This window comes from Magnolia sinica, chromosome 3 (assembly GCF_029962835.1).
Source record: "Magnolia sinica isolate HGM2019 chromosome 3, MsV1, whole genome shotgun sequence".
In the NCBI taxonomy this organism is placed as follows: Eukaryota; Viridiplantae; Streptophyta; class Magnoliopsida; order Magnoliales; family Magnoliaceae; genus Magnolia; species Magnolia sinica.
In genome coordinates, this window is record NC_080575.1 from 126,786,545 (window position 1) to 126,858,633 (window position 72,089).

Here is a 72,089-nt window from a genome sequence, read left to right on the forward strand (position 1 = left end):
GAGTAGAGCTAAGTACAAGCAGCACTCGGGCGTTAAGAGCCGAGTACGAGTAGGGCGATACTCGACTCGACTCGACTCGTGTACAGCTCTACTTTAAGGCATGATTTCACGTGATTTTAAATAGTATTAGCTGATTTAAATTTTAGATATAACTGATTTTTCAGACATCCCATAACATAATCCAGACTTACCAAATAGATGGTATGAATGCCCGACATACGTCACAATAGGTCTCAAAGAGCTTAACTTTATGGAAAGCTTTCATGAAATGGACGGCTCAAAATTGCTTGGACTTGTAAATCCAATGTGCTTAAAATTGTGATGAAACCCAGCTCAAATAGCTGCCTAGCCCAAAAACCTTGGCTGATTTTATTGAACTGTCTAAATAAATTTTCATCAACTGATTACTCAAGCAACCGAATTATGATTTACAATCTACCTAAATCGGGACTCTACATTTTCATTGTTTGACTAAGTTATTGGGGCCTGTTTGGTTTTTCGAGATACCAGCATTAGAGCGTAAAGAAGTCATGATGACTTTCGCCTCCTGTTTGGTTTCAGACATAAATACCTACTAAATAAGTTGGCGGTAGACGGATGTAAAGTAGCCGCCCGACTTTCAAATCCGCTGTAGGTAATCGAGAGGATTACCGTCTCGCAGCAGACCGGTCATTCGTACATACAGTAGTCCGCAAGTGCATCGTTGGTTTCTGTTCGTGCAGTTGTAGCATTTAAAACCTTCTCATGACGTCTCAGTCATTCTTCGCAGGTAGGAACCGATCCGGACTGCTGCGATTTTGCGGACCTACACGGTGAGAAGACGACACCCATTGATGTTCACCCTTCTTAACGCAGATGGTTTTTAAGCTCTTCCCTTCATTGACGCCATGTTCGTCTGTTTTTCCATGGTTCACAGGTATCGGCCTCGGAACAGATCTTACCGAAGATCGTCGAACGCTGCCGCAGCACATCCAAACACCGAGAGATATGTACGAAGGGAAGTTTGATCTCTACAGAGGCCTTGCATATTTATGCATGTTTACCTCCTTGCATGTTGTTGTATTATTCAGGGATTACATGTTGTTAGGAAGTCCTATCTTACATGCACCAGATTTCTTCTCCATCTCTGATTTTGATATCCACTTCATCTTCTTGCAGCGGACTGCTCAGCCAACAGATCCAGACTTCTTCTCCATCTCCTGTGCATATTCCTCGAGAGGTAGGCATTCATATCCCTCATCTTCAGTGACAAGCGTGTGGCCCTACTCATTCCTATTCATATCTCAATCCCTGAGATAGCCTTAGCGTAACAAAAATCCTGTTCGTTGGATGGGTCTCTGCTTTTCCATATATTTCAAAGTTTGAAAAGCTTTGATATTTGTTTTCTACTGGTTTTCTTGGGTTTTTTGTTATACCATTTTCTCTAACAATTGGTTTTGTCGCGATATGCAGATCTGTTTTTTATCTTTAAATTCTTTATATAATAGGTGAAAATGCTACGCTTTGGGTTCTTTTACAATTGTTGATAGTAGTTGCTGCTCTAGCCGTTGGAAGGTCATATGCTTTGATAAATTTCAATTTACAGTTGCTGACATAAACGGACCTACTTTACATATGATCCTAATCACAACAGGCATAAAATTAAATGTTGAAACAATGTCTTGTAAACTTTGCTGCTCTGGGATGTTGGATGATAATGTTCTGATAATCTTGAATTTCAAATGCATTGGGGAAAAAATTATTACATATGATCCTAATGAGAAAAATGTTTCTGCTCGCTTACAGTCCCCACATGAGAGCCAGTGTATGACATTTCATTCCAATATTGAGATGTTTTACGATTTGACTGATGACTATGAACATTTCAATTCATACACCTTGAATTGATAGCAATGACAACCCCACATGAGAGCCAGTGTATGACATTTCATTCCAATATTGAGATGTTTTACGATTTGACTGATGACTATGAACATTTCAATTCATACACCTTGAATTGATAGCAATGACAACACCATCTATATGACAGTGGGGGGGGGGGGGATATCGTGTTGTAAGCCATTTCAATTTTTTTATTTGGATGTTTTTATCTCTAGTATTGCAGAACCTACATTGTCTGGAAGAATCTTGTATATTACATATGTAAGTTTTGATATAGATCATTTCAAAAGTAATATGTCTATTATTGTGAAAACTGGGTTGACATGTAACTGAATCTGATTTAGATATTACAATTTCAGAGTTCCCTATAGAAAATTTCGATTTTGATATCTATAGCTTTGCAATAACTGGTTTGTCATAATTTGGAAACTGAAGTATATATTAAATATTCAGGGTTCCATATAGATAACCTCCATTCTCATATCTGTAGTAATTCAAAACGTGGTTTGTCAGTCAGGTCAAACTGATTTACAGATTGCATATACAGATTTCCATTTCTCTTTGCCTCATGTATATTACATATATTAGAGTAAAGTAAATCAAAAAGTGTTTGCATGTGTATATCAACATGTAGTCAGAAGCTTAATGAAGCATTGTAGTATTCAACTGTGACACTATCTCAGTGGGTCAGGCTGAGACCTACTGAGTCTTGTATTGTTGCTGATTATGATCAATTAGGAGATGACTGCTGGCAGTAAGTAACTATTTATATGTCTTCTTTTGCTCACTAAAATCACGAACCAATATGATACTGGAATTTGATATTGTGTCATAGTTGCTGTCTAACTGTCATTCGGTGTGTTGCACAAGAAATATTCGTAACATGGAGGGACATGGCTGGACAGAAGAGGAAGTGACTGCTTTTGGAACTACACTTGCTGCAGCAACAACAACTCTTGCAGTAGGAGAATATTGCATTAATTATTTATTTAGGACACCCTTAAGATTTGGAGACTATGAAAGAAGCAGGATAATAAATGGGATAATTAGATAGGGCGAGCAAGTGTGTATTGCTCAACTCAGAATGAACAAGGCTACCTTCTTCAATCTCCGCTCCCTTCTCAATGATAGAAATATGCTTCCCGACGGGAAACATGTTTCTATGGAGGAACAACTGGTCATTTTCCTTCATATAGTAGGCCATAATGTGAGAAACCGTGTAATTGAAAATCAATTTTTAAGGTCGGAAGAAACGGTTAGCCGTTACTTTACAAAAGCTTTGGATGCTGTTGTCGGACTATATCCCGATTTTGTTAAACTTCCAAGTGCAGAAACACCTCCCAAGATTCGATCCAATCCAAAATGGAGCACATATTTTCAGGTAAGCTCAATTGTAACAACCCTTCATACTCTAAACTTTTTTTTACTATTTTTTTGCTGATAATACATGTTGAATTTAGGATTGTATTGGTGCAACTGATGACACTCATGTACCCGCCCATGTGCCAGCATTGGAAAGTGCAACCTACCGTAACAAGAAAAGGATCCTCTAGCAAAATGTAATGGCCGCATGTGGGTTAGATATGAATTTCGTATATGTCCTCGCCAGATGGAAAGGATCTACCTCTGACGCACGTGTCTTACAGAGTGCATTGACACATACTACTGATCGTTTTGCTATCCCCCAGGGTACTTCGAATATCAATAGATGATGGAATATTTTCATAAGATGATTTTTTCTTTCATTTATCATGACACATACTCGTAATTAATTGTAGGTAAATATTACGTAGTTGATGCTGGTTACGCCCATTCGCCTGGATTTATGGCTCCATATCGTGGTGTACGGTACCACCTCAATGAATACCACACGGGCCGCAATCCTACGAATAAGAAAGAACTTTTTAACTATCGACATGCTCAATTACGAAATGTTATTGAGCGGATATTTGAAGTACTAAAAGCGCGATTTTCGATCATCAAATCAACTCCACCATACACCCTTAACACGCAAGTGAAGATAGTGATCGCATGTTGTGTGTCACACAACTTTATCCGTATATGTGGGGGAGATGGTTTAATGGAAGAGGAGGACACCTCAACGGAAGTAACAGAGAGTGTGGATCTATCACCATGTGAGGGTAATGTCACACAACGTGAAAAGGATGAATGGGCATCGAGACAATATCGCAGAAAGGATGTGGAATGAATCTCTTCCTATGAGTAGTATAATATGATTACCGCATGAAATTGTTGTTTTGTATTAGGTAATATAAATATGTCATGATAATCTCAGTTACCTATAAGCATGTGTCTAGATTTTAGTAACACTAAAGGAGATTTTCAAATATGTCTATTCTCTATTCCAAGTTTTGTATCATGTTTTAATTATGTGTATCTTCTTTCAACTTAATGAAATTTTTTGGAATAATGCTATGAATTATATCAACCATGATTTGTTAATTACATCTTTTTATTTTCTATTTGTAGATAATTGAAGTTAGTGAAGGTGAAATGTCACCTACCAACCGAAACAACCAATCAACTCCTACAAAAGAACCTGGCCAAGAACTGTGTATTACACCCTGCAGGACACCGAGAAAATATAAACTAAAATCACCTGATGCAAGTGGATCCTCGAGTGGCCCAATGCGATGGACAGATGAAATGGATGACCATCTGATTGATACGTTGATGGATGTGGTTGCAAATGGCCGTAAGAGTGCGAATCGTTTTAAGAAGGAAGCGTATAAAACAGTCGTGGAGAGCATCAGGAGTGCAATAAGAATATCAGTGCAAGAGAAACATGTTAGGAATCGCCTCCGTACTATGAAAAAGTTATATTTCGAGGTTCGGGATACCCTAAACGCTAGTGGATTTGGTTGGGACGATGGCTTGAAGGTAGTAACTGCTCCAGATGATGTTTGAGAGGATTACATACGGGTGAGAGAATCTTCGAAATTAAATTTTGTATAACTCCAGCAATTATTTTTATTCCTAAGTTATACGTATCACCTCATGTTTGTTTACTTATATTGATTTATCTTTGTTGTTATCAATAGTCACATCCGTACGCACAACATGTACGTGAGAAAACAGTGCGAAGGTACGACGACCTAACATACATATATGGTAATGACTGAGCGACTGGATTGCGTGCTTTCACAGGAAACATGCGTAACACTCCGCCTTCGAGAAGGCCCAGGGATCTTGATACTTCACCGACACTGCCGGTTGATCTAAATGACGATACTCTTGTGTTATCCAGTGACGAGGTAGGGGACAGTACGCACAACATCCACAGGTCATATGAAAGCCGTGATGGTAATCACATTCCACGCCGAAGTCCGTCTGTGAATGGGAACAACTCCATCAACACAGGAAACACAACCAGTTCAAGGAAGCGAGCTAGGATGAATTGCCCTTGTGATATCATTGGCAAAGGAATGAGTGAAGTTGCTGATGTCGTCAAATCACTGGCCCTTACCAAACAGCAAGGGAAAGACATGGTACGTATGTCGCAGGTGGTACCAACTCTGGAGCAGATTGAGGGTCTTACAGGTCATGAGATCGTACGTGCTACAAAGATACTATCGAAAGATGAACAACAGTCTGCTTCATTCCTTTCTCTCCCTGAGCATAGAAGGTTGGAGTTTGTGTTGATGCTGCTTGTTGCAGATCAGTCGTCCAACTGAGCATAGTCCCTTGAAGTTGATCGTCATGGTTGTTGTTTTGATTGGTTGGACAGCCAATCATTTTTTGGACTTAACTTTTTCTGGTTACACATGCTAGTTGTGTTTACTAGCTGGATGACTGGGTTAATTTAGATGATATTTTTTTGTATTTTTTTTGGATTGTGATGTGTATTTAATGATATCTCCATCGATGCCCGTTAACTTGCATTACTTGTTTAAATGTGCTGCTAACTTCATATTAATTATGACTATCCTGTTCTAGAATTTTGCAATGTGTGTAGTGTAGATTGATAGATTTAACATTTTCAGTTTGAAAAGCTTCAGGTATACTCTAACCGTCAATATAGCTGCACTAATTTCATGTGCTTATATATATAGTATTCTCTCTGATTATATGTAACGTTATTTGTAAAAATGGATTGACGTTGATGATAAAATATCGTTATCTTCAGATGGGTAAAAAGATGTATGTTGTTTTTATAGGTCGCCGGCCCGGAATCTATTACACGTGGGAGGAGTGCCGTCAACAGGTTGAAGGATATTCTTCAGCGATCTTCCGTGGCTACAAATCGACGTCTGAGGCATTCACTCAATGGACAGCTTTCTGCGATGTGTCGGCTCAATAGAAGACAGGAGTGGGTGAGGTGGCAGTGGATTATAACAACATGGTCTCGACCATGGATCGCTTTATTTTGCCGGTTGCAGCAACGATCTTATAGGGAGCTCTAGATCAGCATCATATGACTGTCAGCCCAGTGCCGGGCACGGGACAGACGGAGATAGCGTTGAAGAAACGCTTGGGGCACTGGAGGCGTTGATGAGGATGATAATCGATTGCTTGATTATTATCCTCGCCATTCATCTCTTCCTATGTAGCATCATATGACTGTTAGCCTTAGGTTGTGTTTGCTTTGTTTTTATGGACGTTTTGGGATATGTTTTTGGACAATGATTTACTTCCTTGTAGTAAAGGGACTATGTTTAAATGGGCGGTTTGTGATTAAATGTTGGACTTGTTATTTGCATGGTCAATTGCTATATTTGGGAGAATAGGTAAGCTCTATGTTGGTGCTTATCTTAGACTGCTACTGGCTAGTTAGTTTCCATCGTTTGATATATCAACACTGATCTAGACGTCGGTTTACAACAGGTTCATCACAGAGAGCTGGAATACATATTGGTGCAAATCGGTTTATATTGTGGACCATTGAAGTTAGTGAAGAAAGATCATCATTTACTATATCCCAAATTAAGACCTGGTGGAAAGGCATGTGGACAACATAATATGCTTGAAAGAATTCCCACTAGTGGGCGATCGTCACCACCAGTGGGCGATCGTTGCCGCACTGTATATATTCAACGCAGCTGACAAAAATCAACACAGCTGAAAAAAATCAAACAGCTGATTGTAGTACCATAGCTAATATGGTGGACACCATAAGAGAGAAAATGCCTTAATGTGACTACTACAGTGTCAACCCAAACATGCGACTACTGTATTGCCTGTAAATATACCCACAAAGTTTCCAAAAACAAGCATGATAAAGCGGAATACCAGTATTACGCCAATCATTGATAATACAAGTAAAAAAGTAATTATGATGTCTTTACATCCAACTTCCATGGTAATTGGAAAACCAAACAGGCCCTTAGTGTACCGATTGTACAATTTATCGGTGCGTGCGTATCAACCATCATGATCTGCCAGAGTAGGGAAGGTTTTTTATTTTTTATTCGTTCCTCATCTCAATACGTCGCGATTGACGGTTAACGGTGACATGGAGGCAGGGGGAGATATTTGAAGGGCGGAGGTAGACATGCGGAGAACCCATGCAGAAAAACGCCCCAAACGTTCTTCCACACGCAACCCTCATGCTCACTCATCTCCCTTCCCTCTATTTATACTCTCCTTCTCCTTTTTCTCTCACCTCCGCTCTCTTCTCTCTCTCTCTGGTCTCCGCTCCAGATCGTTCGTACACAAGCCCCTCTCTTTGGTAATCCCCCCCTTCTCCAGGGTTTGCTCATTTCTCGCTCATTTTTTTTTTAAAATTTAAATTTTGTTTTAATTATTGCTTGTTGAATTTCTAGGGTTTAGTGAATGTTTTAATGATAAGAAAAGTAGATATCTCTCAGCCTTTTTTGGGCCTTTGATCGTATGAATTGATGGATAGTGACAATTTCAATGGATAATTGTAAAAAAATGGCAGAATTGGTCAATTCATCTCATTGTTTGGTGCTTTTGTTTCGATCAGTTGGTGTGTTGAATTCTTTAATCAAGGGGACGATTTGAGCGACAAAATCTGACAGTGATATCTGTAATCGTTCAAGAGGACTATTATGACTGATCCCTGAGTAAGTAAAATTGGGCCCTGCATCAGGTTGAAGATGCCCTGAAGATATATCCCATGGTTCAATCATAGTCAAGCGATGAAATGGATCTTACAATGCAGGAGCTTTTTGGAACATGGTCTATTCATGACTGAATAAGATGGACAGTCTGGATAACTGAACCATGAGACCTGCATGTATGACTCAGGGCTTGAGGGTAAATGCCATCTCCTCCGTTGGGATCATAATGTTACTCATAAGTCAAATGGTATGATGTAGCCTTGTAGGTAGTTACGTTAGTTATCAGCAGTCCATTGCTACCTAATTTTCTACAGTTGGAAAGGATAATTTGACCATTTGAATCCCAAAACTTTTTGCAAACTGGATGAATACCCAACGAATAATAACAAAATCTCTAGCAAGGAAACTTTAATTACAAATCTTTAATAATTTGGAAGACAGTTTTTTGTGTAAGACTAGATAAACTATTTTAAAGTATGTTTTGCTTGTAGAATTTTGTAATACTGATATAATTCCCAATGGATTACTTTGATTCTGCAGGTGGACAATGGCCTTTTGTAGAATTGGAACGAAGCCAATGTTAGAGGGTCGCGACTTACTGTGTTCCAATGGAAATCAGTCGACAAAACTAGCTAGTTCATCTTGCGGGTCTTCTTCCAACTTTAGTAAATTTGTGTGCATTACATCTCCTCATCACAGATTTTTTACGCCTCGGACGTATTCAATCAGTAGGCCAACAGATTCTTCAAGGAGAAGTGGCGCAAGACTTAGATGTTCTGCGGGGAATACTGTGTCACTGCCAGAATCCAAGGAAAATGCTCGTAATATTAGCTCCATTTGCATTGAGGAAGAATCAGGCCATGTCACAAAGTTCAAGATATCAGACTTTGAGCTCTGCAATCATGTTAGCGTCGGGCTTGCTGGCAGGGTATGATCTTTGCAGCCATTCTGAATTTGTTTGCCTGTACTGAAATTGGCTGTTCGGGTAAATATTGAATGTTCTATCTTCTCTCTGATTTGAGCCTTACATAGGGGGATGAGTTGATTTTCGAAGCAACAGTGAAGGACTCTCACAGGTAATTTCCGGCAATTTATTCATTCTGATTCAGGTAAAAAAGGCTAAAAAAATAAACCCTAAACATTCCAGTTATGTGTCCCTACAGTCCTTTATATAACTCGAGAGTTGTACTTCGACAACTCACCAGCTCTCAGGCACAGCGTCGAGGTCGGCGTGCTTTAGAGGTGGGTCATTCTTATTTCCAGGGTACTTCCATTAATTGCCTGATAGTAGATTTAACATTATTGGGATTTCTCTGTTTTTCCATTGTGGGTTATTTATTTATTATTCTCACACTTTCCTCACTATCGCGATGGAATGCCTCCCAGGTTCTAAAGAAACTTGTCCGTCGCCAGCTTATGTATGATTCATATGCAATGCAAGTTCATGGTTATGTGTCTACATCTGATGGTGGTGACAGTAGCTCTTTCACCCTAGTTCATGGGGTAAGTGCCTAACGATAATGCCAGGATTTCAAAATTTAGTGAACTGCCCTGAAACATGGAAGTTACTCCTGAAAATGGGATGACTTTGTTTTGCAGTATCATGGCAGCTATTCCCTTAGACATTGGCTCCAACTTTCAGATTGGCTTCCAACCTTAGAAGCGACTCTAGCTCTGGATGAAGAGTGTGCAAGAAAGGTAGGGGATGCTACAACTGGAGGACCTGCTATTTCTCGACAACTGCGACTTATCCGCATTCTAATGAGAGATCTTTTAATTGGAGTAGGTGTCTTTTTCAACAGTCATAAGTGCCTAACTTTTCTGTTAAACTTTTTCCATTTTCAGTCAAGCATTTTTTATTCAGCTAAGGAAGGCACCTTACATTTTTTCCCCCTCACTCAGGTGAACTATTTGCACAGCCTTGGACTTGCCCATACTGAGTTAAGGCTCGAGAATGTGCACATCAGTCCTGTTGATAGACATATCAAAGTAAGCTGCTAAGCTCATTATAACGATCATTTTTGTTTCCTCTGTTGAAATTTTTGTAGTGCTATGTTTTCCTTTGTGTGGGTCCGTTCGTTGGTTGGCATGTTTTAAAGTGGTGCAGTATTGAAGTGGTGCAGTATTGAGATGCTAAAAAGTTTGCTATCTTGCAGTCCCAAAATACATGTACTCTCATTGAATTCAATGCTTTGAGATACATCTTGAATAGCATCAGTGATGCATGCCAATCTCCATTTGCCCAGTCTTCTCGTCAATGCCCAAGGCAGTGGCATTGATTGATCCACCTTCAACAAGTAAATGACCGAACAAGTTAAACTGAATCGGGAGTTTCTCTATGATGACTTTCCAACGATCGATGAACAGGGAACCGAACAACCGAAGCAAGGGTAGCCAAGGAGTCGGCTAACCTAAGGGTCTAAAGAACTACTTCCAAAGAATGCTCAAATTTCACCCTCATTCAAAAATTGCTACCTGAAATTTTGAATGCATTGTTTCTTAGAATGCTGCACATGTTTTTGACATGTTAGTATTGATTCTTTGTTTTGGGAAATATTTTTGGAGATTGACTATCTTGCATGAGCACTCAGGTTTATGTTCATTTTTAAGCACACAGGTGTTATTCATGTGCTCAGGTTGTTTAATTCTTTAATTTTTCAAGCTTTTATGGTTAGTTGAGTCGGCTCTTCTAAATTTGGCATGACCACTCGTGACTATTCATGTTGTGACTCATTCAGCTAGCATCAGAAAACAATGCAACTATTAGCTTATATCCCACTGATTCTAGTCTATCCTTTCCGGGCTTAGAGAACTTTCTGTCAAGACCTAGTAGGCTTGTTTATGTGCCGCACCTTTGCATTTGAAATTCATTTGCAGTTAAATAGATACCAAGAATGATCGATCCACAGTTTGGCCTCTAGATCTGACCATCTCAGCCGATGAAGATAAGTGAAAAGAACTGAAAACAAATGAGCCTCTCATTGCATTTCAAGAGGGGTTGTCAGCAGTCATCAACTTGGAAATGCATAAAAGAAGTGGACAGTTAATATACTTTATGAAAATTGTTCTTCAATATAATGGCATTATGTCATTTGATATATATGCTTAAATATACTTCTTAACGATTGTTTGCATTATGGGATTTGATCATTTTGTCTTGGCATCTAATCTAGTTGATGTTTGATGTTTGGGTACTGTTTTTGGCAAAAAAAATCTTATTATGCTCATTTCAATGGTCCTTTTTATTAGGTAGGGATACTAGGAAATGCAGCCGATTTCTATGACAACAACCTGAATAATAGCACATTGGAGGGTAACATGGACAGGCGACAACTGATGATTGCATTTGATATGAGGTAAGATAGAGGAAAATATCAACTGTTGATTCATATGAAGTCTTTGCATTATGTTTGTTTGGGGTTATTTCTGAAGCTATCCATTGTTTATGTGATTTCCCTAGATGCGTAGGGTTCATGATGGCAAAAATGGTGTTGCGGGAGCTCATGGACCCTTCAAACTTCATGAAGTTCAAGTCGTTCTTGATGAAGGTATAATGGGCTAGTGGTGCCATACCAATGTTTTGTTGTATCGGTATCATTACATGTATCGCCGACCAGGGATATGATGCGGACACAAGTGCATTCAAGGTGTACCAACGAAGAAAGCGCCAACCACAAGTGCCGTCCTTGTGGATAGGCGAATATTGAGGAGTTGAAGACCTTTCACATGTGATTGGACATATAGAAGACCCCACTTAGGAAGACACATGTGAAGGAAGATTGGAGAAAGAGGACCGAGCGCCCAAACTTTCCCATACTTATGTTATTTGCACGTTTTTGACTTAGTTAGCGGTCTTTAGTAATCTTATATCTTTATTTGCTTATCCTAGGGGTATTTTAGTAATTTTATGTCTTTATGTGCTTATTTAAGTGGGGTAAAGCCCTAAACACGAATTTCAACTATTGATGAATGAAAAGCAAACCATTTGGTTGCCTCCTTCCTCTCTTCTCTCTAATGGTGCTTCTTCTCTCCCTTGATTTTCTTCTTCTAATTTCTTCTTGTGCCCCTCCAACTTCCTCAAGGTAATAACTTTCTTTCTTCTATTTTTTTTGTTTTGGCTAATTCCTCTTCGATCAAAATCTTGAGAACCGATCTAAACCCTAAATCCCCAAATTCTCAAATCCCTAATCCGAGAAACTTCTTGGTTCTTCGGACTAGTGATCTTCATTGATCGATTGGGTGTGACCATGCAAGATCGGGAGGTCTCATCCCTCGCCGGATCCAACCTAAGTAGTAATTGAATTCCATACTCCATGGTTGTAGTGATGGCCGCTCCATTGCATGTTTCCTTTATGATTTTCTCAATTATGATGATTATTGTTAGACTTTTAGATCATTTATTCCTTTTATTTCCGCTGTTTAATTATCTCCATGAGCATGCATCATAATTAGGGCTGTCCTGCGTCAAATTTGGTATCAGAGACTAGGCTTGCATGGTTTTTGTCTAGATCGAGTTATCAAATTAGGGTTTTGATTTTTAGGTTTAACTTAGGAAAGTTCCAGGTTTAGAAAGTTTTCAATTTTAGAAACTTTCCAATTTTAGAAAGCTCCTAATCTGGAAAATTTTCAGATTTGAGTTGTTTTCTGTTTCAACTTAATTGTGTCAGTTCATAGTAGTTTTGCATTCATCGCATTCATCTTGAAAGTCATAACACCTAGTAGTCTAGTTAGGTAGAGTTTGGTTCAAGTCTTCATTGTATGCCCACGAGAAGAGGTAGAGGTTTCGGACTTCAACCTACCATGAATAACGAGCAGTTATCTGAGCAACTTGCTCAATTGATACAAAAGATAACCGCCCTAGAAGCGGGTCAAAGGCGTGAGTTTGCCCGCCTTGAGAACCAAATTACCACCACCATGACTAAGGTGGAGCAACTAGAGGCGTCCCAAAAGGAAAACCCCGCTGTAGGGGAAGATGCGCACTCCCAATGGAAGGAATCATTGAAGAACGTGCTGCCACACGTGGTGGTAGTGAGGATAGAGATCGTGGTAACGTCGTGGTGTGGTGCGAGAGGCACGAACCACATGTGGTCATCAAGACCGTTATGATCCAGATGAGCGTGCGATGAAGAGTGTGAGAGTTGAGGCCCCGAGTTTTGATGGACGCTTGAATCCCAAGGCATTCCTTGACTGGGGTTGACATGGACCACTACTTTGAGTGGTATGGCATGTCAGAAAACCGTCAAATGCGGTTTGCTAAGATGAAGCTTGTGGGTCAAGCCAAGCTCTTCTGGACCAACACCGAGCGTAGGATAGAGAGAGTTGGTAGAGCCCCTATCACACATTGGTATGAGATGAAAGAGAAGTTGAAGGAGAAGTACCTTCCTCTCTCATACCGTCAGAAGCTCCTTGACCAATGGCAATCTTTACGTCAAGGGTCAATGCCTGCCGCTGACTACATCGCTAAATTTGAAGAGTGTGTGATGCGATGTGATATCCGAGAAGACCCTCTAGTAACGCTCTCGCGTTTTAAGACGGGCCTTTGTGCGGATCTTCAGTACGAGCTTATTACTCGGCCCTTAACGGACTTAGATGAAGCATATCAAGTCGTGCAGGAGTTAGAGCAGTATCTGAAGGCTCCTGTCGTTCATCGTTTTGAGTCCCGAGACTCCAATGCTAGATCTAGTTCCCAAGGAACTAGACCTAATATTGGTAATCAACCTAGGGCACAGGCGACCATTCCGCCTAGGCCTAGGGAGGACAAGGGCAAAGGGGTTCTTGGTGCCGGTCCTAGTAACATGAGCCAAGTGAGGTGCTATGAGTGTGGCAACCTTGGCCACATGTCTAATCAGTGTCCTACGAAGAGCCGTGGGAGAGCCTTAGTTATAGGCGAATCCCACGAGGGTGGAGATGACCAGGGTGATTATGAAGTTGAAGAGTATCACCCTGAAGGAGGACTTACTGATGAAGAAGTGGATGGAGAAGCAACGCTTGCGATAGTCAGGCGTGTGTTAGGTCTAGAAGTAGTGCTGACCGGCGTCGAAGCACTATCTTCTACACTATTGCCAAGTGTGGTGAAAAGAATTGTAAGGTGATAGTGGACAGTGGAAGTTGTAAGAATGTGATTTCCACTAGCACCTTAGATCGCTTAAAACTGAAATCCACACCTCATCCAGACCAGTATAAAGTTTCTTGGGTTGACAAGACATCCCTACCTGTCACCCAGCAATGTCTAGTCCCCATCGAGTTTGGGTCATACAAAGAGTCCCTGTGGTGTGATGTTTTACCTATGGATGTGGGGCATGTTATCCTAGGTAGACCGTGGCTATTCGATAATGATGTCACGATCTTTGGCCGTTCGAATGCGTGTACTTTTATGTATAATGGTAAAAAGATCAAACTTAATCCCATGCCACCTGAGAATACACTAGGAAAGAAGAAGGATGAGAAGGCAAGTGAGCCTAGAGAAATGGGGAAATCCAAACCTAAGTCTTTACATATAATCAGCGCAAGAGAGTTTGAAAAAGAGGCTAAGGAGGATTCTATGGTGTATGCCCTTGTGGCTAGAGAAATTACACCTGAGGTTCCATCAGAGTTGCCCTGTGAGGTGATCTCAGTCCTGAAGGAATACAGTGATGTATTTCCTGAAGACTTACCGAATGAGTTGCCACCTATGAGGGACATACAGCATGCCATTGATCTTGTCCCAGGGTCTACTCTACCGAACCTTCCTCACCACAGGATGAACCCTGCAGCGCATGCAGAGTTGAAGAAGCAAGTTAATGAGCTTCTGCAAAAGGGTTTCATCCAAGAGAGTATGAGCCCGTGTGCCGTGCCTGCATTGTTGACGCCAAAGAAAGACGGCACGTGGCGCATGTGTGTGGATAGCCGTGCCATAAACAAAATTACTGTCAAGTATAGGTTCCCTATACCTAGACTTGATGATATGCTTGACATGATGGCCAGGTCCACTATATTCTCTAAGATAGACCTCAAGAGTGGATATCACCAAATTCGTATACGCCCAGGAGATGAGTGGAAGACGGCGTTTAAGACGAAAGATGGGTTGTATGAGTGGTTGGTCATGCCCTTCGGCTTGACTAACGCACCCAGAGTACTTTCATGCGGGTGATGACCCAAGCTTTGAGGCCGTTCATGGAAAAATTCCTAGTGGTGTACTTTGACGATATTCTTATTTATAGTACCACTAAGGAATCACACCTTGAACATTTAAAGAAGGTTTGTAGTGTCCTTAGGAAGGAAAAGTTGTACGCTAATCTTAAGAAATGTGCATTCATGTCTAACCAAGTTGTGTTCTTAGGATTTATTGTGTCATCTGAAGGGAAGCCTGAAAAAGTCGGGGCCATAGTTGAGTGGCGAACCAAGGAACATTCATGAGGTGCGAAATTTTCACGGCCTAGCAACTTTTATCGTCGTTCATTAGGGGTTTTAGGACGATCATGGCTCCCATTACGAGTGCATGAAAAAGGGAGAGTTCGTGGGGTCAGCCGTCAAGGCTTTTAAAGAAATTAAGGGCAAGATGGTGGAAGCTCCTGTCATGTGCTTTTCTACAATCTTTGTAGTAGCGTGTGATGCGTCGGTGTCGGTATAGGTGGAGTGTTGAGTCAAGAAGGACACCCGGTGGCCTATTTCAGTGAGAAACTGAATGAGACAAAACAAAAGTACTCCACTTACGACAAAGAATTTTATACGGTAGTGCAATCCTTGAGACATTGGCGACACTACCTCCTACTGCAAGAATTCGTTTTGTCTTCTGACCATGAGGCTTTGAGATATTTGTATTCTCAGAAGAAACTCAACCCAAGGCATGCGAAGTGGGTAGTGTTTCTTCAGGAATATTCGTTTGTTTTGAAACACAAGGCCGGGGCTGAAAACAAACCAGCGGATGCCCTTAGTAGGAGAGTGGCGTTGCTCAACTCCTTGAGTGTAGAGGTAGTCGGATTTGAGCAACTGAAAGATGAATACCTCATATGTCCTGATTTTGGGGGTACTTACGCGTCGCTCTCTAGTAACCAGCATATTATGGGTGAATATGTTCTTAAAGATGACTTTCTTTTCAAGGGAGAAAGACTCTGTATTCCCCGTATGTCCCTTCGTGAATTCCTCATCTGGGAGCTTCATTTAGGAGGGATAGCTGGCCATTTTGGTCGTGATAAGGCCATTGCCCTCGTGAAAGATCGTTTTTATTGGCCAAGCCTCAAGCGAGATGTATCCAAAGTTTTAGGGCAATGTCGAACATGTCAGCTGGCAAAGCAAAGAAAGCAAAATACCGGGCTGTACACGCCATTGCCAGTGCTACATGCTCCGTAGCAGGACATTAGTATAGACTTCGTGCTCGGACTTCCTAAGACTATAAAAAAGCACGATTCCGTTTTTGTCATTGTGGACCATTTTTCTAAAATGGCGCATTTCCTCCCATGTTCGAAGACGTCAGATGTGTCTCATGTTGCTCGTTTCTTTTTTAATGGTGTGGTGCGTCTCCATGGGTTACCTAAAACTATAGTGTCTAATCGTGATGTTCGATTTACTAGCTATTTTTGGAAGACACTGTGGCACATTATGGAAACTCGTTTGCAATTTTCTACTGCTTACCACCCACAAATAGATGGCCAAACTGAAGTGGTAAACCGTAGCCTTGGAAATCTTCTACGTTGTCTAGTGGGTGAACATGTTAAGACTTGGGACCTAATTTTACCAACTGCTGAACTTGCTTATAATGGGTCAGTTAATAGATCTACAGGGTTAAGTCCTTTTGAAATTGTAAGTAGTTATAAACCTAGAATGCCCATAGATCTCTTACCTATGTCTGTTACCCAAAGGTCTTTTGAGTCAGCCGATGCATTCGTACGCCATATTCATGATTTGCATATACATATTAGACAGCGGTTAAATAAGAGCAATGATGATTATAAAGTTTCAGCTGATTCTCATCGTAGAGTGCAAGAATTTCAAGAAGGAGACTATGTAATGGTGCGAATAAGGCCAGAGTGATTCTCTCAAGGATCGAAAGAAATTACAAGCGCGTAGTGTTGGACCATTCAAGATATTACAAAAGGTTGGGTCCAACGCGTATCGGGTTGACCTTCCATCTGAAATGAGCATTAATCCAACTTTTAATGTGGAAGATCTAGTCCGTGCCCATACTCCCATTGTTGATACATCATCCCTTTCATGGCCTTTTTCTGAGTTTGCTACCCAACACCATCCACCCCCTACTCCACCCATTAAACAAAAAGAATCAATTTAGGAAATAATTGATGACGAGATAGTATCCACGAGAGATGGGGGTTTCCAAAGGTATCTTGTCAAATGGAAGAACAAACCATCGTCTGAATCTACGTGGCTATCGGGCGACGCATTGCAGGATATTGATCCAGATCTACTCGAGCGCTACAAAAGTTTCAACTCGTCGGAGTCGAGTTTTTCTCACCAGGGGAATTGATGCGGACACAGGTGCATTCAAGGTGTACCAACGAAGAAAGCGCCAACCACAAGTGCCGTCCTTGTGGATAGGCGAATATTGAGGAGTTGAAGACCTTTCACATGTGATTGGACATATAGAAGACCCCACTTAGGGAAGACACATGTGAAGGAAGATTGGAGAAAGAGGACCGAACGCCCAAACTTTCCCATACTTATGTTATTTGCACGTTTTTTGACTTAGTTAGCGGTCTTTTAGTAATCTTATATCTTTATTTGCTTCTCCTAGGGGTATTTTAGTAATTTTATGTCTTTATGTGCTTATTTAAGTGGGGTAAAGCCCTAAATACGAATTTCAACTATTGATGAATGAAAAACAAACCCTTTGGTTGCCTCCTTCCTCTCTTCTCTCTAATGGTGCTTCTTCTCTCCCCTTGATCTTCTTCTTCTAATTTCTTCTTGTGCCCCTCCAACTTCCTCAAGGTAATAACTTTCTTTCTTCTATTTTTTTGTTTTGGCTAATTCCTCTTCGATCAAAATCTTGAGAACCGATCTAAACCCTAAATCCCCAAATTCTCAAATCCCTAATCCGAGAAACTTCTTGGTTCTTCGCACTAGTGATCTTCATTGATCGATTGGGTGTGACCATGCAAGATCGGGAGGTCTCATCCCTCGCCGGATCCAACCTAAGTAGTAATTGAATTCCATACTCCATGGTTGTAGTGATGGCCCGCTCCATTGCATGTTTCCTTTATGATTTTCTCAATTATAATGATTATTGTTAGAATTTTAGGTATAATGGGCTAGTGGTGCCATACCAATGTTTTGTTGTATCGGTATCATTACATGTATCGCCGACCAGGGATATGAAACATGTATTGATATCACTGATGTCCGGATATGTATCTCGCTAACCGAGGGAAATATAGAGAAAGGGTGGAATTTTTCAGTGAAACTTTAGGAGATGCTAAAAGACACACATTTACGTATTTAGGCTAAAAATTGCAAAAATGAACCATACATGATAAGTTTTCATTTAATAGGGGCCTAAACCATGTGCTATTGTAAAACGAAAACAACAACTAGTGCAATAAAAACAAAAATTTATCCATGCATACACACATGCATAGATACATCATCCATCATCCATCCATCCATGCACACATACACACATGCTTACATGCAAGCATTCATACACATGTCTCAATCCATTCATGCATGGTACTTCCACACATGCATAACACATCCATACATCCATCCATCAATGCACACATCCACACATACATATATCATATATCCATTGATACACGCATACACAATTATGAAATTACATAACCATTTTTTAAGAAGCAAACAGATTTTTTAATTTTTCATAATTTCTAAAACTTCCGAAAAATATTTTTTTTATTAAAAAAATGCAACACATCACTCATCAACATTAATCCATAAATAGAAAAAATAATAAGTTTTTTTAGAAACAATATCATTATTTAAAAAACAAAATAGATTTTCTTATTTGCATTTTTGAAATTTAAATAATAATAATCCTAAAGTAATTAAATTATTATTATTTTTCCTTTCGATTTACACAATATTTACATGTGTTTCCCCCTTCTCGAGCTGTATCGTCGATACAATCAATACAAGGGAGATTTTGTAACGAGAGTGGCAATTTTTGGGCGATACAACATGGTACCGATGCATTGGCGATATATCACTGATATTTTGTCAATACCTAAAAAAGATTGGAAGTGAACTCAGAGCTTTCATAGAAAGACCGGACTGAAAGTTATCCATACTCGTTTCTGATCTAGATTAGGGAATCCAAATTCACGTATGAGGAAGAGATATCCGAAAGCCGCTTCGACAAGTTAATGAACTCATCGAACTCTTCCTCCTAATTCCTCCTGCATTGCGGGGTCCGTACCATGTTGACCCCTGAACTCGAGAAGCATTGATCAATAGTCACACCTCATTCGGGGATTGAGATGCCTACCTCGGGTAGTCTTCATAAAGCCGTTTATTGACCGGCTAAACATCCTTCTAAAATGAGGGTCTTGATTCACGAAAATTGAAGAGTGGTCAAAATCCACTCAAACATATCCCAAAATAAATTTTATTATTATTTTATTATTATTTTTTTCCTGATTTACATAGTATTTATGTATGTTTCCCCCCTTCTTGAGCTGCATTGCCAATACAATTGATACAAGGGAGATTCCGTAAAGAGAAAGTGGTGATTTTTGGGCGATTCGACATGGTATCAATACATTACCGATATATCGCTCATATTTCGTCAATACCTAAAAAAATTGGCACTTCTAGTGGTATTTGTAATACCGATATTTTTTTTTTTTCGAAAGGCAGCAATTCTGATATTATCATTGATGTGATAACTGGAACTTTGCCATACAATATTGGAAACTGCATTTCCTTATCAACAGATATCAGGTGTTTTCCTGATTGTATTGCATGGGGTGCTTCTGGCGAATGATATGCAACATTTTTGACACTTACATTGGACATCCACATGGATTATTATATGGCCATGTACTTTGTGCTGGTATTCATGTTCTAAGTCTATTTTTGGTGGGCACTTCAACTGGAGCAGTACAGCAGAGTTTGACGCTTGTCATTGCTGGATACGAGGGCTGGCAAAATCAAGGCATTCGGTAACGTTTACGGCTGGTGTAGCGGTCGGCTATATAACCATAGACGATATGGGCTGAAATGGTTGTTACGGCCCTTTAAAGGTTGTATTTTTAGAGGGAAAAAATATTGACCCTTATCAGCCCGTTACGGGTCCGTATCAGCCAATTATGGGTCTGTATCAACCTGTTATGGGACGGTTACTGCCACCACAGGCCCGTTATGGGGCATTTTCTTAGATTGGGCGTTACAGCCCTTTCGTGTAACGAGTCCCACCATTACTGCTACAGCCATTACATAGCTATTTTTGAATACCTTGTTGGCAATTGGCTGGCCCTGGCTCAGGCAAAATCAATATTTTGAATAGGTTCAGCTCAACCAATTCAAAATCTTAGCCTGAACCAAATCCAGCCCTGCCTGTTATGAGGCCTTCTGGATACTTTTATGTTGATGATACTTTTGATTAATTTTGCATTTTCCTCCCCATGTTGCTTTGAACTGCTCTGGTGTTCATGTTTGTTTCCAGCAAAAGCAACATCAATCTGCTTGTTATTGGCTGTTTAGACGATGTCTCACTGTATATGCACACAAACATTTGTCAGTTAGTGTAGCAAGTGCAGAGTCTGCAAGTGCACATGTATCCCACATCCTTCCAACTTGTACCCATGCTTGTATCCGAACTTTATGTCTGAGATACGATGTTTGGAATCCACTCTATTGTTGCATTGAATGCTATTATTCAGAAACATATCTCTAGATTTCAATATCTTCACAAATGCTTGTAACATGCTGAAAATAGCTGTTTATGGATCACATCTTGGCATTTTATGCATGCTTGTTGCACTTCGAAACTTGTGGCTGACCCTAGTTGTGAATGTTTTGCAAAATTGTGGAGCTTTTGGTTATTTGACCTTTATTTTGAAATGCTTTCTTCTTTTCAGTCAATAAAGTTGGTTATACATAGAGTACAATTTATTAATATATGTTTAATTTTCCATTTCATCTGAGATTGCAGGGAAATGATCCATCATGCTTGCGCGAATTCCTCTTGCCAATTTTATGCAGAAATTCTCCATCTGGAAATGCTGGATTGCAAGTTAGTACACGCTTTCAAATCCGAGCTCAATCGGTTGAACGATACCTGTCTCTACTGCTTTTATTTGGTTTTTGTGTGCAAAAGCATAATGATTTCATATCTTTCTTCTAGATTCTTGATAGGAACTGGGGTGCAGGTTGGAACGTTCTATCCCGTCTGCTTGCAACGAAACCTTCTGAGAGGATAAGGTGAACATAGATTCAACACTTCTCAAAGCAACAAATATCACTGAATATTACCCAATAATAATGCCTTGACAAATTTTCTGATTTCTTCATTATCCGCGCCCACCCCCCCATTTTCATTATTCTGTTATCTGTGAGAATGATTGCAAATTTTCCTGAGAACACTTTTGACAATCTCCCAAGTAGTCCCCGTGCTGAGAAATTGCAGTGGATGGTAAAATAGGCTATTTCTAAAGAAAGTATATACTTGATTCAATATGGATAAGGCAATTAGGTTGGTTTTTTAATGGGTAAAAATGTGCAACTATTAGGATATACATGCACATCTGAGGTTTCTTTTGAAGAGAGTATAATCATTATAACAGAATGGTGCTAATCAATGAGAATGTTTCGCACTTTAGTTCTAATTTCCATCATTTCTAATTTTCTATGTAACTTCAAATCAAAGAGCATTCTTTTGTAATCTGTAGTGTCATGCGGGCTTGTTATCCACTAAGATCCAAACACGTACTTTACATGATCATGCCACTGATCCAAAATCACACACAAAAAGGTACATACATTCTGATTTTTGTTTTGTTTTGTTTTTTTGTTTTTGTTTTTGTTTTTGTTTTTGTTTTTTTTTTTTTTTTTTTTGTTTTTGTTTTTTTTATTGGCATCACTTTATAGTTGTCTAGATGCCCTGAGGCATCCATTTTTATGCGGACCGAGATGGCGGGTGGATCCATCCATGGACATCATCAAGTGGGGTTTAGGATCAACTGCTGTCCGAATTGCCGAGGAGTACATCTATGGCCAACATCAGGTATATGGGTTTTCAAAATCAAATGTCACTTTACTTTCTGTGATTTGCTGTTACCTGTTTCTTTTCTCTGCCCATGCCACAGGTGCCATCCCATTTTGTGGTAAATAACGTGCACACGCACACACACGAGTGTGCATGTGCACACACACACACAGAGAGAAAAAATAAACACGTAACAAAAGGGGCAGAGGGGATTTCATGTGTGGATGGATTGGGAAATATGATACTTTAAATTAAAATGATTGGTAAATATGATAATAAGAAGGGGAAAGAAGATAAAGAGAGACGGACTTAAGGTTTAAAACTTCAATGTATCATTTGAAACCAGTACGTATTGCCCAATACAAACCTTCATACACAGATGATATGGTTGCACTGCCTTGATACAGGTTACGTGACCTGGTTTTGGGGTTACTAATACAGTACACTGAAACCAATTTTCAACCGTTGTTCTAAATAGATTATCAACTAACTTATCTATATGACACATACACACAGACTCACACATACACACGTGTGCACACATACATGCGTGCGTGCATGTGCTAAAAAGGATTCAATCCCATAGCTTACTGATAGTTGTCTTCCCTTCATCATTAAGGTCTTGGGTTTGAGCCCATTTTACCCACCAAAAACATGTAAAGGTGATAATATAAGGATGATCTAAATGAAGATAAAAGGTTCAAGGGTAGTCAAAGTGAAGATATGCTAACATTTGTGCTTTTTGTGTTCTTAGCGAAGCAGGCTGGCCTACTTCATTGAATTGATGGAGATGCTGAATACTAATCCAAAGGCAAAGGTATCTATTCCTCAAATTTCATTTGTTAGCATTGTATGCTTAATGGTGTTTTATGATACCCACCTTGGCAGGAATGGGAGACAATGCTTACGAACGGCTAACAATCGGGGCCAATTTCGTGTCATTCTGACATCATCTTGTGCCCCAAAAGTAGCCCACCAAAAGATCAATGAAATTATAGAAGGAAACTTATTAAAACTCAATCTACCCCTGGAAATTAAGGAAAGCAAATAAATACTATGAATTTGAGAGCCATCCAGTTGACCTCATCATCCATACAACATGATCCGACATTTGATCTTATCAGGTTGATCATCGGACCATGGATCTGGTTCAGATCATCAACCAACGCAATTTGAATGGTCGGATTCTTCAGATATTCAAATAAATGGCATATGTGGCTATTTTATTGCATCAATTATGGGGCTCCCACAGCTGCTCTTCCACCAAACCAAAGTTTAAAAACTCAGCTGGGGAGTAGGCTTGTTTTAGATTAGGCATACTACCTTGTCTGATCTGTGTCAATTTTCCAGTTGGCAAATCTTTTCATAACCTTTGACCTTTTTATCATTGAATTCTCCCAATACAGGGGCTTTTGAGTCTCTGTTTTTTTTTTTCCCCAAACATTTTGGTACGGCCCTTTCGGACATCCTGTAAAATGTGGGGTTGTTGTAACCTTTTTGGACATCCATGTTTTGCAGAGTTGGACTATTTGTCCCTTTTACCAAAGGCCGAAAACACAGGTGCATGGTTCACTAAGCCTGCTCTTCCATCTGGTTTTTGCAGGATGGTTCAAATATGTCCTAGCAGGACAAAGTTTTGGGACTTAACCGTGGTTATTTTCTATATTAGATGGCTGCAGTAGAGGCCTTCTTCCTTTTTCCAAACCTAAAAATCTTAGATTGTTGAACTACGAGTTGTCTGTTCCGTCAACACGTCTCCTCACTGTTTTGGTGGTATTTGGTGCCAGTTATATGTCAGCAACTATGATATTGAATTCAAGTCCTTTTGGAGTATGCAGGATTGGCTTGAGATCCTGCCAGGGAGATGGCGCCTGTTGTATTGCACCGGGAGGCACATAGGTCTGACCCTCCGGCAGGCTTCCCCCAGAGTCCTAATTGGCCATGTTTTCCTCACCTTCATGCCATCACCAGATTCAGACAACACTCTTTCTCTTGCATCTGAAATTGGCTTCACGGTCATGCCTGGCACCCAATGGCCCCACAACAAGATTGGCATTACTGGGAAATTGAATGTCAGCTCCTCAGTCAGATTAACAGCAGGGAGCCGCCTATACCTTGAAGAAGAGAAGGATGGGGGAAAACACTCCCTACACCTGTTGAATGCCCAAGGGTCCGTTACCCGGAAGTTGTCTAGTAGGAAATGGAGAAGGGCGAGCCCGATCAAGGAGCTCCCGTCGAGCCTTCCGGTGGCCAATCTCATCTCTGATGAGGTAGAGGTGACAATGAGCATTGACTCTCCAATGCCACAGGATGTTGGTGCTGCAGGGAATGTCCTTCGGGAGGTCAGAACACAGGTCCCACCAGAAATTTTTGATTTGTCAAAACTGATATGTGGGACCTTCCTGGACTCCAGGATGCTGGTTCTTCGCGGAGTGAATGGGTGTGCATTGCTTTTTACACGGTCATGCGGACTGTAGATATGATTGTTTTGTAAGGTGTAAATCATCTGTATTATATCATCTTTGTATCATCTCAAATCTGAGTCTTGAAAATTCTCTACTGGCTACCTCAAGCTGTAAGAATGAATGATCCTGTCCATAAGAGTACATAAACTGAACCCCATTAATGATTCCGCAATGATCACAGTCATAGATCAGGATTCAGTGGTGATTATTTTGCTATTCTAGTGACTCAAGCCTGCCCACAAGCTGGTAGTTGTAATTATAGGCATGGTTTTAAGACTCAGATGAGTCCGAGTCAACTCCGTTTCAGTCCTGCCCGCTCCATTTCGAGTCACTGGGAAACTTGGTATTGGCTTGACTGTTTCACGATATGGGAAGAACTCTTTGAGTTGGCTTGACTTAGTTGTTGACTCGATGCAACTCATGGTAACTAGAGCTGGTTCACTTGGTCTTGTCATGGTACGGGCATTAAAAAATGTTAATGGTTCGGTCTTATCATGGTGTGAGCATAAAAAAATAAAATAAAATTGGAGGCGATATGGGTCTCACATTGTATGAAGCTAACAAAAGCAGCCAAGCAAGAGCTGGATTGTTGATGGGTTTTTGTTACTAATATTACTCCTAATTTTTTAAGTTATAAATTATTAAATATGAGTCAGGTCGAGTCTTCAAGACAATCCAACCCAACTGAGCTTTTAAGTTGATTTTTTCAGCAGGTGAGTAGGGTCAATACACCTCCCTGATTCGAGACTAAACGAATGGATCCCTGTTGCCAAGTCTAAACACCAATTTTGCAGGTTTTGGATGGTGCGCTGCAACTGTACCATCAACGACAACCACGGATGGGTCCAAACCTTCCCACGCCAGCAGTAATTAAAGATTGGCAAAATTCCAGAATCCACATAGCTGCTGGCTAGTTGGCCCAGAAGATCGCCCTGGGCTTGACATGAAGAATGAAATTAATGGCTGTAAAGAAAAAGGTATGGTTGTGCAGCAGGTCATTCAGTTTGAATTTCTACAATAACCAGATAGCTATGGCAAGCTAATCTGCAAATAAGATGCCCAATAAAACATCCCAAACAACATGAGGGCCGCAACAATCAACTCATAACACTGCATTTGCCGGCCACATATAAATATGTAATCATCAGGTCAGGCATTGTCTGGATGCAAGGCCAATGGTGTTTTTCGCTACGATTTGATGCATAGATCAGAGAACGGTGACAGAACAGCATGGTTTTGGAGTTATTATTTTAGCATGAGGTCTATTCATCTCTCTCAAACTGGAGCACAATCTTGAGTTTAAATGGAAGTCCTGTTTAAGCAGAATTGAAAAGAAATTTCTTTCAATACAGAATTTAGTGTAACATCACATCGATACGATGCCTTACACAAGGGTACTTTCGGTTCTCTCACTCTCTAAAATAGAAGGCAATAAAACAACACCCCAGCAAGAACCAGTCGCCAAGATTGATTTTGATGCTGCATTTGGTGCACCTTTCCAAACCCCTTCCCAGCTCAATTCTGCTGCTTTTTTACATCCGCACTGTACCCTAGATGTTGCTTGTCAGTACCTAGTCTTTCTTCTATTTTTACAAGTACATCAAGAAACCCCCCCCCATCAAATGATAACAGGACAAAACACTTGATCAGCCTCATAAATTTTGTCTACATCCGACTAAATGCTACACCAAATTAAAAAAAGAGTGAAATTGGATATTGGTGGACCGCTACTCAAATGAGGCCTTGCCGTTGCAGATCAGTGTACGTCTTCTTGTTGTAGATGTTGCCCTCCTTGTCTTCATACTCTTCCTCAAGTTCAGGCCTCCACTTATTCAGGCCTTGCCGCTCTTGTATTCTCTCCCACAGCTCCTTTGCCTCCTGCAAAGATGAGTCTGACTGTGAGGCATGCGAGTATTACATTGGGTGTGGACAGAAAGTAAAGCAGACAATAAAATTTTGAATTACTGTAGGCGACTATACATCATATTCATGGAGAAGAGATATTTTAAGTTACTAGAGTACAATATATATGGGAAAAGGTACTATGAGGTTGACCTCATGGGAGCTTCCCTTGAGGTCGAGCTCTATGCGCCCCACTGTGATATGTGAGAAACATCCATCCCATCAATCAGATGCACCCTTCCACGGTGAGCTATGGACCTAAAAATCAGGCCAATCCATAACTTAGGTGGGCCACACCACAGACAACAGTTGAGAGTGGATGCCCGCCCATTGAAGCCTTCCTGATTGTAAATAGGGGGCCCAATGAGATGTGGTTTAGACATCCAGCCCATCCATTGTGTTCCACTTGGATGAGGGGTCACACCAGGCCATTCCAAAACTCAGGCGGGTCCCACCAAATGCTTTTAGATGTTATAAGCATGATTTCCCATGGTTTCAGATGCTGTGGCCCACCTGAGCACCAAATGCAGCTGATTTTTGGCACATCCCATAACCTAGAGGGGACACATGTGGATGGCCATCACACATTGTGGTGGAGCCCACAAAGTTTGACCTCTTAGTACCATTATCTATATATACACACAGAAATGCTCACCTGCGAACCAGTTCGCACGTACTACATACGAACTTTTTTGAGAACTCATCATATCTGATGAGTCTCAAAAATCTGAACGGTCCACATGAACAAGAACCTCATGAAACCCCCTGGTACGAATTTTTACTTTGATCAAAAACTTCGGTGGGCCATGAAAAATGCAAACAGTTTCTTCCCTTGATTTGAATTTCTCTTTGCTAGGGCCCACCAGAAGCTTAGATCAGGGTGAAAATTCGCCCCCTAAGGTTTCATGGGATTCCGCATCTTATGGACTGTTCGGATTCGACACCCATGACACGTGTGCAAAGGTGCGCACGTGCGTAGGTGAGCACGCCTCGACCTCTTAAAACGTTTAAGAGAAACAATTTCTCTTCCTAGTATCTTGTACTAGGGCTGCCACTTGGGATTGGGTCAATCCAAACCTGACCGATCCAACCAGAGTTCAGGTTGGGTTCTCAAGATCCTTGGGTGGGGTTCAGTTTGAAAAACACAAACGCAGTTGAATCCAAGTTCGGTTCGGGTTGAGAAAATTTGGATCAGGTTAAATAACACGTATTTGGGTTGGGTCGAATACAGGACTTTGGGTCGGGCACCTCAGGTTCACGCTGCGGATTGTGTCCTCTTGATGTCGGGTTAGACTCAGGTTGCCCTCAACCTGAACCAACCTGCTTGAGTTGCACCCCTATCTTGTATGAAAACTTAACATCTCCAATACAATCTTTTATTATGGGCCAATCATTTTCTTCCCAGTAACTCTGACCAGTCCAATTTCCCCAATGACAGATGCTTCAAACAGATACTGGGCTATAAGGATGGACACACCAACAATAAGTAGTCCCAAAGAAGATTTTTCCCATAAAATTTTCATTGCAGCCAATTTGCTCTTTTATTGTTTAGACACCCAGTATTTTCTATTTATAGACCGACTGCCAAGCAAGGGTTAAAACTCAAAGAAGGCTAGAGTCCAAATTGATCTGAAACTTGTTAAAGTACTTTGTTGAGTTTCTCGAGTTTAAAAGGCATGATGGTAATTTTTTATATTCCTTAATGCAAAGCTATTATAAGAAGTAATTCAGTAAGTTTTCGAGTGCCCAATCAAGTTTTGAATGCTGCTGACATGTCTGCAAAAGGTTACATTATATCAAATAGGCCAGCATAAGAGTAAGGAAAGACACCGGACATTGGTCCTAGTCGACCTAAATGCGAAGTACTGAATTTCGTTTTTAAAAAATGAAAAAAGAAAAGGGGAAGTACTGATTCCTTTTCAATTCCAAGAAAACGGAGAAAATTGTACCTTAATTGATGTAATTTCATTGAAGTTCTTGGTATTTGGAATACCAAGGCAACGCATTCCATGCTGATGGCGCCACTCCTTGAAGTGACGCTCGAAAGCCCTTCGTCCCCAGTAGCTGTGGTTCCCACATATTTCACACTTGAATTCCTGAACGACAAGAATCGATATGATTTGTGTTTGAGAACAATGAAAGAACTTAATAATGTTGTCCATCCATATACATAATCACAAGTGCACATATGAATTGGTACAAATCCAATGAGAATGTCTGGATCATGCATCACATTAACTGATTCCTGCATGCATGGGCAAATGACTGCCCCCCTTTCTTTTGATTGCACATGCTCACATAACTGTATGTACTGATGGGCACATGAATGGGAATTACCCGTGCCTGTATGCACATACAGGTGTAGTGTGTGGATGCATGAAAGGAAGGGTTCTGGAATCAACATGAATATATGCATGTGCACAAGAGCAGCAGGGTAGTGCATATGCATGCATTAATGGCATATGATAATACATTTCAAATGATGCTAGCCAACAGTGTCTGCCATCTGGATGGGGGCCCTAGTGCTTTTATGTTTTAGGTCTCTTAGACTTTTATGCTTGGTTTAAACCTTTTTCAAAGCAGGCTTCAATGTACTCTTACGTGGTTTTACAGGTAGAAAACGGAAGGAACTGGGATTTGGATACAACTATACATCTCTATGGCCATATGAGCAGCAATGGAGCAAGGAGAACATGATAGAGAAATGGGGAAGGCGATTCATGATATGGAAGAAGTGTGGGAATTAAGGATGGTAGATGATGCCTTGACATGGAAAAATTGGTGAGGGTCAATGGAGATTCATTCATCCATTAAAAAAATGGAGATGCATTCAGTGGGAAATGGTGGAAATGACAAGAAACTCACATTAATGACGAAGCAAGCACATATTATAGGCATAGATGCATGACAAAAAGAAGTAAACAAACCTGCCCAAGACCGTGAAGCTTATAAAGCCAATAGGGAATAGGCTTGCCATCCCAACCCATTGGCAACTTGAGAGGATTATAGATCTGCTGTTCTTCTTCATCACTTTCAGTGTCAGCTTGTATCACTTCCTGCTTGACATCAGAAAGGGAAATAAATAATAGAATTGATTTATTTATAGTAGTGCGCAAAGAAAGTGAAAGAGTGAGTTGCTTTTCCCAGGACTGGGGAGCATTATGAGAGAGAGTCCTTATACCAATTAATTGGGGTCGTTCCACCATTCCACTATGAAAGAGTGGGTTAAATCTAGCTGGGAAAAGCACCCAAACTACTTGGGACACAGATGAAAGAGTGAGTTACATCTAACTGGGAAAAGCACCCAAAACTATTTGGGACACAGTTTAGAAGCAGGAAAAAGAAAAAGAGATGCACACTGGCATTAAGAAATTCCTTGTAACAGCAACTAAGACAAAACTATATGTTTACAACAAGCAAAAGTGAGAGCTTGGCTTTTCTAAGCATTTTCCAAGCAGACCCAAACCATGTCAATCCTACCAAACCATCCTCCCAATGCGAGGCCAGATGTTGCTTGACAGACCAAATATCGAGGATGAATCGAGGACGGCAAAAAGAATGTGAGAGATATTCCATGAAAATTATCAACCTCGATTAAGCTAATTTATATCAAATGATATTATTAGTTTTCAGAAATATCACATTATAACAATTATAGATATAGAAGGAAAAATAAAAGTGCAATAATGATCCAATCCATAAATCCTTCCTTTGGAAATAAGATCACAAAAGGTAAGGGGAAGGCCCAAAAGGATGTGGATGGAAGTAGTAAGAAAAGACTTGATGAGCTACGGTCTAACTGAAGGTTTCGTCCTTCATAGAGTGGAATGGCGGAATAGGATTCATGTAGTCAACTCCAATTAATTGGGATAAGGCTTAGATAATGATGATGGATCACATAAAACTATTCCAGATCTGGATTCGTATCAGGATACAAGTCTGCTACATTTTAGCTACCTCCACTAATAAAATCCCAAATCATTTTATTTTTACCTTTTTGAAGGATAAAATAGTCTGCTTTCTATTTTTGATTTTTCAACACCCTTTGCTTTTACATCAACATAGAAGTCCTTTATTAGGTTGTAGGATTTGGTATGGGAACCCTTTGCAACACTATGTGAGGACTGTCACCAGTATATTGCTAAGTCGACATCGTTATCCATCCTCACCATGCTCTCTCTCTCTCTCTCTCTCTCTCTCTCTCTCTCTCTCTCTCTCTCTCTCTCTCTCTCTCTCTCTCTCTCTCTCTCTCTCTCTCTCTCTCTCTCTCTCTCTCTCTCTCTCTCTCTCTCTCTCTCTCTCTCTCTCTCTCTCTCTCTCTCTCTCTCTATAGGGAAAATGCACTATGAGGTCGAGCTCTGCGGGCCCCACTGTTTATGTGTAATGGACATCCATCCCATTAATAAGATGCACCCTTCCATGTTGAGCTATATGCCTAAAATTCAGGTCAATCCATTACTTGGGTGGGCTACAACACAGACAACAGTCAATGCCCACCTAGTGAAACCTTCTTGATTGTATATAGGGCCCAGTGAGATGTGGTTTAGACATCCACCCCATCCATTGTGTGTCCCACTTGGATGAGGATCACACCAAATTTTAGGCCATTCCAAAACTCAGGTGGGCCTCACCAAGAGCTTTTAGATGTTTAAGGCATGATTTCCCATGGTTTCAGATGGCGTGGCACCTGAGTTCCGGATACAGCTGATTTTTGGCATATCCCATAACCTAGAGGGGACCTACCTAATGCATGGTGTGGACGTCCATCACACATCACGATGGTGCCCACAGAGCTCAACCTCATGAGAAGCTTAGCTCTGTGGGCCCCACCATGATCTGTGAGGGACATCTATCCCATTAATCAGATGCGCCCTTCCATGGTGAGCCATGGGCCAAAAATTTAGGCCAATCCATGACTAAGGTGAACCACACCACAGACAACACTTGAGAGTGGATGCTCACCCATTAAAGCCTTCCTGATTGCACATGGGGCCCTGAAATGTGGTTTTGACATCTAGCCCATCCATTGTGTGTGTCCCACTAGGATGAGGGGTCACACGAAATTTTAGGCCATTCCAAAACTCAGGTGGGCCCCACAAGTGCTTGAGATGTTTTAGGCATCATTTTCCATGTTTTCAAATGGTATGGCCCACCTGTGTTTCAAATAGGGCTGATTTTTGCCCACAAGCTCGACCTCATAGTACCATTTCCATATATATATATATATATATATATATATATATATAGAGAGAGAGAGAGAGAGAGAGAGAGAGACATGCTCAACTGCGCACCTTTGCACACGTGTCATGGGCCCAAAATCCGAACTGTCCATGTGATGCGGCACCCCATGAAACCCCCGATGACCAATTTTCAACCTGATCCAAAACTCTGGTGGGTCATAGCAAAGAGAGATGCAAATCAAGGGAGGAAACTGTTTTCTTTTGCCATGGCCCACCAAAGTTTTGGATCGGGGTAAAAGTTGGGCCTTAGAGGTTTCATGGGGTGCTGCATCATGTGAATTGTTCATATTTTGGGCTCACATCACGTGATGAGTTGTGCGCAGCTGAGCATTGGGATATATATATATATATATATATATATATATATATATATATAAAGCCCAACCAGTTGGACTTGTAGTCCACCCATTAAATAACTTCCAACTTGTGACATGTGTGGAACATCCAACCCATCCAATAGGTTGGCCCTATCATGAGGATCGCCTTTAGCAACAATCAGCCACATCCACTTTTCAAATGGCACAGACTTGAAATTGTTTCCCATGTTGTGGTCTACCCATTGAGCGGATGGGGCTGATTTTTTAACTAGCCAATCCTCATGGTTGGGCCAACATATTCAGGGGGTTTGATGTGACATGCTCTTAACTGGTTGGAAGTTATCAGCTGGGTGAGCTATAACTTGTGGTCCAACCAGTTGGACTTGAGAGTTTTATATATATATATATATAGGAAAAGGTGGTTCTATGCAGTCGAGCTCATGGGAACTTCCCATGAGGTCAAGTTGTGTGGGCCACCGTGATGCGTGTTGAACATCTACCCCATCAGTCTGATGCACCATTCCATGGTGGGCCTAGGGCTTAAAAATCAATTCAATCCGTGACTTATGTAGGTCACACCACATACAAAAGTTGAGAGGGGTTATCCCCCATTAAAACATTCATAATCATTTGTTGGGCCCGCCAAGATTTGGTTCACAAATCCAGCCCATCCATTATGTGTGTCCCACTTGGATGAGGGGTCAGACCCAAGTTTTAGACGCATCAAAATTTCAGGTGGGCCCCACCAAGTGCTTTTATATGTTTTAGGCATGTCTTCACATGATTTTAGATGATATGGCCCACATGATTTTAGATGATATCCCATAATTTAAAGGGGACCCATCAAATGCACGGTGTTGATGTTCGACGTACATTAGGACATTAGGGTGGGCCCACACAGCTCAACCTCATGGGAAGTTCCCATGAGCTCAACCGCATAGAACATTTTCCCTATATATATATATATATATATATATATATATATATATAGACAGAGATAGAGAGAGAGAGAGAGAGTCATGCTCACCTTCTTAGGTGAGCACCAGTGCCCACCTTTGCACACGTGTCTTGGGCCCAAAATTCTAATGGTGCACGTGATGCGGCACCCCATGAAACCCTAGGGCCCAACTTTAAGCCCGATCCAAAACTCTGGTAGGCCATAGCAAAGAGAGGTAAATCAAGGGAGGTAGTTGTTTCCTTTTGCCACGGCCCACCAGAATTTTGGATCAAGCTGAAAGTTGGGCCCTAAGGGTTTCATGGGGTGCCGCATCAAGTGTTCAGATTTTGAGATCACATCACGTATCAAAAAGTGCTCACAAATTCTCGTGAGAACCGGTTCCCAAGTGAGCATTTCACACACGCGCACACACAAATATATATATATATATATATATATATGGGAAAAGGTTCTATGTGGTTGAGCTCATGGGAACTTCCCATTAGGTCGAGTTGTGTGGGCCCCACCGTGATGCGTGTTGACCATCAACACCGTGCATTTGATGGGTCCCCTTTAAATTATGGGATATACCAAAATCAGCCGTATACGCAACTCAGGTGAGCCATACCATCTAAAATCATGTGAAGACATGCCCAAAACATATAAAAGCACTTGGTGGAGCCCACCTGAAATTTGGATGCATCTGAAACTTGGTCTAACCCCTCATCCAAGTGGGACACACATAATGGATGGGCTAGATTTGTGAACCATATCTCAGTGGGCCCAACAAATGATTATGAATGTTTTAGTGGAGGGTAACCCCTCTCAACTTTTGTATGTGGTGTGGCCCACATAAGTCACGGATTGACTTGATATTTAAGCCCCAGGCCCACCATGGAATGGTGCATCTGATTGATGGGGTAGATGGTTGACACGCATCACAGTGGGGCCCACACAGCTTGACCTCATGGGAAGTTCCCATGAGCTTGACCCCATAGAACCTTTTCCCTATATATATATATATATATATATATATATATATATATTGTGTGTGTGTGTGTGTTTGTGTGTGTGTGTGTTGCAAGGAACCTACTTTAGACTCGTTTGCAAGTTCAACAAAAGAAAAAAAGAAAAAGAAAGAAAGAAAAAGCAAAACCCTACTGTGCAATGTCATTCACCCAAAACTTGTGCCTCACCTACAAAATGCGACTCTCCTCCTCTTCCAAATAGTTACCCATTTCTTTACCAAAAAGACCATCATCTCTACCCAAGGTATTCCAAAATGGTAACAGTTGCCCTAATGGCCACCACTGTTAAAATTTGTTTTGGCCCATTATGAGGCTGTTATGGGCCTTTTTTTTTTTTTTTCCCCTGTGATGGCTGTTATGGCTCCCTAATGTGTAATGGTTACCACTGTTGATGTTACGTAATGGCCGTAATACGTAACCATTTTGGCATACCTTGCCTCTACCAATCCAGTTATCAACCGTCTACATGCACTAATCATATGGTTGTTGAGTGCAGATATCAGTTAATGCTTCGAACCTATATACATCAACCTGCTTCTCTTCATTTGACAATAGAAACGGAATAGTCACTCCAAAAACTCAAGTAAAAAGAAACTCCGTCCAGAAGGGATGTGCCAGCCAATCTCCAGTCCAGGCAAAAGGAGGGTTGACGGTCATGTAGGCAGCAGTGTCATTGAACTTTTGCCAAGTACTCGTGTGAATTGTTGTTTTGAATATGAAGAATGATACACGATCAACACAGCCAACACCAAATAGCTGGGTGAAGGCTGTGATTATGATGTCAAAAGGAAAAAGAGGCCCGAAAGTTGTGTGAGGCATGGATCCCAGAAAATAATGAACTAGAGAAATACAGTTTTACTTTTTATATAAAATTCTGGTTGTTCCAACACTGCCAGCCTATTCACATCTGTTTTCACTCTTCCATATATTATTAATTGAAACGTTTGTCAAAATGCCGTAAAGAAATGAGGCCACAAGGAGGGAAGTATGATATCACATCGCTGCCATCACAACTGGTAAAGATAGTAATCCAACTTAACAGAGTTTCTTCTGCTGCCCAGGCAATCATGACAGCAAAGAAGTTCGAAAAACAAGCTATTATAGCTCGATTATGGTTATCCACTAAATTGCTGAATCAGAATGGCTATGGTTATCCACTAAATTGCTGAATCAGAATTTCCAATGGTTATACATCAAAAAATTTATATACTCCAGGGCATCCAATATTTTAAATTTAAAAAAGAGACCAAGAATCATCACAGTTTGATGGAAATTTGGATGTTTTCACTCTTTTCAGGTTCTAAAGCTCTACTCATGGCTCAGTGGTAGACACTGTGTGTTTCCACTCTGAGGTTGTGGGTGTAAGAGTGTGTGTATATTCACCTTTCATGTGGTGTTTGTGTGGGTGTAAGAGTGTGTGTATATTCACCTTTCCAAAAAAAAAAAAAGCAGCTCTGCATCTGCCATGTTTGGAAGTTGATAAATTATAGGGGTTTTTCCCAACCATGGTGTGCAGACTGTTGCTGGAGTGCTTACCGCGGGTTGCTATAGGTGAACAATTAAGGATGTAAGTTAACGTATCACTCCAGTGCTCTTGAATGACAAATGGTCTGGAAATCATTTTGAATTGCAATCTATTGAGCATAAATCCCCAATCAGCAAAAAAGTCAGAAATTAAGAAAAATCCCCAGTAAAAAAATTAAGAGAAGAATCAGAAAGTCTTGCACAAAAATCATCCGTACAGACAGCTTGTGGATTATTAGTACTCTCTCTCATATTATTTACTGCATAAGAATATTAACTGAGATAGCTGAGGAGTTTTGAAAGTAAATGCAACATCACCTCTTCACGCTCTGCTTCCATTTCCTCATATGTCAAAGCCTGTTTCTTTTCAACGTTTTCTTTAGTTTGCGCTATCGTCTGCACATGCTCACAAAAGAATCTCATAAACGGGAGAGCCAACACAGAACTGAAATCCTTCAGCAAGCATTAGGAGCATTACTAAAGGTACAAGGAAAACTCAATTACAGTTCTAAATAAATATGAAGGGCAAACCTCATTTAACAATTCACATAGCCTTTGGATCTTAACCTCCATCAGGGCAATTTCTTTTGCAGAACTATCTTCCTGTGAAGCAGCATTATTTTTCTCTAAATCACGTGAGCCCTTGGCAAAATGTTTTCTGTCCAGTTCCTGGAGAGGAGTGTGCTGTACAAAGGAACACAGAGGATGGAGAGGCATAGAGGTCAACACCAATAACAACAGTGAGTAGGTATTTCCGAAAGGAGTCTTATGAAGAAACTTGCGGAAAAGAACATACTATCCTATCACCACAATAAACGGCATATTTCTAAATTCAGAGGGCTGTATTGATTAGGAGAAAAAGAAAAGAAAAGAAACCAATAAAGGAATGCTGCAGTTTTCATCCAGCTTACAAATCTGGTGCATAATTACCTTTGTAAGAAAAAGCCTCTCTGCACGTTGCTGAATTGTACCACCTGTTTTTAGTCCTAGAGCTGCTAGTGCCTGACAAACACCATCAAAATTAGTAGGAGAGTACCTTAAACTGCAAATAACAAACTGACATATAATTTTCAAGGATACTTAATAAGTGAATTAAAAATCCCTTTCCATGGAAGTTCAAAAGATAACAAAGATATAACAGATGGGCATCCCACATGAAGGCAGTTCAAAGATCAAATTAAGAATAGCATTACCATGAACTTCAACAAAGACAATAAGCATGCACCCCACATAAAGTGGCAATCATCAAAAGCGTAATAATGAACAAGTCTGCAGGCTCTCACTTAACGAGTTCAATGTGGATGCATTGAAGGGCCTAGTGCTAATCAACATCCAAAAAAAAAAAAACAATAGCAATAGCAATTATGGCAGTTCTCATATGACGCTAATATTTAAAACTTAAGAAGCCTTTCCCATTTTTTTCTTCTCTCAAGATGATAAGAATCCCAAGCGAAATTACATGATGCCTAGTAAACCTATTTGAACCTTCAGTTGAAAGCATCCACTTCGACACAATATTTGCAGTCTATGAGATATAAAATGCTGGTGAATCCAAAATGCAACAGAGACCAGGCATGAAAATTTTCAGTAAGCTATCGTAAGAGCATGGTGAACATGATTCAAGGATATGTGACCATCTTGTAGCCAAAGTATAAAAAGCATCAAAAGACCCAAAATGAAGAGGTGTAGTACTAAAATACCCATATCTTTACTGGGAGATGTGCAAATACTCGGCACCAAAAAAAAAAAAAAAAAGAGTTGGAAAGATGCAGCATTTGAAATCAGAGGCTACAGACTCTGGCATGGAAAGCAAGGAGACTCCCACCTCTTTTAACTTTTCCGGACCAACTTCCAGTAGCTCTTCAACACTACTGTAGTAGTCAAGATCAATTACAGACTCCTGAGAAGAAAGATGTCCATTTTCTAAACCCTTGTTTTCCCAACCAAGTACCTTACCATCTGCCCAGAGCTCCTCAAATTCAGTCTCAACCTGCAACAGGACCAAAAAATATCTCAGAATCGCCATTACTCTGGTTCCAAAAGTCAGTGAATCTTGAGCAGCAGTATCCTTTAGAAGCTCCATGTAATCCTTGTTAATTTGGCATTATTATTTGATGCTCGGTTTGACCTTAGTTGAAGAACTTAAACATGGGCCCCGAGTCCAGAGTCCAGTCACTGAAATTCGGTCCTCCAATGATATGACTCGGCTCTTCCAAATGACAAGCAACTGACTATCAATGATATTTGGTTCCTTTTGGGTACCGCATTGAAAATCATTGGCAGCATTTTAAAGTTCCGCGATGTTTCATGGTATTTAAAAAATGAAAATATTGGAAATTTCCATTTTGGGAATGATTTTTTGGGGTGCAGTCAGTTGCACCAAATATCATTCGATTTCATGATTAATCAGTCTAATTTTGTGCAAAATATGATGAAATTTCATGATATTTGGTGCAACCAAACACACCCTTAGTTTCTAACACTTATTTATTTATTCCGTTAATGTGGTTTTTAATTATTTTTTGCAAGATATTCCTGAAAATACCTTACAAAAAGACCCAAAGTTTCTGATAAAGTCCACACTAAGAATAGCATTTGTTGCTTTATGTGGTAGTAAAGATGTAAAAAGGTAGGAAACTGTCCAGTGAAAGGTCTGTCCCTTTATCTTTTCACAGCTATCAGTATCCTTTTAACTCCATACATGCAATAAATTCGGGACATCATACAATCTTGATTTCTCCCTAAACCTACAACAGACAGTTTCAGATTGCAAACAACTCCAAGGATGTTCACATGCTTGTAGGATGGTGTAATGAATGTACATTCCCACTCTGGAACCGGTACAGAGTACCCAAGCAGCAACTGTTATAATCGGGCTGTGACATACTTTCTTTTCTGAAAGATAATTGCACTGTCAGTTGAGACAAAAACTGAGTGTCATGTAGTTGATGGAGCTTGACATTCTCAAGACAAGAGGAGCCATGGTGGTCCCCACCTAGATCATCTGGATCCCATGAGTGAATGGAAAGTTGGATCTACATTGGGTCAGGCCCCTTGTTGTATTCACTTTCATACTAAGAGACTGGACCTTCACATTTCACTTTTTTATCAAAGAGAAGCACATCATGTGTGCTCTCAAGTTCGTCATGGTCTCAGAGCAGGTTGTCACATTTGACCTAGCTCAAGTAACGGCTTTTCAGCCAGCAAGCAAAGGCTGAACAATCTTAGGCAGTGAAAAAAAGCATGTCACATGCCCTGTATCTAGGCAGCTGTGTCCATAATCAGTTTTAGAAAATGCAAATACAGAAAATTTCACCATAGTAGTAAGCAAGATAAAGTGTATGGAAACAATCCAAACACTTTCAAAAGACAGAATGATAACCTTTTGAAAAATTCTATCCAGGTCTTGCAAGGGTTCTGTCCGCATGAAAAAAGATATTAGATACTCCAGAAAATGCTCCAAATAGTCCCTGTACTTCCTGGAAACACAGAACATGCCATAAGCTGAAAAACATCAATTTAATAGTGATTACTATAAAAGGATGCAGATGGACATGTAGAAAGTCCCCAAATACATTCAACTGTTCTGACAGAAGTAAAAGCCAGAAGGTTACCTTGTCATCTTCAGATTCCTGGGAATCTTATGTGTTTGTGGAAACACATCCAAGTAAGCAGAGTATTCAATGTTCTCTCCAAATTTAGAGTTGATGTACTCATTAAACAATTCATGCATATCCAGGTATCGACCAAAACCTTCCTGATGAAACAAATCCAGATTCGTGTCAGTACAATATTATCTGACACAAAAACTGCAACTAATTGGTGGAATGATTCAGACATCTAAACAAGATGGCATCAGCTTACTTTTAAAATTACTGATATAAGCAATCAAGTTTTAACACGGATAAATTCCATGAAGCAACTGGCTTTGAGTAAAATGCCAATATCAAATCACGAATACCAGCACCCCTGAACATGTAATCATAAAATCCAGCAGGCCAGAGAAAGATTTAATGCATTTTGCTGTTCATGCGTTAGTTTGGAAAATCTTGTTTTCTCGGCAACTCCAACTATAGGCCCAAAAACAGAGCACGCATGGAAAAAGCTCACAGTTTTTATTGTTTTTGCTACCAGCATGTTTGGATTGGTGGAATCCAAAAAAGTAATAGTGGAAAAGAAACGCTTTCCATATATGTGGTGTGTTGCCGATTGCGACAATAAAGTAAACCTATGAAAAACTGTTTTCCTTTCCAAGATTTTCCTTAAAAAAGGGTGTTTTCAGTTTCCTTCGAAAAACTTGATAATCCTCATTTCCACACCTTTTAAGAGACGGAGTTCACTTTTTGACCATTGACTTTCCTTTTTTGAGAAGTCGCTGAATTTTATTAAAAGGGAGAAAGGGCATCCTCACTAAGAATTCCTCACTAAGAATTACTAATAAAACCAAAAGGAATAAAAAAGGCACTAGGAACCAAGGTATCCCGTATCGATATCGGTTGGCGTAACGGTGCCCTCCCAGACCGATACCGATACGGGGGTGTAACGGCGATACGGGGGCGTAACGGCCCGTAACGGTGCTTTTAAAAAAAAAAAAAAAACCAAAAAAATATGAAAAAATATGGATTAAATCTGGAATATTCTAAGCATTCCAAATATGCATTCATTTATAAATTGGAATATGTTTATGATGGTGTAACGGTCCACTCTTTGGTGAGAAGTTGTATCGGACTGTCTGATGAATTTATGAACCAGATAACCTGAATTTGACTACAAAATTCATATATTTAATTTTCAAAATATTTAATTTATATACTTAACAATTTGATATCATTTCTCCCAATAGTTCTTTTAAAAAATGAAATTAAATTTAGGTAGATCGCGTTGCCAATTTGGGGCTGACTTGGAGGACCAAGCCATGTGCCCTAAATCAGCCTCAAATTCATGCAATTTATTGGCATTATCCCACTTGTGAATTGGTGGACATTTATTGGATAGTGAATCATGAAAAAAAAATAAAAAATCAAAAGGCCCTATTTTAAAAAATAAGCGTCCACAAATTAACAACTAAAACTATTCAAACAATTTGATTTTAGCATTTTGAGTTAGCAATTACAGTCCATAATTTAATTGGTAAATTTTAAGTTAATACATGTCTCGTGTACAATTTTTTAAGGGCCCGAATTAGGTAGGACTCGGATTGTGAAGTGTAGCACACGAGTGTCAAAGTTTTTTAGACCCCACTTGTGATGAATGTGTTATATCCACACCGTCCATCCATTTTGCCAAATAATTTTAGGGCATGAACCCAAAAATGAGGCAGATCCAAAGCTCGAATTAGGCGGGACTCGGATTGTGAAGTGTAGCACACAAGTGTCAAAGTTTTTTGGGCCCCACCGTGATAAATGTGTTATATCCACACCATCCACGTCAGTGTGACCCTATTAACAGGTTAGATGGAAAATAAACATTACAGTGGACCCTAAGAAAATTTTAATGGTGAGCATTCTATAACCACTATTTCCTATGCTGTGGTCCACCTGAGATTTGGATCTTACTAATTTTTTGAATCATAACCTAAAATGATGTGGCAAAATGGATGGACAGCATGGATAAAATAAATACATCATGGTGGGGCCAGGTGGCACGTGTACATTTTATTAAATTGTGCGACGTGTACTCACTGACATACCTGTATTGACGTTAGTAAGTCTTGTAGGCCCGATCATGAGGTGTGTGTTATATCTAAACCGTTCATTCATTTGACGAGCTCGTCTTAAGGCTTGACACGAAAAATAATACAGACCTAATTATCAAGTGGACCACACTGCAAAAAGCAGTGGGGGATTGAACGTCTACCATTGAAACCCTTTTGGGATCACAGAACTTTTGGATCAATATGAAATTTGTTTTTCCTCTTCATTCAGGTCTTTTTGACCTTTTGAATAGATTGGATGGAAAATAAACGTTATGGTGGGCCTATGAATTTTTTAACGGTGAAAATCATCATCTCCGCTGCTATTTTTGGTGTGGTCCAGACGATCTTTGGATACGATTCATTTTTTGGCTAATGCTCTAAAATGATATTTAAAAATAGATGAACGGTGTAGATATAATAAATACATCACTGTGGAGCCCATGTAACTTTGATCTCCTTTGAACCGTTCGTACAACTCGGAGCTCGAGGAGTGTCAGCGCTCGTCTTAGCATGACACGTACCTACAACAGCCATACTAGTGTGGGGTACACCAGTCAATCCACTTCCAATTTCAAAAGAAAAAAATGGGAGAGAGGGAAACCGAAAAGAAAAAGAGGGGGAGAGAGAGAGAGAGAGAGAGAGAGAGAGAGAGAGAGAGGAGGAGAAGGAGGAGGAGGGCAACAAGAGGAAGAAGAAGAAGAAGAAGAAGAAGAAAAGAAAAGAAAAAAAAAAGGTATCTTTTTTTTTTTTTTTCCCTTTTTTTTTACCCTTTTTTTTTTTTCATTTTTCTTTAGGGTTATGGACCGTAACGTTTGTTACGGTATCGTAACGGCCGTTATGGGCCGTAACGGCCATTACGAACCCAAAAAACAGAGGTGCCCCGTTTCGGGGCCGAATCGCGTAACGGTTGATACCATTACTGTTACGTATCAGCCGTTACGGCCGAAACGTAACCGATTTGGGATACCTTGGCAGGAACACGCTAAGGATTTAACAGACAAAGCCCAAGAAATGGCATCCCTCTTAGCTTTCATGAAGACTTCCATATGACATTTTTGGCTACTCTGGAAGAATCTCTCATTGCGCTCGATCTAGATCAACCATAACACTGCCAAAAATGATGGCCTCCAAAGGAATTAACCTTTTAGGATGAACCCATCCCCTTTCCAGCGTATCAATGGACTCTGGCATCACCCAACAACACTGAAATAGCTCAAGAAAATGATTTCAAATCTCTCTCGAGAAGGGACAGTGAGTAAATAGATGGTCTACTATTTCTGCCTCACGCACACACATGATGCACACATTGGGTATGATCATATTTCTCTTTTGGAGGTTATCTATAGTGATCACCTTGGCCCACCATGCAAAAGCGACCACACTAGGCGGCCCTCTATATCACTAAACCTCCTCCTTTCGGGTTCCCAACTCCCCTCCCACCTTGAATGAGGACAGCATCATAGAACGATCTAACAAAAAATCCCCCATTCTTCTCCCATTTCCACACCCACAAGTCTTGCTCATTTGGAGATGGTTGCTTGGTATGAAGAACCTCCAACAATGTCGCCATTTACTCTGCCGCTTCTACCAAGAAAGTTTTGTGACATAAAGGTGTCCATAACACTTGACCCCCCACCATTTACACGTACTCTGAAATGCAGGCTTCCTTTTTTTTTTGAAAGGCAACACAAGCTTCCTTGTCTACGGCAATGGTGGCTAATCTAGGGAAAATTGATGAAGGTGTCTATTTGAATACTGCGTACCCGACAAAATTTTTATTTGAGTCTTGTTGCTGATAGAGAAGAATACTCCTTTCTTAAATTCATCAACCAATCCAGCTAATGCGTTCCAAACCACTGATGCTCTACATCGAGACGACTGTTTTGTGAACCATCCCCTGGCCCTTCTCTGTATTTTACTCTTAAGTTATTCAACAATGGTAATGGCGGCCGTAATGGCTACCGTTGTTACAGTTACGGTACGAGTTGTGACGGCCCTTACAATCTTTAACAAAAAAAAAAAACCTGTATTGGCCCCTGTTACGGACCATTTTTCCTATAATGACCGTTATGGCCCCATAACACATTACGGTTCCCACTGTTATTGTTATGTAACGATTGTTGTGCAACCATTTTCTAATACTTTGATTTTACTACTATCACCCTTTTCCAAAAGGCTCCCCTCTTACCCAAATCTCCACACCCATTATCCAAGTGAGCCATATTCATGACTTCTGGATTTCTTATCACAGCACCTCCTTCCCTGGTTGGCTTACAGACACCTCCCACATCATCAAATGAGATTATTGCTTGTCCTCTAAACCTTTCCATAGGAAATCTCACCAAATTCTATCAATTCTATTCAACAATTTTCCGGGGCACTGGAAAAGGGACATAATATGCAGTCATGTTAAACAGAGCTGCCTTAATCAAATGATAGATAATCACCTCTTCCAACTTGATAACTAGTTTTCCATTCTTTGAATAACTTTATCCCACAAGTGATTTGCTAGTTTGGCAATGCACAACAGAAGGTCAAGATATGTCGATGGGAGATGACCTGCTTTGCAACCAAATACTTCCACTAGGTGCATAACTTCATTTGAAGACATTCTTATCCTCAAAATCTCACTTTTCTGGATATTTACCTTCAAGCCTAATACCACTTCAAAGCATCTACCAATTTTCCTCATATTTATCTACTTGAACAGCATATCCATCACAAAAGAGGATGTATTATCTGCAAGTTGAAGATGAGATATCTGAAACTCTGCACTTTCCACTCGGAAACCATAGACTAAACCTCCAGAATTCTGCTATGAGCCTCTGCCACCACACAAATATAAATGGAACGAGTGAATTCCCTTGTTGAATGCCTCACGAGCTTTTGAAGAATCCTTTCAGCGATCCATTGACTATCGTTGAGAACCTAGCTGATTGAACACATTCCTGCATCCATCTTCTCCATTTTCGGCCACAACTCAGTCTATCAAGCATACGGTCTATGAATGCCCAATCCACGTGGTCGTAGTTTTTTTTTTCTAGATGAAGTATGCAAATAACCCTTTTTTTTCTTTTCCTTGAACCTGGAATCAAAGTATTCATGAGTAACTAGCGCCCCATCCAGAATCTGTCTACCATGTGCAAAAGCTCCCCGAACCTCCGAAATAACTAACCCCAAAACATTTCAAAATCAGGAAGCAAGGATCTTGTAAGGACCATTGTTGTCAAATGCGATCACATATGCGCATACTGTGGATCGAATCGCATATGCCATCATGGCATATGCGATCCTGGCAAGTATGCCATGGCATACTTTTATATGCGGCCAATATGCGATCGCATATTTCCTAATAATCAGAGTGGAAGCAATTTTTTTATTTTTTATTTTTTCAATTTGGAGAACTTTTTCCTATAAATAGGCACTCATATCCCCTCCACTTTCACTATTCTCTACTCCAAAGCACTAAATCTCTTACTCTCTCTCTTACTCTAATCTCTCTACAATTACTTCAAGTATGTTTATTTTTTGTATTTTATAAGTTGTGCTTACTTTTTGTAGATTAAGCTGTAAGTTACAACTTGTAAGTTGTTTCAAGTTATCCATTTATCAGTAAAATTTCTTTGCTCGAAGTTTATAATAATTAGTTCTCTTTTAATTTAGCTTGATTGTTTTGTTAAAATTTATATAATATATTATAAGTAATTAAATATAAAACTTAATGAAACACTCAAACTATAATGAAATAAGTAAAATAACTCAATCCAATCATGTGTACTAATTAGGCAAGTTTTTCCTTTTTTTTTAAGATTTTTTTTTCATTTTTTTTCATTTTTAAATTTTTTATTATTTTATAAAAAAATATGCCATGGCATATGCAATTGTGCGATCGCATATGCGAACAGCATATGCTGATCGCATACAATCGCATATGCGATTTGACAACATTGGTAAGGATCTCCTATCAGGCTAATCGGTCTGAAGTCTTTCATGCGCTCTGCTCCTTCCTTCTTGGGAATTAAAGCTATGAAGATCACTCCCAAATCCACAGCATGGCAACTTGTGGCGTAGAACTCTAACACAAATTCACAAAGGTCAAATTTGACCTCGTCCCAAAACACTTGGTAAAAGGCTATCAGAAAACCATATGGGCCCGAGGCCTTATCCTTTCCAAAGGACCAAATCACTTCTTTGATTTCATTTTCTTCGAACGGCTTCTCTAGAATATTTGCTTCTTTACTTGATATATGCAGAAATTGTAATGAATCTAACTAGGGACGATCCCGACCCTCATCTCTTAAAAGCTCTGACTAGAACTTAACAATTGGATCAAAAAGCTGCTCCTTTTCTACTCTTTCCACATTAACACTGATACTATGAATGTGATTGTTCCTCCGTCTTGCGCTTGCAATCATATGGAAGAAGTTTGTATTTTTGTCTCTCTCTTTGAGCTAAACCGCTCTCGACCATTGCCTCCATTTGATTTCCTATTCTTTAATCTTGTTTTGGTATGCCATAATAAGGTCTGCCCACTCTTGCCTCTCCTTTTGAGAATTGATTTTGGATTCTTCTTTTATGTCTAATGATTGATTTTCCTGTAATATGTCATCTTTCATCTTTTCAAGGAAGCCAAAGTATATTTCTTCCATTGTTTTTTTTTTTTTTCCTTTCAACATTTTAACTTGATCATCATCCTTATATTGCAAAAGATCCCCATTAGTCTTTCACCAATTGCACAAAGCCCTCTTCAAGCCACAAAGCTTGAAACAAAAAGGCATAGGACCCCACTCTTCTTCCTCGACTTCCGACATAATGGAAAAATGATCTGACAATGGCCTCAGAAGGCCCTTTTGCTCTACAGAGGAGAAAGCCTCCATCCATTGCAATGAGACAAAAAATTAGTGTAGCTTTGACATTACAAGATGCTCGTCCGTTGGACCATATAAATTTCACCCCTCCTAAGGAAAGATCAATCATGTCATTCATATTCGCCCTATCAAAAAAGTCCCTCATGCTTTTAGCGATCTTGCCACCTTAAGCTTCTGATGTTGGACAATTAACCATTTGCTTTAAAAGCTCAAACTAATAGAGCATGGCGAATTAATCCCTTTATCTCATAGCCCAGGCCCCCACATCACATGGGTACCTCCTCACATGAGCCACCCACCTCACACGGTCTGCCCACCCCAAGTGTGTCCTCACATCCCACAAGCTACCCCACCCGAGTCCGATATGAAAATGCCCATGCATTAATCACCCTCGATGAGGAGTCTCGAACACGAGATCTCCCGCTATGATACCACTTTGATGCAGAACTTAACCATTTGCTCTAAAAGCTCAAACTGATAGAGCATGGTGAATTAATCCATTTATCTCATAGCTCATGCCCCACATTCCATGAGTTAAGACTTCGGTTGAACCCCCCTCGTGGGCCCCACATCACATGGGTACCGCTTCACACGAGCCACCTGCCTCACACGGGCCGCCCATCCCGAGTGTGTCCCCGCATCCCACAGGCTACCCCACCCAAGCCCAGTGTGAAAATGCCTATGCATTAGTTTCACGAAAGAGAATCTTATCACATTAAATGCCCCCACACACCACAGACCGGGCCATCTATTTCTAACTTGATCCAATTCTGGCCAAAATGATTGTCTCAATGCCGAGGCATTTGGACCATACATTGTTGTTATGACCCACTGAAAAATTACTTGAAACATTCTTTAAGAGAATGGAGACTGAGATCTGACCTGCCCACCAATCCATCTTACTCCACTCATTAGAATTCCATACTACTATTATTTGATCCTCTCCACAAATAATCAATAACCTCATTACCTATCAACTGCATTTTTTGTTTGTTGGAATGCCACCACACCCACCTTCTATTGGTTTCAAAACCCTTAATTTGGCTTCTTTTATGTGGACACTCCAGCCCCCCTTATATTCCATGAGATCAGCTTCATGGATCACTCACTTTCTCCCCTTGCCCACTTGGACCCTCTTTCAAGGCCCCTCTCCCTTTATCATAATTTATGGAGGATTTCAACACCAATTATTCACACTTGCCCTGAAACACCCACCATCCTTCCAACATAACCAATGGCATCCCTAATCCATCGCTTACGATGAGCCATGTTACTCCGTGAGCTCGAAATTGCCCTTAAATCAAAAAGAGAAACAGAAACAACCCTTGCCTCTCCGCCATTAAGTGATGTGTCCTACGTAATACTCTGCACGAGATGGCTAACCAAAATTGTGCTCCGGATCAGGCTTACCTTGAGCACCTCCCCGAATTTTGGAATAGAAATAGCCGCCATCAACTGACTAGAATGATCCTCTATTTCGCCCTAACATTGAGCTCTGGATTTCACAAAGGTTCTCACTATGATGAGCCTTCTCTGCTACTTATCGGTCCCATTTTCTACATGTTTCCTTGAACCAGATTAGATATGGTGTTCTTCAATTCGACTACTCCGAGCAGCTTCGAGGCTCCCAAACATTGGAATCCCTCGTCTCCAGGGTCATAGAACTTAAAAGAGTGATCCTGGAAATTATCCACCACCACTATCGAAAGGATTATCGCTTTGAGCCACTACCCAATAATCGGAATCACCTCTAAGATCGCTTTGTCAAAGCTAGGCCTACCGTCTACCACTACTATCTTGACTGGCTCCTCCATTGATTTCTCCGCTAAGGCCGAACTTTTGATCACCTCACCTCTGGGCCTTCTATGTTGGGAGATTCCCCCAATTTGTTTCACAAAGTCGAGATTGGATTCGAGCGAGGCTTCTTCCCTTTGAATGTTGTCAATATTGCCCCTATTACTCTTGCAAGTGGGACCACACACAAGCGATGAATCCTCTTCAACAAGGTTTGCAGCAAAGAGTATAGCAATCTGCACTCCTAACATGAGGTTCCCACCAACCTGTCCTCTCTATATTACCTTTTGTCTCACTAAACAAGCATTTAGCTTCACCATGCTTGATTGTCTATCAGGGTTAGCAATAAAGCTTGTTTTCTTTTTCTCTTTCTTTTCCCTCTTTATCTATCATTTGTTTGTAAGGGACACCATAGGGTTATTGATATTCTGCTTGGTAGTTTATCTTCTCTGCAAATAAGATGAAGTAGAATTAGTCACACTAAAACAAGCATTTAAGCTTTAACCATACTTGATTGTTCTATAATGGTTAGTGATAAAGCTTGTTTTCTTTTCTTTTCCTTCTTTATCTATCATTTGTCTGTAAAGGACACCAATGGGCACCAATTATTCGAATTATTAAGTCCTGCACCACCAGATGGGGATTTGGATTTGAGAGGAATCCAGGCGAGCATGCGGGCGAGTGTCTGCCCCCACAGATGGGGCGATTCTTGCTCTGATTCATCCAAAGCAACGATCGATGTGGGATCATCTCACAAGGTTTCCATATCTAAGGGGTTGGCTCCCATTGAAGTTACAGTCGAGGAGTTGGAAGAAGGTGAAATCCCCACGGATCGAGGTTGGAAGTAGGTCTCCCGTAGAGTCCGATCGGGTCCGTCTTCCTCAGCACGAAAGAGAGACTCTTACCCCACTCTGTTTGTCAAAGGTTACCCAGGGGGATGGCTCCGCATTAATATCTCTAGGGTGTTCGGCCGAGCTGGAGCGGTCATGGATGTGGTCATGCCCAGGGACCATTCCAGTGGCCTACCCAGGGATTTTGCGTTGGTAAGAATGTCCTCAGAGATGGAGCTAGCAAGAGCAATGGAAATGTTGCACGGGACAAAATATGGCGGTCGCCCTATCCTGGTACAGAGGGCCCACTTTGGCCCCAAACGTCTGTCCCAACAGAGAAAGGGTCCCATCCCTGCTACCCTCTCAGAATATCGTCCTAAGGTTTCTCTCCCCCTTCTGGCTAAAACTGATCAGCGTTCATTTAGAGATGCTCTTCTGCAACTTAATTCTGACCAGTCAGACCCTGCGCACCCCCTACACCCCATGTCGCCCCCTCCTCCCTCATTCAAGCCCGTCGCCAATGACCACATTTTACATATCAGCCAATCCTTTGATTCAGCTAGTGCAGACCTCTCGGAGACTATGGTTATCATCAGTAAAGGAGAAGCCTATATCTCTCAAGTGAAAGATTGGATTGCAGAGACTACTGGGTTTCATCTGGGCAACTACACTATTAAACTGTTAGGTTATCACGAATAATGGGTTAAGGTTTGTCCAGGACTTAACCCGAAGATGATCCTTATGGCGGTCACCTTCACTCTGGAGGTCCTGTTGCTAAAGTGCTTAAATGGGAACATTTCTCCATATTCGGTATGGAGAACGCATGGATTCAAATATGGGGAGTTCCCTTGGAACTATGGTCCGATGCATTTTTCATGTCGGTGGCAACCGGATTTGGTTCTTTCCTCGAGTTAGATCCCAAGACGAAAATCGGGGAAGAACTCACCGTCATCAGGGTGAAGGTGAGAAGGAAGAAGGGATCCCCCTATAACCCCCCATCCTCAAAATCTTGGTTGATGATCGGATGATTGACCTTCCGATTTACTGTGAGAGTTCCAACAATCCATACCCACGTTAGGGTTATTTCTGGCGTGTTAGGGAGGGCCCTCCATCTCCAGCGGTGGATCCTTCGACGACAATCCAGAGATGCACCGTGCCTTCATACTCCAGCGGACCACCAAATCTATCTCCGGTCTTTCAACCAGCTGTCATCGGGGAAGGTGACTGCATCCACACCGTCCAAGGGACACATGGATCATCCGAACGACTTCGATCATCTCCGCCTACGGCTGCCAATCCCCGAGATCTCCTGTATGGGGCGAGAACAATGGAGTGCTCAACATGTGGCTCCCTTGCAGCGGAAGGCAACTCGCCTCCAGTTGATCATGACCCGTCCAATCGCGAGAGTAGGCCACATTTCCCCACCTCTGCAGAGAGTATTAATCGCTCTCTTTTCGAAGCCCCCCCTTCTTCCTCCGCCCGACGCGTGTCACATTGAGTCATTTCCTCGAGCCCACCTCTTATCCACGTGCTGCATCCTCGATCCACGTGTCACTTAACCTTATCTCACGTGCGAGCTTCCCCTCCAAACGTCGGACATCTCAATTCCAAATCAGGTTCGGGTTCGGATTCATTTAACCCTACCAATTCAGCTTCGCCATCCCATCCTCTTCCCATCCCCTCCTACTCCATAACACCCTCCCAACCCATCACCATTTCAAATCTCCTCCTACCTCCTCTTCAATCTCCAGGTGATTCTAAGTACTCAAGGGAGAGATGTCTAATCTTTCTGATTTCCAGTCTCGCCCCTCTTCCCCTCCGACCCCTTCTATCCCCGGAGATGATTATTCAGACTTCGGCCCAATAACTCTCTTCCAAGATATCCCTTCCAGAGAGGCGATTGATGCAGAACCTCTGCAGATGAGTGCAGAACTTCCCCAAATTCCCCAGGAATCTTCAACTCTAGTGATATCGGATCCCAACAGATCGGAGCTCCTCGAAAAAAATCGCCAACAAGCATTGGATCAGAGAAGCAGTCGGTCATGTGGGAAGAAGGCTTGGTTTGTCTTCCGGGGATAGGTTGGAGGACTATATCGCCCTATTTCAATGCATTGAGAACAGAGGAAGACCTCTTCTAGATCCTAGATCGCCAACAAAGCGGCAGCCAAAACCCCGCAACAATCGTGAACTTTAATGGCTAGACCCAAGTCCAGGGTTTCAATCAGCCTCCACATCCAATGGAAGGAGACAGGGAAGTCGGGGAAGTACGGTTTCCCAATGAGGGTTCTATCCTAGAACGTTAGGGGGATGGGTTCGAAGTAGAAGAGGAGCCTCATTAAAGCCTTGGTGAGCAGTAAGAACCCCGACGTTGTTTGCTTCCAAGAGACTAAGGTTCCTCAGTTTAATAGTATTCTGCTCGCCACCCTGTGGAGGGCGAGTGATGTGAAGTGGGTTTCTCTCGATGCCTCGGGCAGTTCGGGTGGCATTCTTGTTGCGTGGAAATCTTTTAAATGGGATCTCCTATCCTCTTCTATAGGAGACTTTTCGGTATCAATAATTCTTAAAGATAAGTTCACTAATTTCCAATGTCTGATTTCCTCTGTTTATGGCCCTAAAGTTGATTCTTCTAGACCTCTTCTCTAGGAGGAGCTAACCCGTGCAAGAATATCCTACTCAGGACCTTACTGCGTCGTTGGCGATTTTAACATTACCAGATTTGCTGACGAGCATTCCCGAAAAAGAAGAGTTTCTACGGCGATGTCTTCCTTCTCCGGATGGATCCAATCCCAGGAACTCATCGATCTTCCTCTGGTAAGAGCTAAATTCACTTGGACTAACGGCCGGAAAAACCCTATTCAATCCCGTTTGGATAGGTTCTTGGTTTCTCCTGAATGGATAGAGGTATATGCATCTGTTCTTCAAGTCGCCCTTCCTAGAACGACTTCAAATCATGGTCCACTTTTCCTAATTATGGAGGAAGACAATTGGGGGCCGAAACGTATTAGATTCAGCTGTTCCTGGCTCAGAATAGATGGATTTAGGAAAAAGATTGGAGACTGGTGGCAAAGCTTTTAGGTTGATGGATTCGCAGGGCACAGACTATCGTGTAAACTCAGGCTCCTCAAGCTGAAACTCGGGGAATGGGTTCAGGAGGACCTTCGCAAGAGAGAGCTGGACTCGGAATCTCTCCTATCTGATCTTTAACGCATTGATTCCGAGTCTGAAGGTACTCAGATGTCGTCCGAGACCCTTGCCCAGCGTATTCAGATTATCCAGGCTTTAATGGCTAGAGCTCTTGAAAACGAAGCTTCCTGGAGAATTAAATCTCGTGCCAGATGGATCGTTGAGGGCGACAAAAATACCAAACATTTTCACAGTATTGCTAATGCGCACTCTAGTTCCAAGGCCATTTTCAACATTTCCGATAATGGAGTTTGGATTGAAGATAAACAGAAAATTGAAGAGCTGGCTGTTAATCACTTCAAATCTCTCCTCTCCTCGGAATCCAAGATCAGACCACGTCTCAACAATCTTCAATTCAAACGCTTGGAGGCAGCTGAAGCCCAATGTCTTGAATCCCATTTCTCTAAAGAAGAGGTCAAAGCGGCTATTGACTCTTTGGGAGGGGATAAATCCCTTGGGCCTGACGGCTTCCCGATCATTTTTTTCCAAACTTCCTGGGAATTAATCTGTCTAGATCTCCTTCAATTCTTTCACGAATTCCATCCCAGGGCTAGACTTTCCAAAGGCCTCGGCGCTACTTTCATAGCCCTAATCCCAAAGGTGGCTGAAGCTAATTCCCTTTCGGATTTCAGGCCTATAAGTCTGATCGGGGGCCTGTATAAGATCCTTGCTAAAATTCTCTCTACTCGTCTCTCAAAAGTCATAGGAAAGCTTATATCTCCCAACCAAAACACCTTCATCAAAGGTAGACAGATCATAGACTGCGCTCTCATTGCTAATGAAGTCCTCCACTCATGCCAAAAATCTATTATGAAGGGTGTATTCTACAAGTTGGATATTGTTAAAGCCTATGACCACATTGACTGGGATTTCCTGCAATATATGCTTACCGTATGGGATTCGGTTCCATTTGGAGAAGATGGATTCAAGCTTGTATCGGATCCGCCCACTTCTCCATTTTAATCAATGGATCTCCCAAAGGTTTTTTCAAGAGTACCAGGGGCCTGTGTCAAGGGGACCCTCTCTCCCCTATACTATTCCTCCTTGTTGGTGAAGCGCTTTCCAAGATACTGTCTAAGGGTCAGGATGAAGGAATTCTGAGGGGTATTGCGATGTTGGGCCTGCCTGCTCCAGTCAGTCACATCCAATTTGCGGATGATACCCTCATCTTCTCTGAAGCTTTAGCGACATACATTCATAATCTTCATATGGCCTTTCACTGCTTCGAAGCTGTTTCTGGGCTGAGAATCAATAGAGCTAAATCAAAACTACTCGGGATCAATGTTCAGGCCGACGTCCTCAACAGCCTTGCAGCCACTCTTGGTTGTCAGGTTGAATCCTTCCCTACTTTCTTTGTGGGTCTCCACCTCTCTGTGGGCCCTCCCCCTAAAATGATGTGGGAGAAAGTCATTTCCAAATTTCACAAATATCTGGCAAGATGGAAAAGCTGATATCTCTCCCTGGGCGGTCACCTCACACTTATTAACGCTGCCCTGTCCAGTTTGCCTCTTTATTGTATGTCTTTGTTCAGATGCCCTGCATCGGTCTTGAAATCCATTGATCATATCAGAAGAGACTTCCTCTGGACTGGGAAGGAGAGCCAAAGTAACATCCACTTGCTTGAGTGGAAAGAAGTTTGCAAAATCTTCCATCAATGAGGTGCTGATGTCAAAAATCTGAAATATATGAACAAAGCATTGCTCGGGAAATGGACTTGGAGATTAGGCACTGAAGTTGATGCTCTTTGGACAGCAATCATCAAAGGAAAATACGGATCTTCGCCGGGGTGGTTAGTGGACTAAACACTCTTCTTCCTACAGGGCCTCTCATGTGTGGAAAGGTATACTGCGGTTTAAGCACGCAGTCCTTCAGAACATAAGTTTCAAGCTGGGAGGAGGATCCTCAGTCAGATTCTGGGAGGACACATGGAGTGGGGAAACCCCGCTGAAATTACGGTTTCCTAATATTTATCATCTAGCCCCTAACAAGAACATCTTCATTGCTCATTGTTACTCTATAACGGCTTCTCAAATAGTTTGGAACGTCAGTTGCCATAGGAACCTCAGTGACAGCGAATTCTCTGAATTCATGAATCTGATGGAGTGTATCTCAAAGTCTTTTCCAATCCCTTCAGCGCCTGACAGATTGATATGGAAGATCGACAAATCCAGTTCCTTTATGGTGAAATCATTTTACTCGCAGATGGGCCCAGATCGATCCCGGCAGCTTCTAGCTTCCCCTTTCATTTGGCGCTACCCAGCTCCTCCCAAAATCATTTGTTTCGCTTGGCTGGTGGGCTGAAACAGATTATTAACTATAGATAATCTCAGGAAAAGGGGTATGCAGATTGTTAATATCTGCCTGTGCTGTATGCAGGAAGCTGAATCTGTCAACCACCTCCTGGTTCAATGCCCCTTCATTGGTCAGCTTTGGACAGATTTCTGCCAGCGTTTCAAGATTAAGTGGTGCATCCCTAATTCAGCCCTCAACCTTCTATCGAGCTGGCACGGTTTTAAACTTGGAAAACCCAGAACAACCATATGGAGGATGGCCATTTTAGCTATATGGTGGTCTGTTTGGACAGAAAGAAATGACAGATGTTTCAACGATTCTTCTCTGTCTGCGTCTGCAGTTGGGTCCAGGGCTAAGAGGATGATTATAGAATGGGCAGTTAATGTAAAAGGAGTGAATGATTATGATTTTGGCTTTCTAGGGGTTTAATGTCTATCTGCTATCTCAGCAGATAGTTTTCCTCCTTTTTTCTTCTTTCTTTTTTGTTCTGCCTTTTATACTTTAATATATTTCTATCCGTTGCCTTTTAAAAAAAAAAAAAAAAGGACACCAATGGGCAAACGATATTCTACTTGTTAGTTTTATCTTCTCCATAAATAAGATGAAGTAGAAATACAAAGCCTGAATTTGCTGTTTTATCCTCATTTTACACTCCTACCTGTTTACAATAAAGTCAAACATCTACCCATGGTCACTCATCTTAAGCCTTCCACCCTTTATTCTGCTCTAATACAAGTATTTGTCTGAGGCCTCACCTCTCCCCACTGCAAGAGCATGTCTTGATCAAAACTTTTAAATCTCTTGGAGAGAAATTCTGGGGCCCAATCAAGAAAAAATTGCTCCACGAGCTTGATGCTAAAGAATCAATCTGTTCAACAACATTGATGACAATACTAATGCAGTCTACAGATGTCAAGATTATCCAATACTAATGCTAAAGAATATGAGCATCGGCATGTCTTGTTCTAAAGGTAAAAAATTTGCATGTGTAAGCCACATCACCAAAGTCCAAGCTTATTAAAGCAACATCATCAAAGGATAGGAAAAAGAGTCTGAGTACAAACAGAATATACAGGAAGGTAAAGGAGAGACCTCGCCACTAAATTCAATGCGCGGTTCTTCTTTGAGTAGATCTTCATATTCATCAGTGGCATCAATGACACGGGCAGCTGGATGGCGTCTATGGTACTCACGGATCTGCAAAGATAGTTTGATTTGGTAATATGAGAAAAAAGCACAAGCAAGTTCCGGTCATAATCACGGCTTAGACAAGCGCAAAAAACTTCACCAAATTTAGCCCATCCCGACAAACCTCCTGACAAAGCCCTACCATTAGTTTTATCAAGTAAATAGCTTACTTTCCTTAGGAAAAGAACAAAATAATAGAAAAGAAGAGGTATTGCCTAGCAAGAAGTGATTGAATCTTTCGCCCTTTTTCCATTGAATGTGAACTGGTGCAGTATCTTTTCTTAGCTATCCATTTGCAGTTTCCATTGAATGTGAACAGGGAGGTTTCATTCAATCTTTTTTTTTTCCAGACATTCTTCAGATGAATGTAAGATAAAAAGGTCTTTATCCTTTAACCAGAATGAAAACAAAAACAGTATGAATTTCCTAGCTTCAACCACCCAAAAATTCTTCAGAACTTTTAACATAATATGCAGTCCGAACCCCAAAGAAGTAAACTAGTTGCGCACAAAGGTTTGAGTTCAGATACTCAAACCATTTGAATTGGAATTATTCAATTCCGTGGAGTGGCAATGGCCTAAGTGCTCTTTTAACAGTGAACAGCTGTCTCCCAAAATAGCAATTTGGATTGTTTCCAGCCCAATTGGAAACACAATCAGAATCAGAAATTGGTCGTGATCATGGGTTAAATTAGTACCACCTACTTTATGTTCAATCCAGTATGCAATTGAGTGCAATTGGGCATCCAAACTCACCCAAAAATGTCAGAACGGGATATATTGTTCTTCATCCCCAGATCAGAGTCAGATATAAACAAAAACAAAATTAAAAGACAGTTTGAGAGGAATTATAGGACCTGTGACCCGATGACATGCGGCCTTGAATTCAGAGAATGGGGCGCAACCTGTAACTGAGATCATTGTTCTGTTGCGTCCCACTGTGGAATGTGTGAGGACCATGCTCCAAAATTTTCTAACATTGGAAGACCCTAGCAACCGACCCTTAGAACTTTTTTCTAGTTGATTTTGGACCATTGTGTATTTCTCTTCTTAACCATCTATCTGTAGCTCACACATCTAAGGGCCGCAATTGTCCTATTAAGGAGATTTCTTGGTCATGTTCCATCCATGGTAGGATGCAACAGAACAATGGTTTGGACTTTGGATTACTGAATCATGGGCCACACTGGTTGGAACTAAAAACGATTATATCCCTTGCAAACCAATGTATTTGCATGTTATACAGAGGTTTTTCAGTTCCTTAATTTGATGGGATAAGGCTTAGATGATGATGGTGATGACACAGGTTTTCAATTCTAACAAGTGGGCTCCATGGTTTGGTAATCCAGACCATTTGTCGGTTGACTCTCACTTTGAATGGAGAAAGCCCCCAAAATCTCCCACATTGGAAAATCCCAGCAACCAATGTTAGGACCTATTTTCAGTTGAATGCTGACCATTGCTGCATTTCTCTTCCTAACTGCCTATCCGTAGGCCACAAATTCAAATGCTAATACCATCCTAACGAGGAGATTCTCGAGGAATAGTCCACCTATGGTAGGGCGCAGCAGACCAACGGTCTGGATTACCAAAAGATAGCCCAACTTGTCAGAACCGAAGACAAATATTTACAGTGCAAAGATGCGGAGAGTGGAGATTATGAGAATCAAATGAAAAAAGTAGGAATTCATTACCTCTTTCAATCTGTCGTAGAATGCGCTGAAGACGTTTGTTCCACCGCCTGCCGTCTGCCCTCCGAGAGCAGCAATCTCGTCTTTTCTTGCGTTATCTTTGTCTTCGTATACCTCAATCTTCGAACAGCAAAAGCAAACAATTCGAAAAAGATTAGGGGGACAGAGATAGAGAGAGAGAGAGAGATTGGGGGGGGGGGGGGTTCATACGAGTTTTTCAGTGGTGGACATGATAGAATCGATCATTGTACGGACGCGGTGGTTTTGGTAGAGGCGGTCCCGGTTCGAGGACGGCTCTCGCTGGAGGTCTTTCACCACGAGCCGCTCCAGCCGCTCCACTTCCTCGTGTGCCGACCGGGTTACTTCCAGAAGCGTCGACGACATCGTCGGCCCGGAGACTGATTGACCAGAACCGTTTGATCTAGGGCTTTTTTTCTGGTTTCCTTGCCCCTTTTCCTGCCTACGCTGGATGGAGCAGGAGAGCGAGGAGTTTCGCTTCGGAGCTCGAAGAGAAGAAAAGATGCGATAGTAAGTCTCGCGTTTCTTTTTGGGAACGGATTGGCTACTCCCCCTGACACCAGCCCCGTGGCTGGTGGTCGGTTATCTGTGGGCCCCACCATGATGTATGTATTTCATCCATTCCGTTCATCCATTTTTAAAGATTATTTTAGGGCTTTATCTGCTAAGAATAGAGTATATAAATCTCAGGTGGACCACACCATAGGAAAACAATAGTGATTGGATATCCATCATTTAAATCCTACTAAGGCCCATTGTACTGTTTATTTGACATCCAATCTGTTGATTAGGTCATAAAGACTAAGATGAAGGGAAAACACAAATATCAGCTTGATCCAATACTTTTATGGGCCCCAAAAAGTTTTTAATGGTTGAAGTTCATTCAACACTCTTTCTTACAATGTGGTCCACTTGAGATTGGGATATACCTCATTATTTGTGTAATACCATAGAATGATCTAGAAAAATATATGGACGGCATTGATGAAACACATACATCATGGTGGGGCCCACAGAGCACCGACCACCAGCCATTGGCTGGTGGCAGGGGAGTAGCCAATCCGTTCCTTGCGTATGAGTAACTCAGTACGCTAAGCGTGCTGAGTAAACTCCGTGGGGTCCACCATGATTTACATATTTTATCCACTCTTTCCATACATATTAACAGATATTTTTAAGGGTTGAACTCAAAATTGAAGCATGTCCAAAGCTCAAATGGACCACAACATGGAAACAATATGAATTGAACATCTACATTTGAAAAATTCCTGAGGGCTACTGAAAGTTCTGGATTAATGTTATATTTGCATTTTCTCTTAATCCATGTTTTTTTAGGATCTTATGAACAGGTTGGATGATAAATAAAAATCACTGTGAGGCTTAGCAAGATTTCAACAGTGGAAATCATTATTCCCACTGTTTCCTGTGCTATAGTCCACTTAAGCTTTGTATGTGCTTCAATTTTGATTTCAACCCTTTAAATTATCTGGGAAAATGGATGGATGGCATGGATAAACCACAAACATTTACGGTGTGCCCAACAAAGCTTACTCAGTGCGATAAGAGTGGGAATGCACGCGGCTCCTAGCTTGTGCACGTGATCTTGATTTCAAGTGCGAGGCGACAAAGTGCACATTTCTCATTGGGGATCCCCCCGGCGTAGCAATGGCCCAAGCCAGGCGTGGCACGGCCCGACATTATTGGGCCCAAGGCAGTCCGGTCCAAGCCCTGGCCTAAAAAGAAGTTGATTGGGCCCGGGCCCCAGCTGACCGATCCAGCCCGTCGAAATTGATCAGAATCCTATCTCCAATCCATTTGTTGATAGGGTGTGCCACACATGCATAAAAACAGACATTTACGAAAATAAAAGCCTCTAATCTCTCACACGTGTTGCCTAACCGATGATTGAGGCGTATATTTGTAAAGTTGAACACATGAGCAAATTAGTTCTGGCTGAGCTGGGCCGGGCCCGATAGGTGGTTTTGGTTGTCAGGCTTGAAAATCGATCTTACCATACGTGCCAAGGCCCAAACAAGTCCACGGCCCAAGCGAAACAAGCCCCGCCCGAAGCTGATCTGCGATCACTGCAGCGGCCTGCGGGCTTGTAGCCCTACTACTAGGGCCCGTACGTGAAACCGAGTTAGCTTGGTTAGCTTGCTCGACTCGACATGAACGGCCATTGGTCTTTTGTGATGGATTATAGTTCCCTCATAAGCATCTCTAAAATGGGGTGGTTATTAACTTAGGGCCTATTTGGATAATGGGAAACGGAAAAGAAGAAGAAAAATGTAATTAGTCCAATGACGATAGCCTAAGATTTTTATGAGGGGGTCTTGTTTGGATAGGAATTGAAATCTCATCAAGTTCTCACAATGGTCACCTTGTATGTTGTGCATGAGATTTTAACCATAGTGTTTAGATAATGTACTAAACATTTGATTTTTGAATTCTAATATTTTCTTTTCTATCCTCTGATATTATAAAATGTCCCATCATGGGAAAAATTATCCTTTTTTTTTTTCATTTGATTTCATTTCTTTTTCCAATATTCAAATAGGGCCCCCATAGATAATAATAACAATAAAGAAAGGAAAGTTGTGATATCCAATTAGCCAATAATTCGGGTGGTCGAACCAAAAGGGCCCGTTTCAGTACTTTCTTGGAGGGTGTAGACTTTCCCCTCTGTCTTTAGCTTCATCACTTGGGAGGTCCCAGATTTTCACAATGCGTTCTCAAAACCCATCATATGTATTTACATTCTGAGGTAGCAGTGAAAACCTTTGAGAAGTAATATTTTCAAATTGCTATGCTCGTTTATAGTCCGTCGTTCTAAAATGGTAGCCATGAATAGTGCTCCTTTTCAATCTATACTTGCTCTATGAAGAAATAAAATATTTTTTCTACCATTGAGATGGCTGGGAGTTGGTTTAGGAGCTGAAATATATCCGCGCATCCGAGTTTAGAAGATATTCTAAGCTGTGTAGCTTGACACAGACACTTGTGTCAATGTTGGACATGGATATGTGGCATTAGACATCGTGCTTCTTAGAAGACAGATTCTTCTATGGATATGGGACTTTAGAAGACATTATGTAACTTGGACATGGACATGTGTCAACGTCATATGTTGGTTACAGGGTGTCAAACACATCCTACATGGCTTTTAAAAGTCAATTTTGTTGACATGCGTGTACATATATTTAAAACATAAACTATTATATTTAGTAGTATATTGTAATTATTTATAGAGGTTTTCATTATACAATTTTTGGGCCAACGTTTGTACAGTACTATTTGGGTTTTCAGTTCGTGTAAATTGGACCAGACCCTGTGGTGCAGAAATCCAAACTGTTGATATTGTGTGCCATGCTACAAATGGTCCATGCACCAAAAACCTTCCAGATGGAAAAACACTTAACCCTTACGTAGGTGGCTAACAAATAGATGATTAAGAAAGAAAATTCATACAACCAAAACAAATGAAGAAGAATAAGAAGTCAAATAGTATTCTGTAGTTTGGATCGCTGATCCATCCAGTCAATTGTAAAAGCTGAAAGACCTGTTTAATAAAATATCATTAATTTAAAAAAATAAATAAAAAAAAAGAAATAAATAAAGAGAGAGAGAGAGAGTAAAAACTGAAAGCTGTGACATATCCTACAAACCCTTGATCCAAGCATTGTATAATGCCTTATTGGTTATGGTAAAGACAGCCAGTTAGTTGCTATGGCCATCATTTCTATGTTACCACTTGTTGATTTGTAAGAGTATCTCAAATAATAATAATAATAATAATAATAAGCATAAAATAATGGCAGAAAAAGGTGGAGAAGGATTCATATAGCTGACTCCAACTAGTTGGGATAAGGCTTAGGTGATGATGAGGAAACATAAAATAACAATGCCACTTATTTGTTAGTGTTATGTTTAACAGAGATGAGAAATTAGTCAATCATCTCCGTAGTAGGTTGCTAGATCCATTTGAAATCATTCTCCGAAGCACTGAGGCACTTTGGTACTTCAGGGTCAAATGGGTGTTGGAGAGTGCCTGTTTGACGTTATTGCAGGATCGACTGCGGGCCCTTTTTTTGTCGTGGGGTGGGTACGCAGGGGAATAGTTCCCCTATGTCATTCTCTAGGGGATTTGGAGAGAGAGGAATGCATTATTATTTGAAGAAAAGGCTTCATTTATAGTATGCCTGGCTTTCTCAGTTATTCCAATGGTGCTGGGCATATGCCTCGTGAATTCTTAGGGACCTCTTTTGTGTCTTCGATGGATGCAGTTGTTTTTTGGGTAATCTGGCCAATGGGTAGGGCCTGATACTTTCTTGCTTTTTCTCCTTTTGTTCTTCTCTTTTGGTTGCTTGTGTTTTTTTCCTGCCTTGGTCCTGTGGAGATGGGTCACCTTCCACTGCTGCTTGTTTTGTTTTTGTATTTTATTTCAATGAAGTCATCACCTTCCAAAAAAATAATGATAAACCTAAAAATTAATTGCTTATATATGTATGTATGTAACAGAATCCAAAAATAAAAGATAACAATTAAAACAAATGTTTTTCTGTATGAACCATATCTAGGAATCTTTGACATGGACATGTGTTGACATAGAATTTTCAAAAAGTGCCTTGTTTACATTACATTTATTTAGCCATCAACTGGCATAACCTTCGTCACTCTCTGCGGAGGGTGAGCATCATATAAATTAGATGAGCTAATCCTAATCCCATGGATGAAAATAGCCCAGGACATCACAAAAAGCAGTTTACACAGCCACTTCTGACACCCCCTTCTCTCCATCATGATATTGTTCTCTAGTATTTAAACTACCCCAACATTCACTTATTACAACTTAAAACTTTTTCAGGGGGTTCCATATCCAGCATTACAAAAGCGTGACAAGCTTTATTTCAGGGGGTTCCAAGGCGTGTGGAACTTTATTTCTCGAGCTGGCACATCAGGGCCAGTATGAATTTTCTCTTGCCTATCAATTGTGATAAAAAGTGATGCCTGCCACGAACGACAACAGAGGGGAACTCACCAACTCGTTCCCATGGCAGAATATCATTACTCCTATAGTGTACAAAATCAAGGTGCGGGCCTTCACAATAGCCTCGGCCTCAGTCTCCGGAATGCATCGGACCAAGTTCGCGGACAACCAAAGTAACTTAAACCGCAGGCCCGAAAAATCCGAGGAATCCGGCATCATTCCCAACAAGCTCATCCAGCCATCAGCAGAAGGGACCGAAAGGACCTCCTCAAATGGGATGGAACCTCCCTCGTACCGGCGGCCCAGCTGCATATAAATATCGTAAGGGGTGATCCCCCATTCCTCAAAGGGCAGATGGAAGGTGTGGGTCTGACGTGCCACCGCTCGGTCAGCATGACAGCAAGGACATGTTCGTCTTGCTCAAACGAACCCTAAACAGGCTGTATAGAGGAGTGCGCTCTAGCACCTCAAAGAACGAAGGCTAGGGATCCTTGAACCAATCCAGCTGGTGGATTCGGACCCCACGCGCCCTCAAGACCGCAGGACCGCCCCCTCATGGGCCACATTAGATAAGTGTCGACCCTCCCGAGGCACATAGCACGGATCAATGGAATGATGAGAAGGATCAGCCTCGTTGCAACCATGGCAAGGCATGCGGCATTGAGCAGAACATTTACAGGTAAGTATCCTTCTCACCAAAAGGCCCTTCATTCAAAAGCCCAATAAAAGCCCAATCAAAGGCCCATTGTTCAAAAGCCCAATTAAAAGCCTATTCAAAAAGCCCATTGTTCAAAGAGCCCATTCAAGGCCCACAATCCAAAGCCCATTCAAGGCCCACAACCCAAAGCCCATTCGAAGGCCCCATCTCAAAAGCACAATCAAAGGCCCATTGTCCATAGCCCACCACAAAAGTCCAAAAGTTAAAGCCCATTGTGGAAGGCCCATGTCCCCAAGCCCATTGTCATAGGCCCACATATTCAAGACAAGGTCCACCTCACAAGTCCAAACCTTAAGGCCCATTGTCTTAGGCCCACATGTCCAAAACCAGGCCCATGTTTCCAAATCCATGATCCAGGGCCCACTTGAGAAATCCAATCTACACATGGCTAAAAATCACGACAGAGAGTGTGATCCACTCCACAAATGATGGCCCACCATCGAAATCTATGCCATCGAACACTCAAGTGGACCCCGAATCACCCATCATGGCCCACCATCTTATGGTCTAAATCATCTCCAACACAAAGCACAAAACACAAAACAAAACAAAAAAAAAATAAAATTGGTCATAAGAGTGGGGCCCCTTTCTTATCATACCCCACTATAACAAAATCACAAAAATACATATGCCTTGTCAAAAACAAAATTTTCTAGCAATATCCAATGGCTGGAATTCTGGGCAATGCGATTCGAGGTTCCGATCACAACTCTTCCATGTCCAAAAAAAAAATCTAAAGCCACAAACGGACCTTCCAAATACTCCCGGGCATGACCCAGCAAATACAAAAAAAAAAAAAAAAAAAGTAAACAATCAGTCACATGGAAGAAGAATGAAGGAAATAAAGCAAGAAAAAGACTTCAAAGGAGCAAAGATCCACCCCAAAGGAGCTTCCGAGGAGCAAAAATGGCGTCCCTGGACAGATTGGAGGAAGAACTGAAATAGGGGAGGAGGCACCGTGCTTAGACTAACGCTAGCGCCGGACCATCGGACAAACTGGTGTCAAGCAGTAGACGAACTATCGCCCGCGATAGTTCGACTACTGCCTACCACCAGATGGCGTGGGACAGCGCGCCTATCCCCTTTGAGTAGATGGGATGGTCGGATCACCTCCGGAACCAACGAACAAAAGCCAAAAAATGAGAAAAAATGATCATTCTCATGAGAAGACCCCAATATCTCGCAAGAAATTGTAAAATCTCACGAGAAATTGAAAAATCTTGATAAAATGAGATGATAAATTGCAGGAAAATACCAAAAAAAGAGAAAAATACAAAAGAAAATGCAATAAATTATGGTTAAGGCCCCATTAATTCATCAGTGGAGGCAACATAACTATTTAATTAACCACAAATAAAAACTGAACAACGACGCCCTCCCGCTAAATCGGACGGATGTTTCAAAAAAATTTAAAAATATCTCCAATAAAAACCGTTAGCCCCATTAGCTCATTAGTAGAGGCAACGCGACTGCTTACTTAACTTGCACAAATAAAAACCGAATAACGATGCCCACCCACGAGATCGAATAGATATTTTTCAAAAAATTCAAAAATATTTTCAATAAAGTCCCTGCAAAATCTAGTTCCAAAGAGAATAGTTTTCAGTTAAAAATTTTCAAAAAATGCACACAGCGTACAGTGTCACGCCCCGAACTCAGAAACCGGGCTCACAAAATTTTCGATGGCCGAATCCGGTACTGACAGCCTTCGTAGTACCCCATTCTCGGCTCTCAGCGTCCATATACCAGATTCCGATCCTAAGTTCTTATAAAGAGAATTTTTTATGTACATTTATCCCGCAAGAAGCGTAACCATAAGCATAACCCACAAACAACAATAAAAAACATCACCACATATCCACTATAATCAAAACTTTAAGTACAATGCGCATAAAGCAAAATATAAAGATAGTAATGATAGAAACTCCAAAAGCTCTACGGCAAGCTCCTGCTCCTGCTCAGTTATGACCTAGCGTCACCTGCACGCATCAATCATGTATAAGCTTATAAAAAGCTTAGAGGGTGGTGAAAGTGTGTGCGCAAGGTAGTAATGCAAGTATGCAATATTAGAGCATTGTGGAATATACTGGTGAGTCCATGAATACTATCAGCCGTACCAAGGTTATGTGATGTAAGGCATGAATGCTGTCGGTTACACCAAGGCCATGTGATACAATGCAAGGCCTACATAACCAATGTCATTTGCAAAATGCAGCTCAAGCATACCAATCCACATATCAAACCAGCTCATCTATGGAGCATCATATATCAATACAGTTCTCTCTGGATAATTATCGGGGTCTAGTACACTCCAAACTAGATTGCCGTTACATCACGCGCAACAAGATAAGTGGAAAAGACCTCACTATCCGCCTGCCAATATCGAGCTCAGCTCGTCAATAGCGGGCCCATTCCTCGAGCTGGTTAAACTCAGCCTAGCTTTGCCCCCTCCTCTCAGGCAGGTAAGGCAGCACCCCCTTCCAACCGACCACGACATAGTTGGAAGCGCAGTCTCTTGGTATTCGGCACTTAACGTTCATGCATCCACTCGGTGTAGACATTGGAGCGACCTCCTCGTACTATAAGAGTTTAGGAAATTTCACTCAAGTGCATCTATAGCAACCCATGTAGAGAAAAGATATCCGGTATCCAATCCTGCCATCCGCGCTATACATGCAGAGGCTACAGCCCTGATGTCGTTAGGGTGTTCAGCAATCATAACACACAATGCAAGATGTATGAGTCACACAATTTAGTTATGCATCAATCATGCGCGTACCGTGCGCTCAAGTGGGACAACTCCGCCTATCAGGGAGTCCTAATAAACAATCCGCCCAATGACATATGCAATGATCAGCCACATCTCATAATAAGTATGCTAATGATGCATATGAGCATGTATCATGAAGCTATACTATTGCATACTCATAGTCGACATTGATAATCAGCCTATACACAAGGCAGGGTCCATGGAAGGATAGCAAATCTTATAACATGAGGATCAGTCCTCAACTGTGGACATACCAAATCTGATAGCATGGATCCCTCCGTCTACGATGAGAATGAATTCTTCTCATATCAAGGTTGGGCCTAGGTGGCCTACCTATAAACCTAAGGATCCGAAACTGGCTTCCTTCACCATACTATCATATGGCCCACTAGATGCTTTAGGGGGCCCAAATAAGTCTTAGATAAACTTTAAGATTAAAAACAACCCTACTAACAACCAATGGGGGCATCACATTTTGGGTTAGCCCAATAAGAATAGATGGATCATGCAATTATCAATGGGACCCAATGATTAGGGTTTACCCACTTAGAGAAGGACGAGAATAAGCCTAAAAAGGCCTAAGGGAAGGTCATAATGTGGACATTTAATCATTATTGCCCAACAATGTGGACATCTAACCAACATTACTCCCAAGGAATGGCCCACATAGAAACGTATAGTGGGACCCATGACCTCACTCAAGGGCCTAATATACATCATATTAGGCCTCACTCGTGGGCCTCACATACATTACATTTGAGCCTCACACATCGGCCTCATGCACATCACAATAGGCCACATCCCATGGCCTGTATATACATCATAATGGGCCACATTCCATGGGCTGCATATACATCTAGTGGGCTGCATCACATAGGCCGCACCAATGGGCCTCATATAATCAAGTGGGCTGCATCACATGGGCCGGTCCATCTACCCCATTCATCTATTTTTAGAGATCATTTAAGAGCATTTCCCACAAAATTTAGTCATATCGGAAGATCATCTGGACCATACCACAAATTGCAGTGGAGATAATGATTTCCGCCGTTTAAAATTCCCATGGCCCACCATAATATTTATTTTCCATCCGATCTGTTCATAAGGTCACCATCTAGATGGACGATTTGGATGTAACACATACATCTACGAGCCCCATAGAACTGCTGACGTTATCAGCAGCTATGCTGCTGGCGGGGTGGCTGGCCCACCGTCCAGATGGACGGTCTGGATACAGAACGGGTGGACGGCGTTGATGAAACACATATCACGGTGGGGTCCACCATCCTTACTGGACGATGTTGGACTCCACATGTGTGGGTCCCATCATCCAGCCAAGTCGATGGTGTGGATACAACACATACGGGGTGGGTCCCACCCGTCCAGAATGTTGGACGGCGTGGATAAGACTCATACATCTGGTGGGTTCCACGGACCTGCTAACATCATTACATCAGCCATATAGCTGGTGTGAGTTACACCAGCTAATCTAGTTCTATATGAGGTGGGTCCCACGTGGGCCATCACACTTATAATATAATATAATAATAATAATATTATTATTATTATTAAAAAACAGCCCAGCGTCTAGCATCCTGACGTTCACATCTGGTGGGTCCCATGCGCACGTGGCCCACCAGAGTTTGGATCAGGCTAGTATTTATTTTCCCTTCATTCAGGGTCTACGCATTGACGGTCAGCAGCAAGGTGGGCCTCACTAGCGGGCGACGGTGGATCTAATCCATTCATCAAAGTGGGCCGCAACAGGGAAAAAGAGAGAGAGAGAGAGACGACGATGGAGGGGAGGGGCTTCGCCACTATGAGCCCTCCCTAGGTGGGCCATGTAAATATAATACATACATCAAAATGGTCCCAAATCAAGTGGACCCTAAATCATAAAAAATCAACAGTAGAGATCCCTTTCCACTAAACAAAATGCAAGGTCTAGATGACCTTTCTCATTGGGAAAATAAACATCACGATGGGATCCATGGAAAGTGGCCCCATCATGGGATGAACATATGAATCATGGTGGGCCATTAGCCACACCTAGGGTCCAAAGTGAAATCCATATCATCAATCGGTAGGTGCCACTTGGCCCATCATCAAAATACAATCTAATCTTACAAAAACACCCACTGATTCTACTCCTTCCCGAATCTATGGCAAGCTAAACTCCTTGGCTTCTTCTTTGATGGAGGATGATGGAGATTGAAGGGCTAGGATGAGAGATGAGAGGGGTAAGAAGTGGGCCACACACAAAGCTCTCTCTCCATGGGAATGCTTGGACGTCCACCCTCTTTGGTTGCTTGGAAAATGGGTGGAGAATGGGAGAGAGAGGGTGGTTGTAAGAGAGGTGATATGTGTGAGTGATGGATGTGAGTGATGGATGTACTTGACTTGAGAATTGACTTAGGTGGGTTGCTTGTCTTGGGGAGAAAGAAAGCATGTGCTAGAGATGAGATGTGTACTTGACTTGACTTGATTAATTGATATGATGGGTTGTACAGATTCTCTCAAAATTTATAAATGCACGGCGCTTTTTCAAAATATGCGTGGGCCCACAACTCCTGGCCTGAGTATCGCATTGGTGCAAAAGACGCGATGTTGGAACCGCAGCGACGGCGCGGTCACTAGGTTACAAGTCTCGGATCGAATTGACACTGATCTACAGGATGTGATTTAGGGTCGCGCGCAAGCACCAATTACAGGTTGCAGGTCGCCGAAATTCAACGGGGAGGATCGCGGAAGTCTACAGAGCGATACGATTTAGGATACGGGCCTTACACGCTGTACACTAAAGAATCTTTCATATTCTCCAGTTGCAGTCAATGCAAATAATAAAATAAGATTCGATTCCTTCCGATTTTCCCGGAGGATGATCGAATCTGTATATGATACAAGTACGATTGACCCGATCTCCATATTTGGACAGTCGTACGAGTCGAATGTAAGTGAAAGTGATTTGATCTATCTCTAGAAAGACCAATCAAACTCAAAAGTGAAGACAATCCATTGTAGCCAAAGTACCAGAATTAGCAAACTTTATGGCAAAAGATTACCCGCACATACCTAGTTCAGGATATTCAGAAAATTTGATCGAATCCAAGTCGGCGTAGTGAGTTTCCCGTAAGGCTGCATTGACGTGCAGGGCAGCTAAGCACCTTGACGATCAAACGGAACAAATACTCGTAGGTTGATTACATAGTAAAGGAAACGACAAGTCCAAACAGTATGAGAATTCTCGTAAAGCTGCATCGACGCGCAGAGGCCCTACTTTTCAGACTTACCCTCTAATGTTATTAACAATCTGACATGAAAGGGTTGTGATTCGTGGCCCGTAATGCCGTAGAACGCGCAGGGACAATCACAAAGTTTTCCTTAACCCTCATGACATATGTGAGTAATTTCTTTTCCAAACAGTCAATTAACAACGATAAAATGACAGGCAACAGATTTGAACCACTACCTTTTCTGACCAAAAGGGTGGGGTCTCCACTTACTTTGGCACTCGGTTGGTTATAATCTCGGCTAAAGAGGGGCATCTGTTGGCACCCCACCCAGGCTAGCATCTCGAGAGAACTAGAATAATCCGGAAACCCCGATCATATCCTAAACCAAACCCTAATCCCAGCTTAAAACTCTGATCGTGTCTTAAACCAAACCCTAATCCCAGCGTAAAACCCTGATCGTGTCTTAAACCAAACTCTAATCCCTACCTGAACCATAACCTTAGCCTAACCCTATCTTAAACCCTAATCCAAAACCTAAACCATCACCCAAGCCAAAGTGTATGTGCGAATCAGTACAGACTTCAAAAGTACACTCGACCATTTGAGCCCAAAAGCCCGAAAGAAGACTTTAGGCCGAATCAGAGCACCAAAGCAAGCCCACCGACCAGAGCCCGGACCAAACCCAGCTCGGGCGGTAGTCGGACTATCGTTGGTGGTAATCCGACTGTCGATCCTTATCCGACAGGTGTCCCCTCTGGGCACACAGTTGTCCCCCATCCCAAAGTCAACTTTCATATGAAATTATCTATGTAGTTCACCCTATTTACCCTTTTACCTACTCCCAAAGAGCCTATACGAGCATGCCACATGACATTTTTCTCTCCTCAACCAATCCCAAGCTGCTATGTCAGCTTTTACCCTTCACAAACCCAGCAATTACCACAATGCCACCACAAAAGGCTATAAATAGCCCTCTCCTCTTCACATTTCACACAACAACAAGAGACAACAACATCTCTTTCCAAAATTCTAACTGAGGGAGAGGGAGGGAGAGGAAGAGAGTGAGGGTGAGAAGGAGCTTCAAACCTCCAAGATCTGATTTTTTAGCTACCCCTTAGCCTCCTCCTAGCCATCTCTACCCCACAATCTAGTCCGGATTGATTATGGTGTAGTCCATGTTCTAGCCAACTCGAGAGCAAGCCAAAGATCATTTCATTATTTATTCAAGCATTCATCATAACATCTTCTCCCTTCTCAACCTCCTTGCTTCTCTACATCGCTAACGAATGTATGCTCTGTAACTTGCCATACATTGGATCCTGTCACATTAGAAACTCCTAATGATCTAGTCCATTTTTTCTTCACTTTTACATAAGCATCATCACATTCGCCTTCTAGACACATCCCCGGACGTATGCTCCGTGGCTTGCCAGAGTTTCAGATCTTTCCACATCAGAAATTCGTGTGTACCTAGTCTAACTCTGACCATATCATTCATCCCTTGAGATTTCTTACTATACCAAGTAGATACTGTACATTTGTACGGGCTAAGAGGGTGCCTAACACCTTCCCTCTTTGTAACCTAGGTCCATTACTCGGAATCCTGGATTGCAGACTAGGAGACAATTTAAAGCAAGAGAATATTCGGATTTCTCTAGCCTTACATATTTTGCAGGTTCTAACCGACTGTGGGATTTTGAGATTAAGTGACTAGTGGCGACTCCAAACTAACAATCAAGGCCACACCCCCCACATAAGACAAAAAAGACAAAAACAGATCGTCTAAAGCATGAGCGCCGATCTCCCAGCGTTCACACACGTGCACCTAGTTTCTGAGCTGTGATTTCAGCCCGCGGATACCTGTTGCACTTGACCAGACTCGATGAGTATGCGGATTAGATACTGACAAGGTCAGTAGCCAAATCGCTACTGAAGTAACGTCACCAAGCTCTGTGGACCCCACCATGATGCATGTGTTGTATGCATATCGTCCAACCATTTGGAGAGATCTTTTTATGGCATGAGAAAAAGAAGTAGATAGATATAAAGTTAAAGTGGACACACCACAGAAAAACGTGGGAGCAGTCACACTCACCGTTGAAACATTTATAGGGTCCACTATGATGTATTTTTCAGATCCAACCTATTCATAAGTTAACATAGATATAGATGAAGTGAAATAAAAAATATCAGCTTGAACGGAAACTTCCGTGGCCCTAAGAAGTTTTGAACGATGGATGTCACTGTACCCACTGTTTCCTATGATGGGGTCCACTTGAACTTTAGATCTACCTCATTCTTTTTCTCATGACATAAAATGATCTCTCCAAATTAATGGACGGTATGGATACAATACATGCATCATAGTGGGGTCCGCATAGCTTGTGATGTCACTTCAGTAGCAATTTGGCAATTGACCTTGTAAGTATCTCTAATGGTCGGTGCTCTGTGAGCCCACCATGATGTATGTGTTTCATCTATTCCGTTCATCTATTTTTTAATTTTTAAATATCATTTTAGAGATTGATCCAAAAAATTAGAGGGATATAAATCTCAGGTAGACCACACCACAAGAAAACAATAGTGATTGGATATCCACCATTAAAATCCTCCTAAGGCCCACTGTACTGTTTGTTTGACATCCAATCTATTAATTATGTCACACAGACATAGATGAAGGGAAAAAACAAAGTCAGCTTGATCCAAAACTTTTATGGCCCCAAAAAGTTATTAATAGTCGACATTCATTCACCACTGTTTCCCGTGGTGTGGTCCACTTGAGATTGTGATATAACTCATTTTGGTATAATATTCTAAAATGATCTATAAAAATAGATGTACGGCATGGGTGAAACACATACATGGGCCCACATAGCACCGAACACCAGCCATTGGGACGCGGCTAGTTACGCGGCCACTAGCCTGGTGGCTAGTGGTCGGTGCTATGTAGGCTCCACTGTAATTTATTTATTTTATCCACACCGCCAATCTATTTTCAAAGATCATTTTAGTGTTTGATACTAAAAATGAGGCAGATATCAATTTTATGTGGAACACACTACTGGAAAACAGTAACGATTGAATGTCCACCATTTAAAACCTCCTATGTCCGATTGTAGTGTTTATTTGACAATTTGACATCCAACCTGATGATTAGGTCATAATAACCTAGATGAAGGAAAAAAGTAAATATCAACTTGATACAAAAATTTCGTGGCCTCTGGGAAGTTTTTAATGGTGGGAGTTCAATTAATGTGTGGTCCACTTGAGATTTTAATCTACCTTATTTTTAAGTTAATGTCATAAAATAATATGAAAAAAATGAATGAA

General features: G+C 41.3%; 2 protein-coding genes across 3 annotated transcripts; one reads left to right on the forward strand and one right to left on the reverse strand.

Moving 5' to 3' along the window:
* Nucleotides 1–7,359: 7,359 nt before the first annotated feature.
* LOC131241225 (probable plastid-lipid-associated protein 14, chloroplastic) lies at nucleotides 7,360–24,717 on the forward strand. Of its 2 annotated transcripts, none has more exons than XM_058239957.1 (14): nucleotides 7,360–7,570; nucleotides 8,466–8,853; nucleotides 8,958–9,001; nucleotides 9,089–9,167; nucleotides 9,312–9,428; nucleotides 9,525–9,707; nucleotides 9,828–9,914; nucleotides 11,175–11,281; nucleotides 11,386–11,473; nucleotides 21,028–21,108; nucleotides 21,220–21,296; nucleotides 21,963–22,098; nucleotides 22,835–22,897; nucleotides 23,919–24,717. In XM_058239957.1, exons 1-14 carry the CDS (start codon nucleotides 7,407–7,409, stop codon nucleotides 24,555–24,557), a joined length of 2,253 nt encoding a protein of 750 aa, XP_058095940.1. In that variant the 5' UTR covers nucleotides 7,360–7,406; the 3' UTR covers nucleotides 24,558–24,717. The 2 variants fall into 2 exon arrangements, with proteins under 2 accessions (XP_058095940.1, XP_058095941.1); XM_058239958.1 differs by having other exon boundaries at nucleotides 7,431–7,591.
* Nucleotides 24,718–25,838: 1,121 nt separating this feature from the next.
* On the reverse strand, nucleotides 25,839–57,553 carry LOC131241226 (splicing factor SF3a60 homolog). Its single transcript, XM_058239959.1, has 12 exons — nucleotides 57,244–57,553; nucleotides 57,037–57,153; nucleotides 55,248–55,352; nucleotides 39,108–39,250; nucleotides 38,876–38,972; nucleotides 37,319–37,483; nucleotides 36,424–36,495; nucleotides 36,025–36,177; nucleotides 35,812–35,889; nucleotides 29,375–29,503; nucleotides 28,397–28,543; nucleotides 25,839–26,423 (listed from the first exon to the last, which is right to left on the reverse strand). The coding sequence occupies exons 1-12, from the start codon at nucleotides 57,415–57,417 to the stop codon at nucleotides 26,277–26,279; spliced, it is 1,527 nt and encodes a 508-aa protein (XP_058095942.1). The 5' UTR covers nucleotides 57,418–57,553; the 3' UTR covers nucleotides 25,839–26,276.
* Between the last annotated feature and the right edge of the window lie 14,536 nt (nucleotides 57,554–72,089).

Bases quoted from the DNA above. Each gene is read 5' to 3' on its own strand.
- LOC131241225 (XM_058239957.1), top strand. From the start codon at position 7,407: ATGCAGAAAAACGCCCCAAACGTTCTTCCACACGCAACCCTCATGCTC. The intron at 9,429-9,524 runs GTAAGTGCCTAA...TTTGTTTTGCAG, and splicing joins CTTTCACCCTAGTTCATGGG to TATCATGGCAGCTATTCCCT. The intron at 22,099-22,834 runs GTATATGGGTTT...TTGTGTTCTTAG, and splicing joins ACATCTATGGCCAACATCAG to CGAAGCAGGCTGGCCTACTT.
- LOC131241226 (XM_058239959.1), bottom strand. From the start codon at position 57,417: ATGTCGTCGACGCTTCTGGAAGTAACCCGGTCGGCACACGAGGAAGTG. The intron at 57,154-57,243 runs GTATGAACCCCC...TGCTGTTCGAAG, and splicing joins TGTCCACCACTGAAAAACTC to ATTGAGGTATACGAAGACAA. The intron at 37,484-38,875 runs GTTATCATTCTG...GTCCTGTTGCAG, and splicing joins TGGATAGAATTTTTCAAAAG to GTTGAGACTGAATTTGAGGA.